Source organism: Lupinus angustifolius, unplaced genomic scaffold (genome assembly GCF_001865875.1).
Source record: "Lupinus angustifolius cultivar Tanjil unplaced genomic scaffold, LupAngTanjil_v1.0 Scaffold_75_87, whole genome shotgun sequence".
Classification (NCBI taxonomy): Eukaryota; Viridiplantae; Streptophyta; class Magnoliopsida; order Fabales; family Fabaceae; genus Lupinus; species Lupinus angustifolius.
In genome coordinates, this window is record NW_017723670.1 from 31,757 (window position 1) to 103,845 (window position 72,089).

The window sequence follows — 72,089 nt, forward strand, 5'->3', positions numbered from 1 at the left end:
AATTGATTTGGATTTGATGGCTGAATTTTAACTTTTACAACAAAATTTAAAAAATATGAAAAAAAAAATAGAAAAAAAGCATGAAAATTTGAAGAAAAAGAAAAAAGCTTTAAGAATTAAATTCTCATCGTAGTTTTTTAAACTGATTCCCAATGTTGTTACTATTGTATTATTTTTTTTTGTAATAATTTGTTGAAGAATAAGTAAGAAATTTACATGTACTTTATTTTGGAATTTTCTATAATAAAAAAAAATTCAACCATTTAGTTTGGGTTACTTGCCGTTAAATTCTCAATCTAACCCTTGAATTGATCAATCAAACTATAGAATCTGATTTCATCAAATTGGATTTATTTAATTCACTCACACTCCTATCATCTAAGTTTTAATTAAAGTTTTAATCAAGTTAACTTATTACTTCATAATTAAGACATTCCCAAATCTATTTTCCGTTTAGTTTTTCCCTAATATAAATAGTAAGTTGGTTTCTTCACTTAAGTAAATTGGGCATATCTAGATATATAAGTTTAAGTTTGACTCATTCAATTTAGGGTGTATCCAATCTGCCTTTAATTTCTCAATCTAATCGGTTGAACTGAATCAAACCGTTGAATCAAATTCCATCAAATTAATAACCTGTATTCGGAGAAGCGACAAGATATGCTTGTAGTGTTACAAACCAAAGTCTGTAGCTCCATTATCAAGAGTTAAAATGAGAAATCTAATTAATGGGTTAAGCGAAGTACAATATACATGAGCTTAATATTACATTCAAAACTTTAAGATGTTAGGTCTATAAATTATATTACTTAAAAGTACTTGAACTTATCAATTAGTCATCAATGTAGAAACTTATTCAACTTATGCATCACTCACACTTGGAATTTATATCACATATAATAGAATTTATATATTTGGCTGTATTATTGGGAGATGAAATCCGAACCGTGCAACTTCTAATAATTGGATATTGCCGATCGGAACTTGAAGTAGACTATATTTCATTGAGGAACCATTAACACCGATGGTTCTGTTTTAATATCATTAGATGATGTGGGTTATATGTATCGATTGATATTATAGTGTCATTTCATAAATTATAATCATCGACAAAGTATTTAAACCTTCTTATGTGTGTTGGTTTTTATGTGGGCACGAACAAATCGTTGGTTTAGTGGCCCAAGGTTTCGCTAGATCCTTAGAATGAGCAAAATGTCAATAATTTGATTCCTAGAGCGATAATTGTTGGGATGAACAACCATACACCCCAAAAAGGATTAATAGTAAAGGAATATGTTTGATACTACAAAAAAAACTTTTTATGTGTATTTGATATTATACATAGTCAGTCTTAAACTCGATAAAAGATAAAAGTTTTCTTCGGAGTCCATAACTAACATAAAACTTTGTCAAATCTTTGTAATAGAGATAATCGAGGAACCATAAGAAAATGATTTTAAAGGGCCTTCCGATAAATATTTCCCTTCCATCAAGCTCCAACAAAATATGCACATGTGTTTTTAAGAAGATCAATTGAACTTCTCAAATTTGATTATGTTAGGAGATCTTCTGTAATTGTTACAAATTGGGGTATTCCATTGTACTCCTAATTAATAAATTTTCTTCTTGCTGATAAAAAAAAATGTTAAGAGATCTTCCTGGAGAACGTTAGGAATAAATGAATAATGTGAATGGCATGTTATTGTCACATGGTTAAGAATATTAATTACAATTTAAACCCAATTACGGAAACTTCCAAAACTACAATATAATCACAATACTATTATAGAGACTCCTAAAACCATAATATAGTAATTAGAATTACGATTGTGAAATACAATTTAAAACCCCGTAAAATCTAAACCTAAAAGGGATGTGATATTTTGCAATCAAGAGACATGAATGATGATGCAGGTTGAGATATGTTAGCCCCCATGTGAAGCCCACATGCTAGAACATGAGCACCGCAGTTGATGTGCATCTGCCTTTAGTCCTTCTTTTCAGAATGTTGTACCTTCAAATACCAATCCACCAAACACATTCAACTATTTCATATATTGGGCATTTGATTTCCGACCCAATTAAAAAGTGACATTTTATTAAAAAAAAGTTATACAAATTTATAAACTAATATTTTTATATTACTGGTTGGAGATTGATGGGCTAGGAACATGAAGACGTGAATTTTTTAAGAGATGTGATCTTTGTTAGTAGATAATTACATGCACTTTCATTTTTTAATGACAAAAAAGATAAATTTAGTCATAAATGATAGTTTTAAACTAATTTAGCAATTTGAAAATGTTGATTTTCGCTCTCGTCCTTAAATATCGATCAACTTATTCCTTGAATGGTAAAAATGATGATCAAGTTAGTATACACAAAGGATTAATTTGATTGACTTTTTGAATATTTAAGGATAAAAAGTATTATTTTATAAATTATGGGTCAATTTTGTTGGTAGAGCAAAGGATATGAAGTATGAGTGTTCCTATTCAAATCTCCAAATGAATCTATCTATTTTACAATTCCTACTAGCCTTCCTTGGAGAAAAAAACATTATGAGAGACTAAACTATTTAGTGCTTTATCTTTTATTGAAGAAATTGATAATTCACACACATCTTTTTTTTTGTTCTGGAGGTATTTAAAGGTAATATTGAATTTCAATTAGTCCAAGTTAATGTGGAAAAAAAAATCCATTTTCAATACTCAAATATGATGATACCTTCAATTTTCATCTACTTAATTACTACTTGGTTTACAAACTTTTGCTAGTTGGTCATTTGCATATTCTAGAAGCCCAACAAATGCATAAATCACAATAATATAAAACCTCTCCTTGTGTGAACTTGCTATAATTCAAGGATCCAAAAAAGCTATTACTAGATTATATAGAGTTGATTCATCTTCAGTATTTAAGAGTTTAATACTTGAAATATGCGGAGAATAAAAAATTTAAATTTTTTTTATTAGAAAATAAGTTAAAATCATATCTGTTAAAATTTGACCAGTTCAAATATTGCAATTTCCACTTAATACTGAACTCTTCAATATTGGATGAGATATAGACTCAATTAGATAAGGCTATAACATCATTATTTCTGTGTCTCTCTGTATGGTTCCATGTGGGTTGCACATTGCACATGCATGCACTAAATAAATTAAATACTATACCACTATTGAATCTGCTGACCCTTAAATCATGTTGGAACTCTGCAAAAATATCAAGTTGAAACTCATCTCATGCATTTTTGTGATCTACTTGAATGTGAGTCACACCTTTTGATGGAAGACAAAATATATAGATCAATTAATTTGAAGGCATGAATCACATTATTAGCTATTATTATTTGCCTCACTATATTTAGCTAGCTAGAGAATTTTGAAAACTTGCTTGATGAATTTATTTGCTTTGAATCATACTTGAATGTTATCCGAATTTTATTGTTTCTCCTAAATGTTTTATGCTTTATTTTTAAAATAAGAATAGAAAATATAATATGGGTAACATTTTAATTGGGTTGAAGAGATATATAATTTCAAGTGAACAAGAAATATATTATTCAGCTGAAAAAAACACAACAATAGTATAGAGTATGGTAGAACCATGCATCTATATTATTTAAGACATACATTAAACACATTAACTAACCAACCACTCATGTCCATTTCCCCCTCTACTTAGCAGGTTTTAATAGGAGCAATTTCCCATTCTCTACACTATTACCAAGTAGGTTAGTATATATAACGATGAGAAGTTGATCTAGTAATATAAAACATTAGATGAAGATTTTTTGTATTTACTAGTGTCTCCAATGATGTATCAAATCAATCAAAATGTGTTACTTAATTGAATTTTTTTTTATAAAAAACATAAATTAATATTTTATATTATTTTAGGAAATGTTATTGGTTAAGGACGTGAAGACAATGTCTTTTTGGGACAGAAGATCCTTGTCCATAAAACATCACCAGGTTCCCGATAACATATTAGGCTGAAAGTCAAATGTTTAATTCTCATAAGCAACCTTTATTGGGAGGAACAATCGTACACTCTAAAAAAAATTAGCTTCATCCACATATATATATATATGAAAAGAAGCTAAGTAATAATGAAAGTCTTTGTAAGAAAGTCTATCTTAAATCATAAATTTGTTTTGCAATCATTTCTCTCCTATGCTTTGTTTTGCTAATCTTAGAGTCCTCCTATTTTCATATAAGTTTTGAATTTTGCATATAACACTAATAAAGTAATAATGTGTATATTTTTATCTTTTTTGTTTATAATTTTTGTGTTCGTATTTCAAAAATATATAAAAAAAAACAAAGAGATATTTCCATTTTGTTTTTGCTAACACCATGTATAACATGGATCCGGTTAATCGAGTTCAGTTAATAAAAATTGGCTAAAGAAAATTAAAATTCTTACAGTTAGACCAACATGTTTTGATGTACATTAATTGGTAACGTGAATGTTAATAATTGTTTTAAGAATATTTTTTGAAGTGAGGCGTTGTTTTTTTGTTTCCCACAAATATTCTCGCACTAGATGAAATATTGTTCGAATTGGGAACATTCATAAGTATGTGTAGAACTAACTCTCCCAATATATGTTTTTTCTATCAACAAGACTCGAATCCAAAACTAGATGAATCAAATATATACTTCTTGAACTAACACCTATTGATAGTAAGGAGTTGTTTGATAAAGTAAAAATGAATAATTTTGTATTATAAAATGTTGCATTGAACATATAAAAAAATGAACGACTTAATATTTATCTAAGAATGTGTTTTTTAACATGAATTTAAATTAGTTAAATTTATGTTGAAGGGAAGTTAGTTGATAAGAAAAAATTATACACTATTAACCATTATTAACCATTCATGTTTAATTTTTATTAACTCTCGAAAAAATAACATAAATAAATGACAAATAATGTAATAACTATACATAAATCTTTATACTAACTATGCATATATATACATTTATTATGTTATTGAATAAACAATAATTTCCTTAATTTTAATGCTACCCATGTGTCACAAAGCATGTTGTTGATATCACATACAACTCTCTAGGAGTATTCACACCCAATAATAATTTTTGCTAATAAATTAAACCCACCCCACCAAAGTTCTATAAATGCCCCACACCCTTTTTATGCATGCTCCCACCAATACCATAACCCCTATATCCTCTCTTAGATCCCCTTTGGTTCTTCACATTAGTTCTTTGCACAAGTTTTTGCTAAATAGAGGAAAGGGGTTTGATTCTATAGACAACAATGGCCATTGCAAACAAGTTCATTGCTCTTCTGATTTTTGCCCTTGTTATCATTTCCATGCTTCAAACAATGGTTAGTCTTTTATGTAAAAGATGCACATTTTTAAATATGTTCTTAATATTGGTGAGGTTATGAGAGGTTCTAAACTTTTTTATGGCTTGTTTTTTTTTTCAGGTCATGGCATCTCAAGGGCATGGTGGCAATCACTATGATAACAAGGTATAACCAAAACTTCTTCTCTCCCATTGGGGGAGAAATGGCGGTGATCACACAATATTCTTTTTTATATTTAAGAATATCATTTCATAGTATGAGTAAAAAACTAATATATTTCGAGATATATGATTGTTTCTCCTAACAAGTGTTACTCATATAAATCGAATGTTTTACTTTTGGTCTAGGACTATACTTGGTAATATAGTGAAACATTAGATTATTAGATCAATATCTCATTAGACAATATCACCATGATTGGAATTCTATTCAGAGATCCATTGAATAAAAGTACATGTATATCAATAATAATAATAAATAAGTAAGAGAGAATTGAAAATGAGTTGTAATCCTCTCTATTATTGGAGAGATAAGTTATGAGAAAATTCACTAATAAACAAAAAAAAATAATGTCATTTATGACATTTTGTTTTTATTGAAATCACAATTTTGATCTTAAAAATATACTATAAAATATAACTTGTCTTTCTATTAATGGAGAGGAGTCTTAGTCATTGAAAATAATGTGCTAGTTGCTTTTCTCATGAATCAAAATGGGGTTTTGAAATTAATTTTACTTTCTTAAGGGTGATTAATTGATTGCTGACTTGTTCTGCTTAACTGTGTGCTTAATTTTCAGAGCAAATATGGCCCTGGAAGTCTCAAGAGCTATCGTAAGTGAAATTCCTTATATTTATTTATTTATGCCTTGCATTCTTTTTTTGGTTCTTTTCTTCTCCATGTCTTTTAGTTCAAAATTCATTGAGTTTTGAACATGGAAAAAAAATGATATTATTACCTAGTTTTATGTGAAACCTATTAAAATATCAATAATGTTTAGTGCATACTTTGTCTTGACACGACTTTTGACATTTCCCCTTTATAGAAAAAAATGGGAAATAACTAAATTGAAACGTTGTTTATATTTGTATTTCTCTAAAAAAAAATTATTTCTTTAAAAGAAAAGTATATCCTCAATTCTATGAGGACATATAAGACTACTCTTATCATATACAATGGATCTACTATTTATTTAATGAATTATACATGAATTTTTATGTATCCATGAATACTTACTTAAGATTACTATAAGAAAAATATATTTTCTGTGAGAAATAATATATATATATATTTGCTAAGGTATTGTTAACACTTAACTAGGAAGGAAAAAAGTGTACAAAAGCTGAAAAATATTTATATACATTAATTTTATCACCTCCCAAAAATGTTAAACATAGTCCTATAAGATAAGAGGTAATGCGTTTATATTGGAAGAAATGAATGTATTTTTTCAAGAACCAATGATTTTAGTTTTGTAATAAACATTGGTCTAGTTTACATAACCCTAATTTTACCTAGTCATTACTTAGCATTCCCCAACTTTTTATATTTAAGAGTCGATATATTTGAATTTTATTGTAACAAAAATTAATTAAACTAAAGAGGATAGTATTGAAAGAAAGTTAAATTGCCGAAAAATATATATAGTGATAGTGTATGAATTATATATACTATTAATGTATCATTCACAATTAATTATCATTAACTTTTCAAAAATAACTTAAATAAATAGTCAATAATATAATAACTATATATAAATCTTTATATTGGTAATATATATATATAAATATATTAGTTTAGCTCTAAATGTTGAAGGGACAATTTTGAGACACTAACCTAGAAAAGCAGTTGCTGGTTTTGAGGTTTTCTCACTCATTATGACCAATTGACCATGTTGTCTGCTGAGTGTCTCAATCAATTTTACTTTGACCAATGCTCAAAAGAGCTGTGGTAAAAAAGCTGCTTTTTTTCTAGTCTTTGACTTGAACTTTCTTAAATTTGACTCATTTTGGCTATTATTATATGACCAGAATGTCCTTCACAATGCACAAGGAGGTGTAGCCAAACCCAATACCACAAGCCTTGCATGTTTTTCTGTCAGAAGTGTTGTAGGAAGTGCTTGTGTGTGCCCCCGGGGTATTATGGGAATAAAGCTGTGTGCCCTTGCTACAACAATTGGAAGACCCAACAAGGAGGTCCTAAGTGTCCTTAAAAGCTTATGATGCTTCATCAAATTAAACACATCATAGCTTCTTTCATCAAATTAAACCGACTTTACCAACAACAATCAAACCTTAGTTTCATGCGAGATCGACTTAATATAATATGATAATATTTCCTTCCTTTATTTTCTTCAATTTTACGAATTAATCAAATAATTTCCCTTTTTGGTTCGCTATATATGTAATGTAATATGTTGGTGTATTTGGGCACCTCATAATGCCACTCCTTAAGGCATTTTTTTGCTTAGGTGTTGGATGGTAGTGGCTAATATTATTAGACAGAGATTACTTGTCCCAATTCATGTTTCATTTTCTTATACCCGACTAATGAAAAAGTGACACTTCATTAAAAAGAAAAATTCTAAAAAATAAAATAACATATTTGTATTACTTGGAGAAATCTCATTAGCTAAGGACATGAGGACATACTTATTTTGGGACAGCTAATTCCCATTCAATATTATTGCTATCATCTATCAATGAAATTTCTAATGTTTTGTTATCATTTTTTTTCTTACTAGGACAATAGAAAGCATGTTATTTTTTACTAAGTGTTATTATATTCCAAAATTGGATGAATGGCATCACCCAATTTGAGTTTGCCACCAAGGACCATTTTAATTTTATTGCTAAAGTGGTGCCAAATAAGTCCATGGGTAATAAAATACATAGACAACTTTGTCAACATTTTAGTAGCCCAACCCATGTTTTTCATTATCAAATATAAATGCTAGAAAATCAACTTACCGTTGGTTCAAGTGGTACATGTTTGATTTTCCTTAAGCAATGTCTCGAATTCGAGTCTTGTGAATGAAAAAAACTTCCGTTGAAAGAGTTAATCCCACGTACCTATAGATATTCCCGGCTCGGATATAATTGCCTCCGGTTCGAGGATACATGTGAGAAACCAAAAAAAATATATAAATGCTAGATATTGTACATTGAAAAGGGTATTAATTATCAAATATGATTAGAAACTATGATTAGAAACTTAGAGCCACCCAAACACATTGACACAACATATAATAATGGCACAAAGATCATCAGCATACCCTGTGAAGCAATTTCCTGATAAATTATATATCATAAATAATATATGGATGCATGAAAGTAATTATCGGTTAATAACAGTTAAAATATTGAAGTGTTGGTCATTCATACTTACACAAAAGAGAATGTGTGAAGCTTTATCCAAATTATCACCATGGACCGGCTTATAGTAATACTAGACTCTAAAGCATAGATTCATTGAACACTCGGTGTCAGACACGTATCCGATATAGATACGTTCGGATTTGTAAAGGATATGTATCTCTAGAGTATTCAAAAAATTAAATAAATAATAAATAAAGATTAAGATACATATCTAATACGTTTTCAACAAAAAATAGGATAAAATAACATATATTTTTTATCAATTTCATGAATTGTTCTACTATATTTTCTAGTTTTGGTACTTGGAATTTTGGAGGACAATAATCTAAAATTTTCATTATATTTTCTACTTTAAATATTTTTATTTACACTTGTAATTTTATCATATTTTATGTATTTTTTACTATTTTATACATGTATCCAGTATCCTAACCGTGTCGTATCCTATATTTTAGAAAAATGCGTCTCGACGTATCGGATACATATCATATCTGACACACGTATCTGTATCCGTGCTTCATAGGTAATAGCTATCCCTGATAAGTATTACAACAAGAAACTTCAAGTGATTCAATAGACAAAACATTATTATTATTTTATATTTTTATCAAAAACAAAAAAAAATATTAAAACTAGAGTAGAAGGGTTATTTTACTCATACAACAAAAATAATGATCATATATTTTGGAAGCAAATAGTAGAGTTTCAAATGTTTAAAAGTGTCCAAATAATGTAGAACAAAAACATCATCCAATACATCTTTACTCTATTCTTTTGGAGACATTCTTATATGTGTTATATATCCTTATGCATTTCATGAGATATTCCAAATCAATTATAATGATTCATATACAAACTTAGAAAGCAAAGAAAGAAAGCATTATATTTGTGAAAGTCTATGAGATATTAAAAGTATATCACATTGTGTGTGAGCAATTTAATTGTGCATCATGGATTAAGGCTATGTTAAGTGCTAAAATTATCTTAATTTATAAGGCTAATTTAATATTTTTTGACTCTAAATATTTATTTTGTGTAATCATAGTTGAGATTTGATGATAAAGTTTACTAATTCCATTTCCAAGATTCTATATGTGTTTCAGGCTGAAAAAGGACAAGTTGGACAAAAAATGTGCCAAAACTGGGCTAAACATGCAAAGTCGCAAATCAACCCACCTACGCTCAGCGCATGAGCCGAGCTCAGCACAATGGCGCTAAGTGTGGAAGGAGTCAAGTGAAGGGTCTGATGCAAGAAGAAGTGCACTCAACGTATCGTTTCTGCGCTAAGCACATGAGCCAAGATTCAGAAACATAAAAAAAAACCAATATGTCATTTCAGATATCATCATATATATTTAACTAGGGAATTAGGAATCGAGTGTTTACACTGTATTTTCTTATAATGGTTTCACGTCTTCTTAGTTTGTAGATTGATGTAAGTTGAAAATAAGATATAACGACTATGAAATAAGAATAGTGAGGAATCTTTATATTCATGAATGAGCCGACATTTTCTCTATGAACTAATAGTTCTGAATTCCATCTTTATTGAAATTATGTATGAAAGTACTTAATTATATTGCTTCTTGACTGGATTGATTCTTTATATTCAATGATGTACTTTAGATTTTGATTTATGAATGAAATACTTTGATTTTTATGAATTATTTTTGTTGAAATTTTTATGCTTATTGTGTTTGACGAAAAATAACTTTGTGAAGAAATTCTGTTTCGATAGTCCAAAGCATGTAATTCATTCTTTATGCATAAAACTAGACGTAGTTACATTATTAATTATCACAATGATTGCTTATCCTTATATATTTGCTAGACATGGATTCATATTTGCATCGAAAACTCTCAAACTTGATAGTATGTGTTGCAAGATATAGAGGCATGTTTGAAGGTTCATAGATTGTAATTTTATCGACTTAGATGCTAGACATAGATCTAATTTGGTAAAGTGTTAGCATAGATCAAGACATTTACGGCTAACACTATTGACTATATGCATTAATGTCAAGACATACACATAATTGCTAGAAATGGAGGTGTGTGTGGGCCATAATATTTGTTCTTGTGCGTAAGGTTTTGACTTTATTTCGTGAGTTGCTAAGTAGACTAAAGTTGTAGTTCTTAGTGTAATTGAGGTCCCATGTTATGTAGAATCATATTTGTTTTATTTGCTTAATTGTTGTCTGATTTACTAATATGAATAGCGAGTCAATTTCACATATAACTTCCAACACTTTTAATTATCAAAACCTTTCGACCAAACCAACAATAAATTGAAAACCCTTTTGAAAACCAGCTTGAAATAATAAATTGATTTGGAGAGGCTGAATTACCAAGTTCTTGTGGATACGATAACACCTTACTCTTTTACTTATTTGCGACACCATTAGTAATATTTTTATACCTAATAGCTCGACTAACAGGCCATTAAAGTTTGGCATGAACTGACATTTTGTTTTGAGGTTTATTTGTAAGTTTATATCATAACAATTGTTCATCTAAAATGATCACAATTCACAATCTATGAGATAATATATATCATTTGAAAATGTAAGGTTTGTATTAAAAAATGTAAAAAGAAACCTTCGATTGTGAGTGTTGTTTCAAATAGCATGCCTCTAGTACACAGTTCTTTTTTGCAATAATTTCTACAGTTTTGGCCTACACAAATACTATAAAAATAATATTTGATACTTTTCATCATATGTTAAGCTTTAGGATCAATTTGTCAAAATTTGGACTAAATTGTGAATTAAAGTGCCATAAAATAATAGTTCAAATATGATAATTTGGCACTTAAAGTGCAAAAATTTATATGATTACAAGATAAGTGATAAAATAGCTTGTTTTCAAAATAAAACAAATCTCAAACTAATTGGGTAATCATGTTAGGGTCAACTACTAATCTAAAAAAATCATATTTAATTTAATAAAAAACCACAAAATAAAATGAAGCTTTTTGACTCACTAATTAAAAGATAGAAAATTTCAAGACTTATAAACACATGTAAATCTCATGAATGATTGTGATACCCATTTGATATTTTAGGGATTTAGTTGATGAATAAAAAATTTTAATTACTAAGTTGATGGTCATTGAATTTTTCAAGGGACCTAATGAGGTTTGACTCGCAAAAAAATAATAAAAGTGATTGATGTTTTGTTGCTCGAAATTTGAGAGATGCTTTATAGTCCCCAATATTTTGATTTTTGGTCCCAAAAGTTTACATATTTGCAAAATTATCCTTCATCTTCCTCTTCACTCACACTTATCAATTTCCATATCTTAACGCAAGATTTATCAAAAGGTAATGTTCGTGAATAATAACAAAAAATAATAAAGATTAAAATATATCTAAAGGTGAATCAAATTACAAATATACACTTATGTTGCCCTATCATATCTCGCATGTAACATGCTTCTCATTTGAACTTCTTCATAAGGTGCGACGACATAATCTTCCTCTTCGTAATTCTCTGAAACACTATCTTCAACTATGTTATCATCTTCATGGTATTCAAATGGAGAACCAACATTCATATATAAATTATCATCCACTAGTAGTGGTGTATTATAAGATGAAGCACAAGCCCAATAAACTGCACCAATATCTTTAATCATTTACTTGTTTTAGTTCTAAGAGACATCTAAGTTGCAACAAATAAAATATACATTAGAATAATGCACTTAATTAAAAAATTCACTTCCAATAGACTAAGATTGAAATACAAAATGTTTATATTCTCACACTAATTAACAAAATACTAACTTTTTATTTTCTAATATAATGGACCTAGGTCATAGGCATAAATTTTTTGGTCATAAGCAATAATCTCAAAATTTTTATGCCTATGACACTAGCCTCGCAAAAGGCCATAAAAATAAGATTTTTTTACTTCCCACCAACCAATGTGAGAGTTAGAAGTTATTGTGGGTAATCACTCGCTAAAATTGAAGTGTACACACACCAAAATAAAAGAATAAAACAAGAGTTTGATATTAGGAACCAAACAAAAGAAGAAAAACCTTATATTGAGTTAGGAAACCATTGTAAATTTGAATTTTGAGTTTGGGATGTTGGAAATTAAGGGAAATGTGTGAGTTTGAGAATAAAGTATTTGGTTAAGAAGTTTGAGATAATGGAGTTTAAGCCTCTATTTGGTTCGAGAGAATTAACAAAGAAAGAGAAAGGAAAGAGAGAGTTGTATGAGAAATAGAATCTTTCTCTCATTTGGTAGGAGAGAATATGGAGAGAAAGAAAATAAAAATGGTGGGACCCACCAACTTTTAGTTTTTTCTCTAATGTGAGAATAAATGGTAAATGAAGAAGGTTTTTTTTGGCATTTACAATAATACCCTTAACTTTATTAAATACTCATTATTATTTAAAGGGTAAAATTGTCCTTTTCGTAAAAATACATTTTCTCTCATTTCTAATTCTTTCATATTTCTTTCCTACCAAACAACTCTTACAATCAACTCATTTTCTCATTTATTTCTTTCTACTCATACTCTTTCTTTTTATCTTCTCACATCTCATTTTCTTCTCTAAACCAAACAAAGCCTAAGAGATAAATGAAGTTTGAAGGGAATGTCTGGATTGGAGAGTAGGGTAAGAGGTTAAGGAGTTTGAAAAAATCGAAGCAAATCTCGTGTCCCACAATATGGAGCACTTTATGTGTAATGAACTATTATTGGTTGTGGAGAAAATATATTTAATTTAAAATATAATTATTAAAAATCTTTCTATCCAATCATATATCTTAGAACATGGATTACCACATATTGTGGGATTGAATATGTGTTTCCTTCAAAAATTGAGGATTGTGTTTTTATGGGAACTACCAACGATATCCTTTGCTCATCCCAATAAGTGTTACTCTCAAGAATTAAACTCTTAACTTTGAGAACCTAGTGATGCCTTGTACTACTAGATCAACGTCTTGTTAACTATGAGTGTAAAAAATAAAAATAAACACTTTAGGTTCAAAAAGACCAATAAGATGAATAAATTTTAAAGATGATAGGTCCATTAAAAATTTGAAAAGCCCAAGAATAATAATTTCCCGCCTAATGTTCCTCCTCACAAAAGATCCAAACCACACTCACTTCACCATTTCACATTTCAAACTTCAAACACAAACTCGAACTCTTCCGAGTTGACTCAATGGAACCGAAACCCGAGTTATCACCTACCGAGTCCAACTCAGCTCGAGGACGATCCACCACTCGCCCTAGGCTCTTCATCAAGGAAATGGTGATGCGCAATTTCAAATCTTACGCTGGTGAACAACGCGTTGGTCCATTCCACAAGGTAATTAGGGTTTATCTCGTTTTTGTTCCGTTTTCGTTTTCGTTTTGCTTCACAGATTTCATATAAAACGGTGCGTTTTTGCGTTTTGCGTTTCAGAGTTTTTCGGCTGTGGTTGGACCTAACGGGAGTGGAAAGAGTAATGTGATTGATGCGATGTTGTTTGTGTTCGGGAAGCGAGCGAAGCAGGTGAAGTAGTTTTCGAATGTTCTAGATTGTTCTTTTTTGTTCATTCTGTAATGTTCGTATTCTTGAAATTTTGTTTGTAATTGCAGATGAGACTGAATAAAGTTTCTGAACTTATTCACAATTCTACCAATCATCAGAATTTGGATAGTGCTGGTGTTTCCGTTCATTTCCAGGAGATTGTTGATTTGGTAAAATTTGTTGACCTTGTTTCTGCTGGAAAAATGATCTGAATGATTTAATTTTAATGCACCGTCGGTTTAGAATAGTGTGTTGTCATATTGTTAGAATCATTTGATTATCGTACTAATCATTTCAAAACTCACAGATGCGGTAGATGGTGTAAAAACTTTACATTAATAGTTGATCAAAATTAAATTCCATTTTGCATTGTGTACAGCATGTGGATCATTACATCTATTTGTAGGCCACTAAGTACAAATATAATTATACAAATGCTGGAAAAATGCGGCCGATGTGGCCACAATTGCACGAAAAGTGACCAATGTGATCATGATGCATTTGTGGATCTCCTAGAACGGCAATATTTTTCTTTTGTTTCTTATGTGATGATCATATTTTTAAGTTTTTACCTTTATGGTACAGTGACTAAATAATTTTCCAACTAGTTGACCCTTTTATTTTTTAGTTAGCATCTTTGCTTTTAAAAAACTGACTAAATTATCAACACTTGCAGGAAGATGGAACATATGAGGCTGTTCCAGGGAGTGATTTTGTGATTACCAGAGTGGCTTTCCGTGATAACTCATCTAAATATTACATTAATGATCGTTCGAGTAACTTTACTGAAGTTACCAAGAAACTGAAAGGGAAAGGTGTTGACCTTGACAATAACAGGTTTCTGATCCTTCAGGTTGGGCATTTGTTGTATGGCACTTTTTAGTGTTCCCCCAAAGGAGTTCCTATTTATCTATTTTCATGTTTGATCTTTTCTTCATCAGGGTGAAGTTGAGCAGATTTCACTTATGAAACCAAAATCTCAAGGACCTCATGATGAAGGTTTTTTAGAATATCTGGAGGACATCATTGGTACTGACAAATATGTTGAAACGATTGATGAATCAAATAAGCAGTAAGCACTCTTTCTTCATTTCGATACAAACTGATTGAAGACATGCAACTTTCTCAATCAACATTACATTCCATACCATGTTTACTTACATGTGGCTGATGTTGCGTGATTGGATTTATTTTATTATTATTATTTTATCAAATACTTAGTATTTCATTTATTGTAACTATTCTTTATGACTTATACTGCTGCCTGCAGGATAAAATATACATATTTCTCTGCTGATATTTTTTAGAGCAACTACTTAGCTTTCAAATATAACAGAATTGCTCATGTCTGAAATGATATTCTTGATCTTTTAGGTTAGAATCCCTGAATGAGAGAAGATCTGGGGTTGTGCAAATGGTTAAGCTATCTGAGAAAGAAAGGGACAGCTTGGAGGCATGTATATTTGTGGCTATATGAAACATTTGATTTCTGACCAACCTCTAACAGTTGTTTTGCAACAGGATGTAAAGAATGAAGCAGAGGCATTCATGTTGAAAGAGTTAAGTCTTTTAAAATGGCAAGAGAAAGCTACAAAGTTGGCTGTTGATGATACAGATGGAAAAATGGTTGAGTTACAAGGGAATGTTTCTACCCTAGAAGAAAATCTGAAGGCTGAAAGGTAAGTTTGGATTTGTACTAGTAATTTATTTGTCTCTACTTTTCATTTGTTATGATTGCCTCAAGAAGAACTTGGTGATATCTTATTCCAGGGATAAAATTAAAGAAAGTAAACAAACTCTGAAGGAGCTTGAAACTAAGCACAACAACTACATGAAAAGACAAGAGGTTTGCTTCCTTCACATGGGTCTAGAAGTTGAAGCAGATTTTAACTCATGAGTCATGAGGTAGTAACAGTCAATATTTTCTTTCATTTTCATGGTATAGGAGCTAGATAATGACATGAGGAAGTGTAAGGAAGAGTTCAAGGAGTTTGAGAGGCAGGATGTCAAGTATCAGGAAGATTATAAACATTTGACTCAGAAGATCAAGAAGCTGGAGGACAAAGTTGAAAAGGTAGGGGGAAGGAATAACTTCATTACATTTGAATGTATACATGTATAAGGCATGTTATCCAACTGTTCCTTTTCCAGGATTCAAAAAAACTTGAAGCCCTTGTAAAAGAGGGTGAGGACTCAACTGATCTAATACCGAAACTTGAGGATGATATCCCAAAACTGCAAAAGTTATTGATCGAAGAGGAGAGGTTGTTAGAAGAAATCACTGAGAGGTCCAAAGGTGGAACCTTGTCTTTTTTTTAATCTGAACACATTAGAAGGTGTTTTTAATCAAAATTGTTAAATCTTTAGTGAGATCTTTGGCATAACTTTTCAATTATTAAGCATGCTTCCTTGCAGCTTTTCTTTTACTCCTTTTAACTATTAAAATGTTTTGTTTTGTTAGGTACCTAATTGTAATAGTTAGCAGGTAGTCATGGACTTCTACTGTTCTAGGTTTAGTAAAAAAAACTTCCTGTGTTTGATTATAGTAACTACATATTGATTCAAATTTGTTATTGGCATGGTTTCATAAGGATATCCAATACGTTTTGCCTTTATCCCCTCACTGGAGACAACCATATATGATTGTGCCTTATGGTCTAAATTGATTTTCTGATTCTCATTCTCCTTGATACACTATGCTGATTTTGTGGTCTTTATGGTGTTGGGGAGTGGTCTCTATTTGTTTAATTATTACATACTATGTACATAAATGGAGCTGATGTTCTATGTGCTGTTATAGGTAGGTAGCTTGCTTCTACAATTTCGTTTTCTTTTTCTAAGCCTGTGAAATTGATTATTTTTTATGGCTAAGCAGTCGAAACTGAAAAATACCGCTCGGAGCTTTCTAAAGTCCGTGCTGAGCTTGAACCTTGGGAAAAACAATTGATCGAGCACAAAGGAAAACTTGATGTTTCATGTAATGAGAATAAGCTTCTAAATGAAAAGGTGAGAACGACTTCTCTTGTTTTTACTACTCTTACTTAGTCTCACCTTGAATGATGGTTATTTAGTATTTGCTCTTGAAATTATCTCCACTTATGCCAATAAATCTTAGCAAATTATATCCCACATTCAGGATTTACGGTAGTTTAAATAGTTCTAGGTAATCCCTGAATTCATCTGAAAGCTATGTTGATGTGGAAGCTTATGCTTGTCATAAATTTTAACCTTTTTTTGGTCCATATACCATACCTTTACTTTTTGTAATGTTGCCTTTTATCTTTAGCATCACATTTCATACATTTTGTCATATGAACACGTATCTCTTAATTTCTATTGGTGTGTTAAAATTTTATTTCCATGGAGGGATTCAAACTCCATGCTATCAAATTATTACTCCCTTCTGCTACTGGATTAGAATTTAGATTTCATCTCTATTGTGAGATTGCCCATAAAAATCTGTCCATATACTGTTTACTTTTCTGATTATGCATTTTATGGATATATGCATAGCTACCTGAAACTAGTGCTGTCATAGCTAGAATGTTGATCATTCCAGCTATCATATTTTCCAGTCATAGAGTAGGCTAAAGTTGTCAAACAGGATAAAACAAAACTAGCGAAACACTAACCAAAGTTTTCTATTCGCTTATAATAAAAATATACTGTTTTCTTTCTGACATGTATGCCCACCCGGGATTCATGGAGTAGGGCAGTTAACACCTAATGATTTATACTATATAAAGATTCACAGAGTGGGATACATTTATATTTTCGAGTTGGTGTCTGTTTAATAGTGGGATAAATGACAATTTTTTTCAGCATGAAGCTGCATGTGAAGCTTTTAAAGATGCTCAAAAGCAGATGAAAAGCATATCAGAAACAATCAAATCAAAAGCCACCAGCATTTCTCAAATTAAGAGTGACATTGAAAAGAGCAAGTTCGAAGCATCAAAAGCTCACCAAGTGGAAAAAGTTAGCAATTTACCCTTCATACTTTCATTTCTGAAACTGTTTTATCCATAAGCATCGGTTGATCTGGATGATCTTTTCTCAGGACTGTATCATAGAACAAGATGCACTCATTCCTCTTGAACAAGGTGCTAGACAGAAGGTTGCAGAGCTGAAATCTGTTCTAGATTCTGAGAAGAGTCATGGATCAGTTCTAAAAGCGATCTTGAAAGCTAAGGAAACCAAACAGATAGAAGGAATATATGGCCGTATGGGTGATCTAGGTGCAATTGATGGTGAGGTTTTTCAGTTGCAGGCTTTGCAATTTCTCTAGCTTACAAAGCTCTTCTAAGTTTCCAAATACCCTTTTATGCTGTGTAAACTGTTAAAAAGACCTGGTTATGGATGGTTGTGATCATGTTTAATTATAAAAATTTATGTTAGTACTTTGAAATTTTCAAGAACAAATCTATCATTTTATGTAATCAAAATGTAAGGCTTTCTAGGGGTCAAACCTTATTACATTATATGTGAAGTGCTTAACGACTGGCTATTTGTTAGGCTTGCTTTCAGCCTATTCTTTATTTGATAGTTTAAGTAAACTCATGGAGGGGGAGCAGTTTCAACTCCTAATTTGTCAGAGTTTGCCTACCTCAAAAATAATATTTAATAAGCTTATTCTATGATGAACCATTATTAATAGCATATATGTATTATCAATATTCAACTTTCCAACACCATAGAAAGTAAATTGTGAACCAATATCATACCTATTTTCTGCCCCATGTAAACAAACATCATATCTTTTTAGAGCAGCATTCTTTCTAGTGTTAGAAATATGATTCTATTGCTTGATGGCCTTGACCTTAGCCATCAAGAAATAGAGTCAACAGTGATGATTTGAGGTTTCTTCTGAGTTCATTATTAGTAGTTTAACATGTTCTAAACCTTTTAGATGCAAATATTTTTCTCACAGGATGATTTGAGATTATGTGATATAAATTCATTTTTTATCTATCCTAGAACCTGCTGAGTAGTGATTTATATATAACCCTTTTTGCTTTTTATGTGTTTTATATTAACTTTTTAAATTGATGATGCCAGCAAAGTACGACGTTGCAATTTCAACAGCATGTTATGGACTTGATTATATTGTGGTGGAAACAACAAATGCAGCACAAGCCTGTGTTGAGCTACTTCGTAGAGAGAATCTTGGTGTTGCTACTTTCATGATATTGGTATTTTTATATTCAACTTATGTTTTTTCATGGCTGTTTAATAGTTTTAATAATGTAAATAAATCTGCTCACTTTAACTTCTGGAATAGTGCCCTTCGATATGTAGGAAATTCATTGATTAGCTGGTAGTTGCTAGTTTAGGTCTTTACTCGGTCATACTCATTTGACTTATTTCAAACTCCACTTATTTGTTTTGGCAACAATGTAATACTTTTATACTATTTTTATAGTTTTTTTGTACTTAATCTGCTCATAATACCTTAGCAACGAAGACAAAATAATTGTGAAGTAGAAAAATTGTTTTACAAGTCAAAGTGAAGATTCAGGTGTTGATGGGAGGGCATGTTCGTTTGACATATTTAATGATCTAGGTCTATGGATACTTGACTGGGCAAATAAAAGTTGTTATTAGAGATATCAAACAGGTGGGAAGCCAGAAAAAAACTTATAACTTATAGGTGAGTTGGACCCTGATATAGGATCACAGCCTCTACATTATAAACTACTAATGTACCTCTACCTTCATCTAATAGCTTAGGTTTTTGGAATAGTTGGTCTTTGACAATGTTAAGCTCGTTGATCTGAAGGTCTGTTATGGATTTCAAGAATTTAATGACATACTTCATAGCATCTTATATAACTTTTGAGAGGGAGGCCTTCTCCTAGGAGCCCTTTGAAACCTAATACTGGAGTGAAAGCAAGGTGGCTTCTTAATTAAGTTTCAGTTTAGAAAATAATCTCAAGTATTAGTTATCTGTTTCGTTTTGCAATGTTTCTGTTATGTTGATAATACTTTAAAGTGAAGTTTATTCGATAAAATAATTTGGGCGTCATTTCTTTCTTTATTTAGGAGAAGCAAGTTGATCTTCTTCCAATGTTGAAAAAAAATGTAAGCCCTCCAGAGGGGGTTCCACGTCTTTTTGATTTAGTTAAAGTTCAAGATGAAAGAATGAAGCTTGCTTTCTTTGCTGCACTTAAAAACACAGTTGTTGCTAAGGATCTTGACCAGGTCAGTTATGCTTTTCTAGCAGAATGCTTTGTTTTGATAATAAATATTCAGGGCCATTAATCATTATACTGTAATTAAACTGAGGGTGCTAAATATAATTACCAGTTACTTGCAAAGATATAAAATATATAGCTTAGGTTTTAGACAGCACATTTGTAACTTTTCATATCAGTGAAGGAGACCATTGAATACCAACCTTTTTCTACCTCCGGCATATTTTAGGCTACCCGTATAGCATATGGTGGAAACAATGAATTTCGGCGTGTTGTTACTCTTGATGGTGCACTCTTTGAAAAATCTGGAACGATGAGTGGTGGGGGTGGTAAGCCCCGTGGTGGGAAGATGGGGACATCTATTCGAGCTGCTAGTGTGTCCATGGAGGAAGTAGCAAATGCTGAGGAGGAATTGTCTGAATTGACTAATAAATTGAATAAAATTCGCCGTACAATTGTGGATGCTGTAAAACAATACCAGGCCTCTGAAAAAGTTGTTGGTGCTTTGGAAATGGAGTTAGCTAAAAGCCAGAAGGAGGTAATGCTTACTCCTGAGTCCTAAAAGGTACTTTTCTGGAGTAGTTGTGCAAGGTGTTGTTTTTTATTTTATTTTTCCTTCTGCAGGTTGAGAGTTTGAATTCACAACATAGTTATATTGAAAAACAACTCAATTCCCTTGAGGCTGCATCAAAGCCACAGGAGGATGAGCTTGATAGATTGAAAGCGCTGAAGAAGATTATTTCTACAGAAGAAAGGGAGATCAATAGACTTACTCAAGGGTCTAAACAACTGAAGGAAAAGGTTGGCTTGGAGCTTCTATATGTTCTAATTCATTTGCATGTTGAGGGTTGCCTCACAGATCTAATGTTTATTTCTATTTCTTGAGGTGACTGTATGTTGAAATTAAATGTTATATCTATGTTTAACTTCAGTTAGCTTGTCTTAACCATTTTCAGGCTTTGGAGCTTCAGAAAAATATAGAAAATTCTGGGGGTGAAAAATTAAAATCTCAGAAGTCAAAGGTCAAGAAAATTCAGTCTGTAAGTATCTTGTATACTGAGGACGATTTTCAAATTTCAAATCAATGTTAAACTGTGTCTATACTAATAGTTTGTATTTTCTAGGATATTGATAAGAATAACTCAGAGATTAACCGCCACAAGGTACAAATAGAGACAGGACAAAAGATGATGAAAAAGTTGACTAAGGGAATTGAAGAGTCAAAGAAGGAGAAAGAGCGCCTTGCTGAGGAGAAGGAAAATATGAAAACCATCTTCAAAGAAATAGAACAGAAAGCATTTGTAGTTCAAGAGAGTTATAATAAAACACAAGAGGTTATTTCTCTTCTGCTATTCTATTTTTGGTTATGTGTAATTTTGCCTTCACAGTGCAATGCATTAAAAAGGATAGCTGTGTATAAGGTTGGTTGTTTTGTTGTATAGTTGTGTATAATCTGTTTTTTTCTACCGTTTAGCTGATTGACAAACATTGCGTTGTCTTGGGGGAAGCAAAATCTGAGTATGATAAGATGAAAAAAACAGTGGATGAATTGCGTGCATCTGAGGTACTTTTCCTTGTGTGTTTCTTATTTCTAAATACTAGAGGTTTACTCATCATAATCATGATTTTACAGGTTGATGTCGACTTCAAATTGAAAGACATGAAAAAAATATTGAAAGATTTGGAGATGAGGGGGAAAGGTTACAAAAAAAGGCTTGAAGAGTTGCATACTGCCATTAGCAAGCATCTTGAACAGTGCGTCATTAGATAGTTGTCTGGGGATGGGTGATTATCATTCTTAAGCTTCTTACACGATTGTAAATTGTTGCAGAATTCAAGTAGATTTAGTGGATCATGAAAAGCTGCAGGCTACGTTGTCTGATGAACTTCTTAACGGGGCTTGTGACCTGAAAAGGGCTCTTGAAATGGTCACGTTGCTTGAAGCACAGCTGAAGGAAATGAATCCAAATCTTGATTCGATTGCAGAGTATGAGTTTTTCCAGTATGTTACTCTGGGTTTCTTTCCTTTTTGATGTTGCTCTGATAAATATTTTTATGATTGTTAGATATCGTAAGAAGGTATCATTGTACAATGAGCGAGTAGAAGAACTTAACACAGTAACTCAGGAGCGGGATGATATAAAGAAGCAGTATGATGAATTGAGAAAGAAGAGGTCTGTATCCCACTTTTGTTTGTATCATTTAGTTTAACTTTCAATGGCTTTCTGACAAAATATTAACTGAATGTGTCATTTCAGATTGGATGAGTTTATGGAAGGATTTAATGCTATATCTTTAAAGTTAAAGGAAATGTACCAGGTTTGGAATCTGTTCCCTCTCTGACTCCCCTTACTTTCCCTGACACAGACAAATGCAGATTTGCTACTGTCTCCAGTATTATTTTCTGAACTTTTTAACTTGTTATAGTCATAGGTTCTATCACCTTCCTTATACCCTTTGAATCATCGTGTAAGAATGACTTTGATGCAAATAAAATGCGTTTGTATTGCTGGATATAGAATGGTGCAGAACCAAAATTCTCCATTTTTTCATGCGTGAATCTAGTGACACATTTATATTTAAATATTTCTACACATAATTATAGTAGTATCATTATATGAATCTTGGGAAAATCATACCATATGATTGTTTTGAATTGCACCCATGACTTTAATTATGGTCGCAATATTGTTGTTTCGGGAGTCTCCATAATGGCATCACACCACTTTTGTGGCCCCATTATCAACCACATTTTCCCACAATTTTCCCCAATTATGGTTAATGTAACCTCAATCACGATCACAATTTAAAACAGTGCAACATACAATGTAGCTGTTGTGGTTATATAAACCCACATACTGAAATCCTATACTTAAGATATGAGGCTTAAGTGCCATACTGCAATTGGGTCCTAATAATACTTTGTTTATGAGTGAGTTTAAATATGGATACTGTAGTTAAAGATCAAATATTAGCAACAAAGTAGGTACTCAGTTGAGGTGAGTGTATATTTGTTGCTATTGTGGCAATACAATAACATAACTACATAACTGGTAGAAAATTTTAACGAAATGCCCAACTTTTTGTTGTTTTATTGAACCAACCTAGAGATCTGCCATATGTTCTGTGTTTGTACTGCACCCCAAGTAAATTAATTTTCTTGTTTTGGTAGTTATAGACTTATGGTTCAGTATCAATAGAGGTGTTTATCATTATCTTCTTTCCCTGTACTCAGAATCTCATCAGTAAATTTTAATTGTGTTCTCTCTGTCTCTGTCTCTATCTCTCCATTCCCTTTTTCCATGTAATCCCTAAAATTTCCTGAACATGTATCACCTTTTGTTTTTTGCAGATGATTACACTTGGAGGTGATGCAGAGCTTGAGCTTGTGGATTCTTTGGATCCTTTCTCTGAAGGTGTTGTGTTCAGTGTCAGACCACCAAAGAAAAGCTGGAAAAACATTGCAAATCTATCTGGTGGTGAAAAGGTTAGCTGTTATATATTTTATTGGCCTTTTCCTATTATTTGGCTTCAATCCTTGCATTGAAAATCATTTTGCATCTGCAAGTATTATATTTTCTGGGTGGAAACTGTAAGAGCTTGGGTGCAGACTGTGCTTAATTATTTTATGTTCATTAAAAGCAATCCTAAAAATGTTTCCATGAACACTGAATTCCCCAATTAAAATTGAGCTCTTCATTTTCTTATTTATGTTGCAGACTCTTAGCTCATTGGCTCTTGTATTTGCTCTTCATCATTACAAGCCTACGCCGCTTTATGTGATGGATGAAATTGATGCCGCCCTGGGTATTCCATATAAACTATAGTTTTTTTTGAATTATTATTATAACTGGCTAGATTCTATAGTTTTGCACAAAACTCTAAAACTCCATGTGCTATATGGTTTGGCAGACTTCAAGAATGTATCTATCGTTGGGCATTATGTGAAAGATAGGACCAAAGATGCTCAATTCATAATCATCAGGTAAGTTATGTTCCAGATTAATGTAAATAGATATTTGTTTAATTAAACTAGCTTAGTACTTAACATGGTTTGTTTATTCTCTTGCAGCCTTAGAAACAATATGTTTGAATTAGCTGATAGACTTGTTGGGATTTATAAAACTGATAATTGCACAAAGAGCATTACCATCAATCCAGGAAGTTTTGTTGTTTACCAAAAGGCTACTTGATGAATTTATTACTGCGTTGTTTGTATTAATTGAAGAATATTTACCAGTTTAGTTTTGCATATAATTGTACCCAAAAAAAAATTACTATTTCTAATGATTTTTCATTGATAAATGTAAGATATATGTAATATATAAATAGTATTACTATCTATTTTGTTGACTTGTCTATTGTTTTCTGCATTTGAACACACAAGAACATTTGTAGTGTGAAGAGATGCACAATCAGCTACATTGTGCTATAATGAGATACATATTTGCATCTCTTTTGTCTTGGTGGTTGGTGGCATGCATGGTAAATATTCCTCATTGGTTTCATAATTTTTTTTGGAACTAGGACATATATATTATAGACACTTCTTTGATTTTTTGGAAATTTGTGAATTCATTGTTACATTTCTTCCCAATTGTAATTTGAAATGACTGAAGCACTAAGATGAGGCATTTTCAGGACTTTATGTCTTAACACTTAACCAATGCGCATGTTGAGGAGAAGCAATTAAAAGGTAAGTTTATATTGGACAATAATGTATTTAATATATTGAGAATCATTGGACTTGGTTTCCCAAAATATATTTATATATTTTTGTCCTTATTTAATTGCTTAACAAAACTCTAATTTTTACTTGGGAAGGTTGAAGGCCAATTTTTGGACCAGAACCCAATGGTACATGGATTATAACTAATTATATAACATTTTTCATTAAATCATAAATATTAATAAAATACTAACAATGTATTGGTTTAGTGGTGTAAGGCAGATCCCCACGAACACAAAAATGATTAGTTCTTTATCCAAAAAGATGATGAGATACCATTAATAGTAAAAATATATATTAATAAAATAGTTATTGTCTTGATTTTTTAAATATTATGAGATTAATATTTAATCATAATTTAATGTTGTTTTTTAATTGATAGTCTTTATAATAAAAAAATAGTTAGTCAAAGTTTTTAATAGAGATAAATGAGGGAGGAAACAATTTTGCATGAAAAATATAAAATGTCTGATAAAAAAAGTAATCTTACATGGAATATTTATATATATTGATGATAAAACTCTAGTTTGATGATGCACTTCATTATTTGATGAAGTTTTATTGATTTTGTTGTCATTATATGAATATATTATCTTTTTGGTGTAATGAATGCTTTACCATTATTCATGTGAGGATTCAAATGTATGATACAAATAGTTACTTATGAATTTTCCTTGTGTATTTATTATCTGTGATTGGGTTATTCTAGCAATAAATAGCTCGGTTAATATGGTCATGGCTTAAATTCCTTTGATTTTAATCATTATGATTTATTAGCTTGACCTAGGGAATTAGGCTAATTGTTGACATAGGAATTAACCTTTAACACGTAACTTATGATTAAGGTAATTTGCTGATCAATCATCAAATTGCATCTTCACATCGATCGGTGTTGGTTCAAGTGGTACATGTTTAATTCTCCTCAAGTAAAGTCTCGAGTTCGAGTCTTGTGGATGAAAAAATACCTGCTGAGAGAGTTAGCCCCACATACCTCTAGATATTTCCGGCTCAGATAGAATTGTTTCCGGTGCAAAGATACCGAGAAAGAATTTTTTTTTGCATCTTGGCCTATTAAGAACTGAAGAGTCATAAATGGATGAAATCAAGTGCACCACTTTTCAAACTGCAAGGTAAAGAAAAAGTCATGTTTTAAGCATTAACAAAAACATGTTATGGTAATTGAAAGATTAAACTTTTATTATTATTGTTATTTTTACTTTATTTTTATTAGTACAAGACAGTGTATAAGATATCAATGTATGTTACATGTTTGAGACATGTGAAGGAAGAGAATTTAGGAAACGGTTGGGGTGAGAGGAGAAAGATATTTTTGTCAATAAAAGACATGCATTTTCAGAATTTGTCCCATGGAAAAAACGTGTATTCTAAGATAGACTCCTACATATGATCAATAAATGTATTCAAAACAACGTAAAAAGAATAATGACAGAAAAATTAAGCTTAACCCTTGATGTATTCCTACCATTAAAGGAAATTATTATGTGACCTTGTGAGGCCATCACACATCTCAAATGAATTTAATAAATATTATAAAACATAGTTAGCTAATAATATAAAAAGCTCTGCGTTTCATGCATTACAATAAATCTATTTTGTAAACTTCTATTGCAATCAATAACAGCTAAGATATTTCATAAATAATTAACCTCTTTAAACACGTTGGTAATGATTTGATATATATATATATATATATATATATATCTTCAAAGATTTTGACAATATCTATGGCTTCAAAGATAGATCAATTTGTTTCCTTATGTATATATATGTGACTGCTTCTCTCAACAAATATCGTATTTAGAAATCTAAATCATGTTATGTTTGTTATTCTAAAACAGTACCTTATCCCACTCGATCAACGCGCCTTGTTGGTAGAGATTAAAAATGTATATACCAATTATTAATAGAGATTAAAAATTTATAATAGCTCACTACATCATTCACCGTTTATTTAGATCACTTACTTTTTTAATAATGGATGATATCATAATATTGTATAAAACTTATACACTATTAATATATATTTATTTTTTTTTGGCTAATTAATAACCATAAGTGTTTGATACTAGAGAGAATAAAAAAGAAGTGAACTTTTACTCCAAAATGGGAAAAAAAAACATAGCAATTCAGACACAAATTCTGATCCAAAAACTGCAACACTGTCCTTATTTGTTAGTGTAAAACTCTTTCCCTTCTCAAACATTTCTCCAATTTCCACATCAAAACACAAATCGATTCCCTTTTTCCATTTCCAGAACCAAAGAAAACACTAACCTTTGATTCACACGCTTTCACCTTTTTTCCTCACTTTTTTCAAAATCTCCACTTGGGTCTTGTTCATCACTCAATTTCACTATCTGGGTTTTCCTTCTTTTCATCTCATCTCATACATATAAATAAAAAAATCACTTTTTTATCCACTTTTATGTCAAAAATGGCTTCTTTTTCGTTTCCAGTGGAAACAAATGTTAAACACAAATTGCTACTACTTCTTCACACTAAGAATCATCATTATATTCATCATGGTTCTCTTAGATTCCCACTGAAATATAGCACTATAAATGCTTTAGCTTTTGACCCTTCAGAAACCAGAAAGGGTGGTAGATTGCACCATAGATGTAGAAGGAACATAAAAGCCGTAGGTAAGAGTGCAGGGACAAGTAATGAGGATAAGGATGAGTTAGAGGATGATGATGATGTGCTTAAGGGCACCATTGAAAAGAGCAAAAAAGTTCTTGCTTTGCAAAAGAATCTTCTTCAACAGGTATTGAAGAATGTTTTATTTTCTGAAGTTGTCTGAAAATGTGTTTCGGTTGTTTGAGAATTGAGACACAAATAAGTTTTTAGTTGATTGGTTTTATAGAATTTGGAAAATTAGGACTCTATATTGCAAAGTAAAGGGAAAAAGCATATTTTTGTTTTCCTATTTGAAAAGTAAGTAGTAAGTAGAGTAAAGCAATGGCTAATAAGTACACTTACCCTTTAATTGATTGTTTGGCTTAAGGGTAAGGTTGTTACGAATTCAAATCGTGGAAACAACCTCTCCACTTGTTGGGAGCCTCGTGCAATGGACCGCCATTTTTTATTGTAGCAATGTGTTTAAAGTAAGAAAGTAAGGATCTACTTAGGTAGTGTTTAATAGGTGAATAGAATAGAATGTAAATATGTAATACAGTGTCTTGTTCTGTTCTCTTTGGTTGAAGGAAATGTCCTACCTTTTAATCCTTGTGTAACATTTGGTGTTTTTTGTGAAATAAAATACACCAAACATAGATCAAAACCCATGTTCTGTTTAGTCTTAGGTCTGACATGTCTACCAAACACTACCTTAATGAGTTAAGATCATGATGAACTTTATTAAAATTAAGGATTTGTGAATCTGTACTTTCTTATGTTAGAGACTAAATCGTTATATATAGGGTCATAGTTAAGGATCATTTGTGGGTTCAAGGGATATGAAGTTCTAAAGTTTCTTCATGACGATAATGGAGTCGACGATACAAGTCACAATTATATTTGTATCAGCATACATCTTTCGATCTCTTCTTTTATTCTTTCTTTACCCTAGAAGTTCTTATAAAGATTCATCTGGTGTTCTTATTTAGCTTTATTGTCTATTGTAGATTGCTGAAAGAAAGAAACTGGTTTCTTCTTTAAATAGTGATAGCATTCCTGAATTAGAAGGAGACAGTATTTCTTATGAACACCGTGAAAAGTCTCTGTCAAGTGACTCAAATCCACAGAAAGGTGCCATCGGCAGTGGCAATGCTGTTGAAAACCAAATTGGTGGCATTGTTTTAAGCAATGATGTCCATTATGACGAGGAGATACTGGATGTTCCATCTGTCAGCAATGGTCGAGGTTTTCATGAAGACGAGGAGGAAGATGATAAATTCTCACCTGCCGAAATGACTTCATCTAGGCTCTATTTCAATGAACAGTTGAAAAACAAGAGATATGAGACAATTAAGCCTGATGCTTTACCGAACTACCTTTCATATAGCACAAAAACTTCGAGCCTAAAGTTTGAAAATCGGGAAGGTGTGAGTGATTCAAGTGCAAAGGTGGTCACTAATGAAGCCAGCGAAGTTGTCGGCGAAGATGAAAACCCCCCACCAATGGCTGGGGTCAATGTGATGAATGTTATATTGGTTGCTGCAGAATGTGCTCCATGGTCCAAAACAGGTAATTCAACATCATTTCATGGTGACGGGTATGTTATCCTCCTAAATCTGCAAACTGCTTTATAAATGAAATTCCTTTTCTATTAAATGAATGGAAAATTCTTTTGAAGATTTTCCTTATGAAATTTATTGAACTAATAGGTGGACTTGGAGATGTTGCTGGATCATTACCGAAGGCTTTGGCTCGGCGTGGACATAGAGTTATGGTAACGTAGTTATTCCCTCTATGAACTGACTGAGTATTACATGCGTGGGAAGAACACTTTCACTTTAAGTTTACTCCTTGCTCGATGAAGAACCACGTAAACACAATCTTTTAAAGTGGGTATCGGAATGTATTCTTCGTGCTTTGTTTTGGATCTTGATCATCAATTCCTTCATTAACTATAAGTAGATCATATTTCTAATGACTGGATACCAACTATTTGCTTTCTAGCCTACCGATTTTTCTACCCAAATTCATCATATCTATCATATACGAGCATCTAGTCTATCCGGATTCCTGGTTTGTTCTTAGTCTTTAGTTTCATTCCTTCCCACAGAAATGCAGGATGACTTCGGAAGATTAACTCGCCCTATACTTCATTGCTTTGGAATGTAGCCGAACTTCCCTTTAAATTGTTTCGGCTCTGTCTAATACACTTAATGTGGTTTAAAGCATCAGCTTACTATTAGATACTCTAATGGATTCTCAGGTTACCTTTCTATTAATGTCTCCATTTTTATGTCGTTCTTTTCCTTCTTAGGTTGTAGCACCTCGGTATGGTAATTATGCTGAACCACAAGATGCGGGAATTCGGAAAAGGTACAATGTAGATGGTCAGGTGTGTAGAAGCTACCCTTTTCCTAATCAATTATATTTCTTTGAATCAATTGAGTCACTACTGTCTTGGTAATGTAATCTCCAGTATTGTCACTTTACAGGACATGGAAGTGACATATTTCCAGACCTATATTGATGGTGTTGACTTCGTTTTTATCGACAGCCCAATATTTCGCCATCTAGAGCATAACATATATGGTGGAAACCGAATGGTAATAGTCTATTTTGTTGAGTTGGGGACCACTGTCCATGAATCTATAAAGTAGCGATAATTCTTGATCTCTCAATTCGAAAATCAAGGATATTTAAGTACATCGTTTTATTTCATATACTACAACATTACTCTGAACCTTTTCAACGGAAAACAGAAAGAAAGAAAAAAGACAGAACTAAACTTAAATAGTTTTCTGATCTTATTATATCTTAGCCTTTTGACTCTTGCATCTTCCTTAATGGAACAGGATATTCTAAAACGCATGGTGCTATTTTGCAAGGCAGCGGTTGAGGTACATGAACTAAACTTAATGGTTTTGTGACTAAATCATTTATAGGGATGTTCGGTCATAACAATTTCTGTATCTGATGAGTCTTAGCAGAGTACCCGTGCTACCTTTTTTTCTTATTATTCTTGTAAAGCAATTTTTTGAAAGCAACCATGTCCAAATACCAGATTGTGGATGTTAAATAGTCTGTCTCCGGCAACTTGAAATCACATTAGTCTGCAATAACTAGGGTGGAAATGGTGAAATTAGTAAATGAGTAGTAGTAAATGATCAAGGCGGCGTGTCTTCTTTGGTATAACCGAGGGTATCCCCTCACCATATGGGTCCCCTTTCGTTGTGTGATTGTCCCTCCCAGCAAGTATCGCTTCCCTGAATTGAACCTTTGACCTTTTGGTTTATCTGGGGATTCAGTGGGGCCTTACACCACTAGACCAATATTTTGTTGGTCACTGCAATGTGTCTAGCATAAGTTCGGGTTCGATAATGTTGAAACAAATAAACGCCATTCTAAGCTTCCAATTGATTTTAACACCCCCTGTATCCTATTAAATTGTGACATGAGGCATCTCCATTTTCATATGTTGGACACAACTATTTTGAATTTCTCTCAATGTTATATCTTAATCATTTTTATGCAAGTTTGCATGTAATGCAGTATAATAGTAAGGAAACATATATTATGTACCTAAAGAATTACCCAAATCTCCTTGAGTAAATGCTGTGAAGTTCTTACCAACAAGAACTTTATAAGGCATGCAAAATAGGATGCTTTCTGAAAAGCATATTGATGGGATTATTATCAAAATATTTTTATTAACTGTCAAAAGTCGTTCCGGTAGATGCGCTTTTATTATTTACGAAATCCTTATATTTGTCTACTTTCAGTATGAATAAATGAAGCTAATGATATTCAGGTTCCTTGGCATGTTCCTTGTGGTGGTGTTTGCTATGGAGATGGAAATTTGGTCTTCATAGCAAATGATTGGCATACTGCACTGCTGCCGGTGTATCTGAAGGCGTATTATCGTGACCACGGTTTGATGAAGTACACAAGATCCGCTCTTGTGATTCATAACATAGCTCATCAGGTTCCTCCTGTATCTATATACAATGATTTTAATGTAGTTAATTTGTCCAATATAATGAAGAAATAATCTGCTATATTTTTTTAATGTTTTATTCAGCATATCTAGTCGACGATTTAATTGAATCAGAAAGAAATGTTTATTGTGATTCTCACCAATATGTTTTTGGAGTAAATCATCCGAGTTTTGAACATGCGAAATGATAAAGATCCGTCATTGAGCAAGAAGCATGCAATGTTGTGTGGATGGATTTATCTTAAGTCTGCACCAATTTAAAACATGATGGTCTCAGCATCTTAACGACGATAAAGAGTGTAGCACTAGAGTAGTTTTCTGAGCCACTTAGAAGATGATGATCATACGAAAAAGGTTCAATCAATCTTGCTATAAAAAATTTGTATTTCTTTTCAGGAAGCAAATGAAATTTATTAAGGAAACAAGAACATGTTTTCTCATCAACATGAATCTAATTTTGCACTGTAACTTGAGCTGAATCCTTATAGCTTATTTCATTTTTTTGATGATTGGAGTTTATATTGCTATTACAGTTTTCTCATATAAAGGAAAATTCACAAAGCTTACTTTCCGACAGGGTCGTGGCCCGGTTGATGATTTCAAGTATTTAGATTTACCTCAACACTACATCGACCTTTTCAAATTATATGACCCCGTTGGAGGTGAGCACTTCAATATCTTCGCAGCGGGTTTAAAAACAGCGGACCAGATTGTCACCGTTAGTCATGGATATGCATGGGAGCTTAAAACTTCTGAAGGTGGTTGGGGTTTGCATGGGATCATAAACGATAGCGACTGGAAATTGAGAGGAATCGTGAACGGCATTGATAACAGAGATTGGAACCCTCGGTTCGATGTTCACTTGACATCAGATGACTACACTAACTACTCCCTTGAGACGCTGCAAAGTGGCAAGTGTCAATGTAAAGCGGCCTTGCAAAAGGAGCTTGGTTTGCCTGTCCGTGATGATGTTCCCGTAATCGCTTTCATTGGCAGGTTGGATCAACAGAAAGGTGTTGACCTCATAGGCGAAACAATTCCTTGGATGATGGGCCAGGATGTGCAACTAATCATGTTGGGAACGGGAAGGCCGGACCTAGAACAGATGCTTAGGCAATTTGAAAACCAACACCATGACAAAGTGAGGGGATGGGTTGGCTTTTCTGTGAAGATGGCTCACAGGATAACCGCTGGTTCAGACATATTGCTCATGCCATCAAGATTTGAGCCATGCGGCTTGAATCAACTGTATGCGATGAATTACGGAACAGTTCCAGTCGTACACGCTGTTGGTGGACTGAGAGATACCGTGCAGCCTTTCGATCCATTTAACGAGTCAGGCTTCGGGTGGACATTCGATAGCGCAGAAGCTAATAAGCTAATACATGCATTAGGGAACTGCTTATGGACCTATAGGGAGTATAAGAAAAGCTGGGAAGGGCTTCAACGACGAGGGATGACGCAAGATCTTAGTTGGGACAATGCTGCTCAGCAGTATGAGGAGGTTCTTGTTGCTGCCAAATACCAATGGTGAGTTCCAAGCATCTACTCCGACTAACAAGATCGATGAATATGGTGGAGTGCTTCGTGCCGCAGGTAATTTCAGTCATGATGATTGCTGTGCAAGTTGATTATAGGTAGGTTTTTCTGCAATTAACTAATGTTACAACCTTTCATGATGTAGGCCCTAGAAGCAAAAATTTTGTCATGTAAAATAAGGACTATTATGCAATAAAGTTATGTCATTTCCCTTGTACATGCCAAATGTAGCTATAACTGAAATCAAATTGCTACAAAATAAATTGAAGTACTGAAACACTTTCTTGTCCTTTAAGCTAAAATATTGTACTTTTTGTGTTTGAGATTGTGAGGATGAAGAGAAATGAGTGGTGTGAAGTGTTAAGTGTTAATTCTAATATAGTATGAAAACATATCATAATGTTATGTGATTATAGAACCATGGGGCCTAATTATAATGATTATACTAATAACAAGAGTCCTCATCTTGGATTGATAGTTATAACACTAAGTCTTTATTTCATTAGGGTGGTCGGCTAAATGGATCGAATAATGTCATAACGCTTTATCATAAATAGATCATGTTCATTGACAAAACATTTAACTTTTAAGTTTTTCTTTATCATTACCCTGATAGTTTTTTTTGATCTCCTTCTTCCTCTAGAAATTGGACTAGCCTTCATTTGATTTATTCTCTTCTACTAGTCTTCTCCATAAATATTCAAACCCATTAATACGCGATTAATAGTTAGAAAAGAAAATAAATTGTTGGCATTAGATTTAGAATAAAGAAAACATCACCAACTTGAGGCATTGTAATTTTTTTACCACTCACTTGTATACCCTACTCCTCACATTTGGGATATAAAATTAAAATTAACTTAGGATATAAGACAATATATACCTTGAAATGGAAAAAAGTAAGCAACAAGAAATAGAAAAAAACTTGGATACTTGGAAATTGTTTGAACAAGTTTTTTAACGAAAAAGAGGAGATATTTTCGGTATAATAAAGATACACTTGCATATGTAACAAAAAATAACATACCCGTAGATCGAATGATACATTGTTATAATATATACTAATTTTGACAAAGTCAGATTATAATAAGGAATTCATACAAGAGTAGTGTAAATAAATTTCCAATAACTTTTTATGCATTTCCAAAACTATTCAAGACTATTTAGGGTGTCTAAGCTAGAAAATGATGCATAAACACCGCGTGTAAGGAGTTCTTAAATGAGTTTAAAATCTATGCACTGATAAGTAAAAACTTTTACACTCAATAGTGGTTAATAAATCAATGATGGATAATTTGCTCACAGTCAGTATATATATTAAATCCTTCTTAAATATCTATAATGTGATTTTTGTGTGCATTGTATATACATGACTTAGTATTTTTAATACTACCAAATATATTTCTTCACCTTATGGGTAATTAACTAATCTTTTATGGGTACATGATCCAACAAGTGTCACTTCTAAGAATCGAATTTTTGACATTTCAATCTTTTTGAGGATCTAGCAAGATTTTACATCACTAGATCAATGTTTTTTTTGATATTCATGACTTAATATGTTATTTAATTTTCTTTTACCGGAAAAGGAAAAAGAAACTGAGATCATTACAAGTTTGTATATGATTTTATAAATGTGTTTGATAATGTTAGAGTTTTTTATATTTTCATACGATATGATTTCCATTGAAATGTCAAAAATAAGTGTTGATTAATTAGGTCAACTCGACCTATTCACATTTGGGTTTCCCTACAATACAAAGCTAGCTTCGGTGATACATTTTCTTTTCTTAGGCTTACACCAATTACTCTAAAAGTACCAATCTTCAATAATTTTTTTGACTTACTCATGTTATAAGACCAAAAGTAATACTGAAACATTCCAAATTGTTTGGTATTTAAAACAAATAAACACTTATTTTAATATAAGATGAAGAAAAAACATGTAATTAATATAACATGCACAAATAAATATGATTAAACTTACATTTTTTTACTAAAGTTGGACACATCCTAGGAACATATCTTCTGTCCAAAAAAGTAGTGCAACGACATGTGTCACTTTCTCTAATGGATCTAAAAAATACTTTATTATTAAATTTTAAATTTATATATTTTCCAACCATGAAGTGTTACACTCTTTTGATATACCCTATCTTTAGAACTTACAACCTTAAACATGTAGAAATTGTGTGTGCATGAATTCAAACCCACCCTATATGATGCTCACTTCAAATTCCTTCTTTTTCATAACCCTTGTAAGGTCTCCTATTAACTTACGCTCATGAATATTCTAAATTAATTTAAACAATTAACCATAATCTTAAATTTTACCCATCATTTGAAATTTGCACCAAAAGATTGTAAAAAAATTTATTAAAAATAAGTTAGCATAGTTGTCTTTATTAGTCAATAGTATTAGCAATTAAGCTAAGTATGGAATAACGTTAACCTTGCATATCATTCACTATTAATTTGTATTACTTTTTTTGTAAAGTCAATGATGATTGAAAATGAACGGTGGATAATGAACTAACAAAATATAAAACTCTTACATTGTTTTCTCAACTATTAAAAGAGTGTGCTTCTAACAATTTTTCTCAACCAAACAAGCACTACCCTCTCAAAGGTTAGAGGACATTGACAATATCATACCCTAATGCTAACTATAGAAGAATTAATACACCATATAAGGTAAAGTTCAAAATTACCACAATAAAAAAAGTGATTTGAAATGACTTAAAGCATGGTATACTAAACAATATTGATCACTAAAACATTCAATCCATGACCCTTTATTATACAACCTTGGACATTTTAAAATGGTAGGTCACAATATTATGGTAGGGGCACCCTTTAGTTTTCAAAACCAAAGCCACGAAACTCCCACTTAGTCGGATATAGGGAGAGTAGATTTATGCAACCTTACTCCTGCAATCGGAGAGGCTGTTTCCAAGATTTGAACCCATGACCTCAAGGCCAGTAAACAACAACCTCACCATTGTACCAAGTTGACCCTTTAATTTCTAATATAATAATACATCTTTTCTTTTATTTATAGAAGAGCAATGTCACAAGCACCCTAAAAAACATTACCTAACTTTTATTTGGTACATTTACTCAGAAATTAATGACTATAAGAAGGGCTAACCCTGATATTTTTTTTGGGTTTTAATGCACCTAGACCATACAAAATGTGACATAATGCAATTATATATAGATTGACAATTAATCTTTGTAAGAAGTAATTAAAAATTGTTCTAAAATAAGTTATATGCAAAATAACAGAAGATATCTACACAGTTCAATTGAAAAACAAAGGGATATGAAAAAAGACTTTTCAGGGAATCACTTGAATACAGAAGATAAGACTTTTCAACCAAGTTACAGATTAAGAATTGAAACAAGATGGTTTCTTTGCAACCTGCTTATTCCTACGAGTGAGACCGATTAAGATTATTCGAATTGGCAATGAACTATCAAGCATGTTTAGATTATCGCAAAAATTAACACGAAGAATTTACGAAGCATGCTGTTCGAATATGATCATTATTGCGTATGAGAAGGAGACATCGATAAAAGGAAAACAACATTCATCAGAGTATTAAATTGTAAGAAAACCATAGTGTGCGAATACCTGTATGAAAAAGATATCTTGTACTTGAACAATCCAGTCCATCGTTAACATCCAAGGCAACCTCTTGTAGAAGAGTCTGCCTACAACGACAACTCACGCAATGAAACAATTTATGTAGTTAAAGGATAAAGTTCACGTCGCTGTTTAACTGTATGATCAAGTAACGAAACAAAATATTAAGCGTTAAGAAAATGCGTAAGTTTTGAATGAATTTTCTAAGATTGAAACATGACAAAGTTCAGATGCATGATCAAAAGATATAACAACAAACTTACTCTATTGTTGTAGTAAGCCTGCGACTTATAATAACATCGTAACTTAAGCCCTGTGCATCACAAAAATTACGAAGGGTGGTCCCCTCTACGAGGCTCCCACCTAGCGGAGTATACGGAAGGTAGATTTGCACGGTCCTATCCTGCAAACTGGGAGACTGTTTCCAGGATTTGAATCCGTGAGACAACCTTACCGTTATACCAAAGGTCAACTCATATCACAAAAATTATAAGTTAAGAATAATCACTAGAAACAATAAAGTCATAAGACGACAACAACCAAGCGTGGGGTCGGCGAAATATACTGTAATAAAGCTATAAGAATTGTAGTAAATTCAAATAAACTGTTTCCTTATAATCCAAGTATAAGCAACTGAAATGTGTATGATATGACTCATAGTTCCTTACAAACTTATTACCAAAGGGGCTTATTTAAAAACATCACAGTTCCTAATAGAATGAATGATAATCTAAATCACTCCTATGCCATTAGGACTATTACCACTTCTAGTCTTACTACACATAATTCTGTATTGATCCAATCAAACTTCAGTCCATCCTTTCCTTCGTGCCGGATTTATAAATCAAAATCCTCGAACTACTTTTTGATCTTACGATTATGCTTCCTCGGTCCCGGAACTTCTAACCTACCAACAGAACAACCACACCTTGCTTTCAGCACAAGAACAGCTCTTCCATTAGGTGGTGCCATCTTCCTGAGTTCAGCTTCAAGTTCCCTATGATAATCGCGCGGCAATTCGAACAATCCCTTCTTAACAACACCAACAACACCACCATCTTTAGTCATTGAATTTGATGAGTTCTTCACACAATCATCGGTCTCTAATTGAATATCGAATTCCGCCGATTTCTTTAGACCCTTGCAATTTGGATTCCCACACTTTCTACTAGTGCAAACAACAACAACCCATGTAGCTAATGCAGAACAAGTAACACCTAATCCTATAGATATATAGATCGTAGGTGCAACTTCAAACTCTTCTTTCATAACACAAAAAACAAATTTCACAATCTTAATGGAACCAGTTATCAAAATTTCAATTGAAGGGAAAAACAAGAACCCAATTGCAAAGATAACAGCAATGAAAATCACAACATCTACCATAGCAAATTGAGATCGATCACAAGGTGGAATTTGAAGGGAATTTGAGGATGATGAACAAGTTTGTATCTTTCGATTCCTTGATTTGGAAACCAAATCCGAAGAATGAATTGAATTCGCCATAACTGGAATTTGGTCAACGGATTTGTTACAGAGAGAGATTGAGCTATTGAAATAGACCATTTCACAATCAGAGAAAAACCTCTGAAACTTTTTTTGTACCAATTTTCAGATCAAAATCGCATCGACCCAACTCTTAAAAATCGAAAAAGATAAGAACTTTGAAGTGATCTAAGCAAAAAGATCGATGATTGATTTGTGGGTACCCATATGAATCAAAATCGAAGAAAATAAAAAAGGGGAATTTTTTTTATTGAAGGGAAAATTGTGAGGTGAATTAAAATGTGATGATGGGTTTTAGTGGTAGAAGAGGTTGTGGCAGAATTGGAGAAGAAGAGAGAAGGAAATAGAACTCATCATTCACTTCTTCATTATCATCAAATAATGAAATCAAATCACATTTTTATACGAGTCTAATAGATATTTTTTTTGTAATATGAGGAAGGTATTCCTTCACAACAAGTTATCGTGTATTGTCGTACCAACAGGTGTCACTCTACGGAAATATACGAGTCTAATAGGTATGTTATACTATTTAATATTTAAATTCAGACGGATCCAGAAATAAAATCGTTTAAAGTATATTAAAATTGCAAAAAATGAATATGATAGGATTGTGTTAGATTGATTTTTTTTTAATATGTATATACTAACAGTGTAAGTAATTTTTACAATGTCAGCAAATCCTTACCATTCAAATATTAGATATCATTGACTTTGAAACAAAAGTATTACAAATCAACGATAGATGATGTGCTAACAGTGTAAAAACCTTTACACTGGTGTATAGATTTTAAACTCTTTTAGATTAAACTCTAGGAGTCACACTAATCCAAACCAGATCACATTAATTTGGCTTATTAGGAATATGGGCAAACAAAATTATATGTTTAAGTGATTAACACCTAAAACAAACTAGAATTCAAAATAAACTATCCAAATGTCAAATGTTCAATTCTTCGTAGGACACTTGTTGGGAGGGTTAATCACACACTCCAAAAGAGATTAGTTTCTTACACAAAGGGTGAACATATATCATTGGTAAGTAAAAATATGTGTTCGTTAAGTAATGTATTTTCACACGTAGGCAAAATGTTAATACCATAAAGATAATATTTCATTTGATAAGTATAATTAATAAGAAAATAATATATGTACAAATATTGGAAGTATTTTTTACACTGTTAATATGTATATATAAATATTACACTCATAATTAATTTTTCAGTTTGTCTTATTCTAGTATATAAAACAATTTTGCAATGAATGAAGAAATTAATGGCATGAGTCAATATATTTAATTGTTTCTTTTTAATAAGAATTTCATGTTATAAATATGATGTCTTCCCTAATTGTTGTTACATGATTATGTTGTGGTTTTTGATATAATAATTTTTTAAATTTATACAAAAGTTATTTTTTGTTTATATTAACATAACTAAATATAATTTTGTCACTTTAAAGGGTGTTAGACTTAATATTTTAGTCACGTTTATATGTTTTGAAGTGTATATATAAAGTTTCAATCTTTTATAAAAACTAGTCCAAGCCGATCCAAATATCTTATAATATTTTAATTGAATTGGACTGGATATCATAATGTAAACAAATTACACCGGAGTAAAAATTAATTATGTATTTAAATAAGATGATTTCTTATATATAAATATATCCAACCGGACAATAACACCATTGTTCAAATTGGTAGATTATCAATCATTTATATTACTTATATGATATATATTGGACCAATAGTTAACTATAATTACATATGACCATATAAAAAACTAAAACTTTTACATTTTCCCTTTCTTAACATGTGTATTAAAAGAGCCTAATGAAAAGTAACCTATGATGGTAAAAGCCATGAGAGCCTCTTGGTCTTTTAAATAAAAAAATTATGCCGATGAGTTAATGAATTTTATGAATAATAAACAAAGATTTCTTAACATATATGTAAGAGTACAACAATGCACTTAAAAATACAAAAAATGAAAACTTTTTATTTTATTGTATTTTGGATGTGATAAATATTTCAATTCCAATAAAATAATTTTCTTCTTTAACTATAATCCTTCATAAAAAGAGATTTTGTTAAGAATTAAAAAAAAAGTAGGTTGAGCTTATTAAAGTATTAAACCTTAAAATATAAAGTGTATGTTCGATTTTATAATGTCTAAAATATGCTTAAATTATTTATCGTTCTTCCTTTCCTTATAAATAAATGGCAAATATGCAAAAGCCAAAGGATGCATGTGGAGTAGGGATGAGTTTTGGTCTTTGCAAAATAGATATAGATTAAGTCGAAAGGTTTGGTTAAAACTCATAAGAAAAAAGTTACAACTTCCGATGAATATTATCTAATAAGTATATGTGTAGAGATGACAAAAATATCCGACATGTGAGTGTCCATACAAATACTCATAATGATTATCCGTAATAATAAGTTATGATCGTAAATATGTATTGTGATATTCGGTTAGTGGATACCTGTGTATTTATAGAATTTTTTTAATTAAATATTATATATATATATATATATTACATTTTTATTATTATTTTAAGATTATATATTATTTAATTTATTATTATTACATAATAAATTCTAATGGTTGAACTATAATCAAATATTTATCATATATATATATATTTTATTATTCATATAATAATTATTTTTATATATTGATTATTACAAAGTATATAAATATATATTTAAAATTGAATGCGTGTTTAGTATCCACGAATATTCATTATCCAAACAAGTACTCATAAATTGTAGCATGAATACATGGAAGTACTACTTGTTGGGGTCCATTATCATTGCATTTAAAACGATTTTTTCTCCAAATAACTCCAATTTAATTAGTTAGGTAGAAAATTATCTATTTTTGCTAAGTAAATATAATAAGTAATAATTTTTATGGTAAAACTAGATTTTGCTTAAAATGTATAGTTAGTAAACATTTTTCACACTATCTCATATATAATATATGTTTGGCAGCATCATGAAAGAATATTCAACCCTTGAATAACTATTTTAGAAGTATATGTATGATTATCATCTATACTATATATAAAGTTAAAATATGATATAACTACTATGGTATAATTTTTATTTTCTTATTTTTGCCTTTAACATTTATGATTTATACAAAAAAACAATATAATCATAGATAATTAGTACCAAAATATTAATTACAAGTTGAAACTACCCTTATTACCTTAAATTGGACATTCTAATAAATAAATTATAATTTAAAGTATATTCAATACGGAATTATAATATAATATACACCGAATACAAAAAAAAGAATTAAAATTAAAAAATAAAATATATAAAAATTGAATATTTAATTGCATAAAATAAAAAATGTGCATCCCGACATTAGTAATATATAATTGGAACATTAAACTTAGATGTTATTTTATCCATTAAAAAAAAGGACAGGCTTAAATGTTATTTTATATATAACTAGATGTCTTGACTTGACTACCTTCCAGTGTTGTTTTAATATGAGATAATATAAACCATCATTATATTTCTACCAATCTTAGTGTCTCATATTTTATTCTTAATCTTATTTACTTTTTTTCTTTCATTTCAAATCATAATTATGTTTATAACATTTCTTTATTATCTTCATAGCTTGTAATTTTTACACTTAAAAGTGGGTGTAGAGAAAGAACAATATTCTTTGACAAAACAAAAAAAAATTCATAATCATCATCCCAGACTCTATGGTCTAATAGTATAAGGCATGATTAAAATATCAAGAATTCGATTCCTGTGAGTGACATGTATTAGAAAATTATCTACATATTGAAATAAATTAATTTCATATAAAAAAGTGATAAGATATCATTGGTAGTACAAAAAAACTCTAAACTTTAGAATTTTCTTTGAAATGGTTTACCATGTTAAAAACCAAAAATTGAGTAGTGATAAAAAAAGAAATTATTCTTGCACGAAGTTAAAGAATGTAGTAATGTGAGTGTAATAAGTTAATTATATATTGATTAATAAACAATTACTATAATTAATAACTAATTATTAGTACAATCTGGTTTATGACTTTAAAAATATCAATAATAACAACCATTCATCTATCATGGAATTGACTTTTAAGCTTTCACAACTCCAAAATTCTTGGCATTCTCAAACCCTCATGTAAGTCTATCTGACTCTATATAGAAATAGTTTAAAATCTATGTGTCAGTGTTTGAAAATCAAGTCAATGATTATTAGTAAATCAATGATAGATAATTTGCTGGCAATATAAAAAACACTTAAAATTTCAATGTATACACATTAATTCCATAGACAAATATCAAATGTTGCTTTATAACAAGAGCAATATTACCTAGTAGGGAGAAAAATCATATATCTCAAACGATATTTCACTCCACATCTTAAGTTAATCATAATGTTATTTTTAATTTTTTTTATTCACGTGTCAATATGTGATTGACTTAAGATAGAAAATGAGACATCATTCGAAACAAATGATATTCATTCCTCTATATAAAAAAATCAAAAGTTATGTTCTAGAGTGAAACTATTAGACTAAGTAGTCATACACCCCAAAAATTATAGGATACTCATTGTTATACCAAAAACTACATACAAAAGCAATTTATTTGTATATATAGAAAAACATTTTGATTATATTTATTCTTAAATACAACATTCACTCGTACATATATACATTCAACTAAACTATAGCAATTTGTAAATGTATTATCTCTAAAACATTTTTCTATGTAGGAGCTTGTTTTTTATAGACATGGGGCTGGACAATATGGATCTTATCTTGATTGATGGATTAATCATATTTAATTATTAAATATTTAAATCAATTGATCAATGAAAGTACACGACATAATCTTATATGAGAGTTCAATTTTTGGGAACAAATATTTGTAGAGATTTATAATCACAAACCCTGAAATAATTAGTTTTTTACCAACAAAAGATAATAAATATTCTTGATAATACAAAACAAAAACACGACATAATCTCCCAACACATTGACATTATGATCGGTGTTGAAACAACTGTTGATGATATTTTCAGGTGAAAATATATATTTCAGGTGAAAATATATATTTCAAGAGAAAAATGTGTATAATTGACAGTTTATAAGTTTTATACATTATTATTACATTATTCACGTTTATATTTAATTATTGTTAACTTTTCAAAAAGATAATCCAAATGAATAATAAATAATAAGTTACATGTATATAAATCTTAAAATATTTTAATTATCGTAAACTATAAGCTTATAGATTTTAAACTCATATTTTAATTGTTGGGGTGAAACAACAAAAAATAAATACCATTTTTGATTTCTTGAAATATCATTTTCTATGCTCATAAATCTGAGATCTGTGATTTCAGAATCCTCGTTTGTAGAACCTGCATTCCGCTATATACGTTTATTACTACATCCACGTGTTCTCTGAAAGTTATGACGTCATTTTAGAATTAATAATATAATGACATTCTATAAAATTGAAGAATTAGGATGTCTCTATAATTTCACTCATAAGCATCAACAATATATTGCCATAAAAAAAGCTTAAAAAAGTTTAGAGTTGGTTAGAATTTCAATGTGTTTTTTCTTGTTTCAATATTAAAAAGATGAAGTGGATTATTTTAGGAATAATGATCTATCTACAAATATTATTATCGTGATTAATGGATAATTGTTGACATGATTAATATTTTTATTTTATTTTTTTTCTCAATTTTATTATCTCAAACATTATATAATAATAAAAACAATATCTCTCAAACACAATCTAAATTAAGGTAGTTAATCAATACTTTAAGATGAGCTGGTGGGTAGGAGAATAGAGAATTATTATCCAAATAAATAAAGTATCTACTGTGAGTCTTATGGATGGAAAAAATACTCACTAAGAGAGTTAACCCCACATACTTGAGGATGTTTCCGACTCGAACATATTGTCTCTAGTGCGAGTATACATATGAGAAATCAAACAAATTTCATTCACATGCTAATCAAAACATGTATATATATATATAATATATATCTATGTAGGGAGAACCAATAAAATTATAACAATATATTAAAAATTTAATTTTAATTAAAATTTAGTTTTAAATAATAGAACCAAATAACATAAATACACTTATCTCCAAATATTATGTTAGTTTTATATGTTTCCACTCAAAAAAAATTTCAATTTGAGATACTTACTAGTAATGAATCGAACCAACACGATATTCGTTCAAAACTCGATTCGTTATTTAGTTAATAAACTTGGTTCATGAACCAAATGAGCCAAACTTGAGCCGAAAATTGAGCTCGTTAAATAAATGAATCAAACTTGAGTTGGATACAGTTCGACTCGTTAGGTTCATGAGCTAACCCGATATATATATATATATATATATATATAAACTAATTTTTATGTTTATTATGACTCATGTATTATTTTTATATCTGTAAACATGATTATATTTATATGTATGAAACTTTTTGTAGTATTTTTTAAATATTAATTAACTATTTAAGTTGTCTAAATGAATCAATTGAATTGAGCTGAATAGTTCACGAACTTTAACCGAAACGAACTCGAGCTAAAAAATATTTCGTATCAAATTCGAGTCAAGTTTGGAGTCAAACCAATCTTTATTGAGCTGAACTAAGCTAAACTCTGGTTCGATTCGGTTCGACCCTAAGCAGGTGGGGTAGTATAAGCCCTTTGTTTTCGAAAAGATAAAAAACAATATCTCTCAAACAACTCTAAATTAAGGTAGTTAATCAATACTTTAAGATGAGCTGGTGGGTAGGAGAATAGAGAATTACCATCCAAATTTCAATAATGTAGTAACGGATGTTGGTTCAAGTGGTACATGCTTGATTCTTCTTAAACAATGTATCTAGTATGAGTCTTATGAATGGAAAAAATATCCACTACGAGAGTTAGTCCCACATACTTGAGGATGTTTCCGACTCGGACATGATTACCTATAGTGCGATGATACATGTGAGAAACCAAACAAATTTCATTCTCATGATAATCAAAACATGTATATATATATAATATGTATGTAGGGAGAACCAATATTATAAATTTAATTCTAATTAAAATTTAGTTTTAAATAATAGAACCAAACAACATAAATACACTTATCTCTAAATATTATGTTAGTTTTATATGTTTCCACTCAATTTTTCTCAATTTGAGATACTTACTGGTATGGCTGGTAATGAATCGAACCAATTTGATATTTGTTCAAAACTCGATTCATTATTTAGTTAATAAACTTGGTTCATGAACCAAATGAGTCAAACTTGAGCTGAAAATTGAGCTAATTAAATAAACGAACCAAACTTGAGTTGGATCCAGTTCGACTCGTTAGGTTCATGAGCTAACCTGATATATATATAAACTAATTTTTATGTTATTATGACTCATACATTATTTTTATATATGTAAACATGATTATATTTATATGTATAAAACTTTTTGTAGTATTTTTTAAATATTAATTAATCAAAATCGAACTTTAACCGAACCAAAATCGAATTGAATCAATTGAATTGAGCCAAATAGTTCACGAACTTTAACCGAACCAAAATCGAACTAAAAAAATATCTTGTATCAGTCAAGTTTCGAGTCAAACCAATCATTATTAAGTTGAACTGAACTAAACTCTAGTTCAACTTGGTTCAACTCGTTAACTCACTCTGATTAGCCGGTGGGGTAGTATAAACCCTTTGTTTTCAATAAATAAATTAGAGACTCATTATCCCGATAACCATAAACGACGACGTTACTTCATGTGTTTAATCCTCAAACCCTATTTTCGCTCTTCAACCACATCACTACATCTCCTCAATCCCCCAAAGGTTTTTAACATTCCTTTGTTTTTCTTAACAGATTCAATTTTTAATCGGTAATTCTATTTTTCTATCTTTTCATAGATTTAATTTTTTTATTCTATTGTCAATCGTTGCTTTCCGCATCGATTATTGATCCTAGGGTTAGGGTACAATTGTTTCACAAAAAAGTGATTTTTTGGATAAGAAATTGTTTCTGATACTGGAATATTTGTAAGATTGGGCTTTTACAAAAAAAATAAAAATAAAAATGCCGCGAGTAAATAAAATTTAGGCTTCTTTTCATAAACTATATTTTTCAGTTTCTAAAAATATTCACTTTTGTCAAATGACCTCTATAGAATCACTTTTTTTTTAAAAATCTACTTAAAGTATTGGGGTTTTGCTTAATATCTCTGTGTTGTTCATGATTTGGAATTTGTTTGAGGGAAGATGATGGATTTAATTTGTATGATATATTTTTTAATTCTTTGGATGTGAAAATAACTTTTCTGCTTTATAAGTGAAATTATGTTAGCATACCCTGCATTACTATGTCTATTTAATCCTTTTTATTGGAAATTTATCCCCAAATTAGGTTCTTTTACTCCCTTATTCATACTTTTATGATCTTATCATTGTAATTTGTGAAACTTTGTAGGGTTTCTGGCTTTTTCCGAAATCCTTTAATCTAATTTAGAAGGATTTGCTGTGATGTATGGCCAAAGGAGTAGTCATGGTAAGCGCCCACACTCTCATTCTGACAATGATAATAGAGGAAATAAAAGGAGAAATTCAAGTGGTGACAGAGATCAGTTTGTGATTGATTCAGAAGATACTGTGTACCGTTATCTGTGCCCTTCCCGAAAAATTGGCAGTGTTATTGGTAGGGGAGGTGAGATTATCAAACAACTCAGGATAGACACTAAATCCAAGGTTAGGATTGGTGAGACAGTGCCGGGGTGTGATGAGCGTGTTGTTACTATCTACAGCCCCAGTGATGAGACTAATGCTTTTGACGACAGTGGTGATTATGTCTCACCTGCTCACGATGCTCTTTTAAAGGTGCATCACAGGGTGGTTGCTGAAGACTTGCATAGTGATCGGGATGACGATGAAGGCGGTCAACAAGTTACTGCTAAGCTACTAGTACCGTCTGATCAGATTGGCTGTATTATTGGAAAAGGTGGGCAGATTGTTCAGAACATCCGAACTGACACTGGGGCCCAAATTCGTATACTTAAGGATGACCATTTGCCTCCATGTGCCTTGGGTTCTGATGAACTTGTGCAGGTAAACTGGACTAGATTTTCTCAGTATTTGCATTCCTTTCCGTCCTTATTTCATTTTAAACTAAATTCACAACTCTTTCCAATTGTCTTCAATTTTCATTGTTATTCATCCAAGTTTTTATCATGGCTAGTTGTTTCATTGCTATCAGGGTGATTTGATTTTGTTGAAGTATGTATGATTGATCATTCTGTCATCATTTAATCCATGTAGCCGACCCCACCTTGTGAGATTAAGGCTTGGTTGTTGTTTTTGTATTTATACATGCAGTACTTGCACTTGACAAATTTTGTACTTCGTTTTTTAATCTGAGTGGAAATTTATTTCATATTCCTCTTTCCTAATATGAATATTTCTTTCTACTGGTCTGGAAAAATCCAGATTTCTGGGGATCCTGCAGTCGTGAAGAAGGCTCTGTATCAAGTTGCATCTCGACTTCATGACTACCCTTCACGATCTCAGCATCTGCTTACTTCTGCTGGTCCTGGTGTATACCCTCCTGGCAGCTCATTCATGGGTCCATCTGCAGGAGCTCCAATTGTGGGGATAGCTCCTCTTATGGGTGCTTATGGGGGATATAACGGTGACGCTGGAGACTGGCAGCGGTCCGTGTACTCAGCTCCAAGGGTTGAAGCACCTTCAAGGGACTTTTCAGTTCAATTGGTTTGTCCAAATGGGAACATTGGAGGAGTGATTGGAAAAGGTGGTATGATAATAAATCAAATTAGGCAGGACACTGGGGCAACAGTCAAAGTTGACAGTTCTGCAAAAGAAGGAGATGAATGCTTAATAACCATTTCTACAAAAGAGGTGAAATATATATCATCTGGTGGACCATTTTTGTTTTGTACTTTAAATGTGTCTTGTTGCACACCCTGTGGATTAAATGGATGATTTGTGTTTTAGTTGTAACATTTTTTAAAACTGCGCTTTACAGTTCTTTGAAGAGACTTTCTCTCCAACAATAGAAGCAGCTGTGCGTTTGCAACCCCGATGCAGTGAGAAAGTTGAAAGAGACTCAGGAATCATCTCCTTTACTACTCGGATGTTGGTGTCATCCTCACGGATTGGTTGCCTTATTGGTAAAGGAGGATCTATCATAACTGAGATGAGGAGGCTTACAAAGGCTAACATTCGCATTCTTTCAAAGGAAAATCTTCCTAAAATTGCTTCTGAAGATGATGAAATGGTGCAGGTAAGGGTAATCTCATGTTTTTGTTAGGTGATCTTGTCTTCCTTGTGTGATAAACAGTCCCAACGTCATGTCCTATAATGTTCACTTTTCCACTCCTCTTTCCGATTAGATTTCTGGAGACCTCGATGTTGCCAAGGATGCTCTTGTGCATGTACTTACACGACTCAGGGCAAATCTTTTTGATAGGGAGGGTGCTGTCTCTGCACTCCTTCCAGTTGTGCCATATCTTCCTGTTCCAGGAGATGGACCGGATGGTCTAAACTATGACAGTAGAGATGGTAGAAGACATGGACGTGGTCATTCATATTCAAGTGGTTATGGAGGCTCAAGTGATTTGGCAGCTGGTGATGCTTATGGAAGCTATGGAGGTTCACAGGTACTTCTCTATAACCATTTGTTGTGAGAATATTTACAGGTGATTGAGTTCATCAAATTACATAATTTCACATTCAATGTAAATAATACTGTTCCGCTTATTTTTAGCTTGGTAGTGGTGATCCTTATGGTGCTTATGGAAGTTATTCTTTGGGACGGACCAGTACTGCTGGGTAACCAATCCTTCATCTTGTCTGATTTTGGCTCAAGTTTTCCTTATTTTTCCCTGTTAAATCTTCATCTTTATATGCATACTTAAGAACTCTATTTGGAACTTGTTCTTCTGTTAACGTTGTGAAATTCCTACTCGAACTGATCTTTTGTTGAGTGTTCCTATAGGTTCTGATATTTAGTATCTGTTGCTAGGTTGTCTAGTCAGAATGGTGTTTCCAGGAGGAGAAACCATGCTTACTAAACTTGATGGCAGCTCTGCAGGTAAATTACGATTTTCATAAACTCATGTTTTTATCTGGCAACTTCCCATAATATAGGCCATTCACATTAGTATGTTAGAGATTAATATCTTAACCTGACCAGTGCCCTTTTAGATTTCTGATGCTATTGTTTTCCCTCTGTTCCCTTTCCCTTCCCATCCAAACAGCTGAGATCTACGATGCCCGCAGCCTGCCTCCTACTGCCTAAACCAGAAGACCAGATGAAACCTGGGTTTGACAACCTAATGGCCCACCCCGACGCTTCTACTTAGAGGACCAAACTTATGTGGAGAGTATTGAAATTGTCCATGTCCATTTACCTTAATTCCTAAGCTTGAGAACTTATGCTCCCAAGAACCTATGAAGTTGGCTTGCCTTTGTTTCCGCTTTTCATTATTCTGGTTTATTTTATTCAGAATTAAAAGCCTTTGTTTCTGCCTTTTATTATTCTGCTTTATTTGTCTTCAGAACTAAAAAATACCATGTAGCTATTTTCACCTGCCAGCTCTATACTTGTATTGCATGTTGTTTTTGGGTTTTGCTTTTATAATACGCATGCAGTATCTGAGTTTCATGTTATTCCTGCTATTTTGATCTTATACATCAAAATTTGGTGGAGTTTTGGTGTAATCTGTATTGCAGGTGCCACTATTTCCCATATCAAGCAGGTAAAGGTGTGTTTATAGGGAGGGGATCCACTTACTGCATATCTTTGCCCTCCATTCTATGAAAACCTAACGATTCAAATCTACTCACTAATTCAAATCATTCGATTTTCCTAAAATGAAGGGCTGAGATGTGGAGTAGGTTTTGTTAACTTACTCCTGGAGTAAGTGAATCCTCTCTCGTGTTTATATTGTGAAAATCAGCTGCATTGAATTTTTGTTGTAATTTTTAATGTGCTCTGTATAAACTATATATATATACATATAGTTATGTATATATATGTTCTGCCTGAATGGTGACAACTATAATGGACTACTGTGACTCAGTGGTATCACCATTCCAATCAACATCAGAGTCGCAGGATAAAAGGAGAGGTAGCTGAGAAATAGAGATCATGAAAAAAAGCACCCTTAATATATTGAATGATGTGATGAAAAAAAGCATAGTGGGTGGGTCCAAGGTGATGACAAGAACTAATTGACCAGGTGGACAATATTTGCAAGATTTGGTTCAGTAACAATGGAATAAATTAAGCCCCTAATTGAGAACTTAACTTATTCCATAGTTATTTGCAAGATTTGGTATTGCAGAGTAGTAACATATAAAAGAATCTAATCCCATTATGCCATGAAGATTGGTCACAATTATGCCATGCATGCTAGTAACATATAAAAGAATCATAACAATAGCATTTATAGTCTGCATGGCATAATTGGGTCTAGAAGAGAATCTGAGTTGAGTTATAGTATCATGAAACTTTGAAAACGAAGAAAAAGCTTATTTGACCATAGAAAGTGTGCAAATGACACATTCTGTGCTGAGGACAAGTATAGCTAGTATGAGTTTGCTTATAAACTTATGCATCGAAATTACTATTCAAGAATGCATTCTTAACATTCATTTGATTAATAGATCATTTATATGTCAGCGATATCAAGAAGAGTATGAAGAGAGATGTGAGGAAAAGTATCATTGTAATCATTACCATATCCCTATGTGAAGACTTTACAACCAAATGCTCCTTGTATCACTCAGAATGAGATTTGAATTTCATTGTGAGAAAGCATTGTATAATACAATGATAATCATGGCCATGAATGTAAGATAGGAGATTTCTTACCCTAGTAGGATTGCCATGTGAATGAGGAGGAGCAAGATCTAGGACGAGATCAACAAGTGATGTATGCTCATCCGGAGCCAAAATATGACACTATGTGATGTACAAATGTGTTGAGGATACTAAACTTTTATTGGGGTCGGCTATATAGTTCGAATGATATCATAATGTTTTATCCCAAGTTCCAAAAGACACTATGAAGAGGCTCTTAAATGCATCCAAAACGCATAACACATGTATACACTTAATTTGTAAGCCATATTAGATGTTGGACTCTTGGTCGTGATGGAAATTAGCATTCATAATGAGGCAAGTGCGCAAGCCTAACCGTGAAGCGTTATTGGACAAGCATGACATGAAAGCCGACATGAAAATTATGTCTATTAGTCCGTTTTGCCTGCATGTTATGTCTATTTTGAATGTCGGCTTCTCTAGCAAGCAGGTTGCATTGTTAATGAGATTGTTTTAATTTATGAAATTATTTCGATTTTTTAAAGTTTATATTGAGTGGCCTACAAGCCCGTCCTTCCTGTATATAAGACAGACAAGATATGATATTTCATACATTATTTTGTTACATGGCAGACACAAGTCTCTACTCTAATTTTGACGATATTGTGTGGGTATGGATAAAGCGAGTAAAAAGATATAAATTGCCAATGAAAATTAAAGAAATTGGGCTTTGGTTCATGACGAAATGTTGGGTTGATTGGACTACTCTTCTTGTATGAGTCAAATGAAATTAGGTTCAATTATTTTAATAATGGTGAAGTGTGAAAATAAGATTTTATAAGGCATATTTTAATAATCGTCTTTGGTATTGAAATGTAGGATTGTTACATATGGCATCCTAGGACCGAATGTAAATTATTTCAGTCCTGCTTAGTGTGATACTAGCTACTTTATTTTCATTTATAATTTTTGTTGGGATTCTCAATGGGCAATGTTACTTTGAACCTATGAAATCAAGGAAAACCTTGGAACACCCAAAGTGGTGGAAAAAACTCAGATCATAGCCCAATAAAAACTTTATTCTTCCAATTTTATAATTGGAGAAGAATCATTCTGATGTTTATTTCACAACAGTGAACAAAATAGATATCGTTCTTATAGTTGAGACAACATTAAAAAATAAAATGTTAGGAGAGAGAAGAAATCAATATTAAATAAAATAAAGTAAAAGTGAAGAAGAATATAAATGTGCAGTAGGTTTGTGGGGTTCATTTAAGAATGAAAATATAGTTGCACCATTGGAGGTGATTTTGACTTGAGTTACTTAAATTGTTGGAATGTATAAACAAATATAAAATAATTAGTGAGACCTATTTAAGAACGAAAAATAGGTTGCATCATTGTGAATACTCTTATGTACTTAATCATAAGCACTTGTCCTTATAATTAATTATTAGGGCATCCTCAACTTAAAATTTGAAACTTAAATCAGTTAAATGTGACTATATGTCTTAGTTTGAGTTATTCATTTTATTTATTTTTGCTTAAGAGTCGACTCTTACCATAAACTCTTTTTATTCCCCTTATGATGATATCTGTTGTCCCAAAATAGTGTACTACTCCATGTGCCACGGCTTGTGATTGGTCAGAAAAATAATTAATTATTAAAATTTTAATTTAAATATATTTTTTCAACCAATCATAAGCCGTGGCATAGGGAGTAGCACACTTTGTGGTACAGCAGATGTGCTCCCCTTATGACCTATTTCTAATTTAAATTCCAATTTGTTTATTTAATTTTTTAATACAAGATTCTTAGCAATACAAACCAAATTGTTTAGGGTTTTATGTTGTCTTAATAATTGAAATACTAAATTATTAAAGTCTTATGAGTTTTAAAAATATTAGAAATTAGGATGCCTTTATAAAATGTGGGTTACTAGCCGCTCCATTTCCCATGGGATTTACTTGATTTCATATATTGTATTTTCCATGATTTGACCTAAAGCAGGAAGGACGGAGATCACATGTCTTAAACGATATCTCATTCCATGTCCCAAGTTAATCGGAGTGCTTCATTTTATTAGTTTTTGTTTTTAAATTTTTTATTTTATTCACGTGTTAATATATGATTGGTTTGTGATATTGAATAGGACACCGTTATAAACATGTGATCCCAGTTGCTTGGAATTTTACCCAAACTTTCATATTGTGCATGGCATGGCTTCTTTTATGTTTCTCAATTTGGTAGAAAGATAGTTTTTTAAGATAGCTAAATGATTTTTTCTCATGGGTACACCTAATAACCAAAAGAATTTTCAAAACTTACAACCAAACATTTTGGTAGCTTATATGGATTAGACAACATTATTATGTTCTAATATAAATAATTTATATTCTTGTTAATTTTGATTCAATACCTTTTGTGAAGGTCAACGAACTTAAAGAACAAATTAATAAAAAGGGGAAAAAGGTTACGGATTTCATTGATTCCTTTTCCTATTGATTCTAAACTAAACACTTAAATGATTTGTAGGTATCATCAAAACACAATGTTAATGTGACATTGAAAAAGTAGCTTCCTCATTAGGATAATTTCAAGACACACTTATAAGCTTTTATAGTTGAACCTAGTATGTAGATTTTCAACAATATATGAGATCATTTTCCATATGTTGAATTTATGCATTAGCTTTTTCAACGCTTCTACTATGAATTTAGGAACACATGCAATAAGTAGATATTCATGCTAATGATCACAAAAATTGATAAAAAGCTATAAGCTACTCATATTTAAGCTTAGAAACCCTCAAAAGTCGGTGTCACCAAATGAAGCATTCATAGTGATATTATTGTTGGGAGAAAATTTTCTCTTATGAAAAAGACATCTTTGTTAATGACATTGTGCTATGATGTAAGTTATGACAAAATAATATATGGAAATATACACACTAACCAACCTTATAAAAGAAATAAGAGTAGTTCTTTGTTTTGATATATCGGTCATTCAATGAATTCATGAACCACCAAAGCTATTTTTCTTTGTTTATTTGACCCCTACTATGGTAGTGTATTGAAGCTTGATTTTTTCTTTTGCATTGAAATTATGTACATAAATAATTGAATTTGATAGCTTATTTTTTTATCACTTGTACTTGAGTACTATTTGTTAATGTTGATCACTAGTTTCTTCAACTATACTACTAAAGTATTGACTTTAGGATTTAATGCAACTCCCACTTTAGTTTTATGTTCATGAAATATAGGTTCTATAGTCATGGCAAATTTTGGTTTAAAAAAATATATCATAGTTGATGTACATTCAAGAATTTAATGAATACATTTTTTTTCCAAATGGTTAATTACTAAGATTTCTGTAATATTACATCACTTCATGTGATATTTTTTATAAGCAAATTCATTAATAGAGCACAATGGATATTCAACCTATTGCAGAAGGGTTACACCATTTTTCGATATATTGTAACTACTACAAACATCAATTTGAGTAAGATAAATAGTTATTTATAAATCTTATAAAATAATGTCAATAACTATCTTAATAAAAATCAAAATCTTTATAACTTGTACCTCCACATTATTAAAATAACAACATTATGCTTAAGTCAAATACTCCATGCCAAAGCAAGCCATCTCATTAAGCTATACATTCTCACATGTTCTCATTCTTGTTCTATTTTGTGTCACTATTTAATTAAAAAGAAAAATCATAAAAACAGAAAGTAATACTTTTATATTATTTTGTAAAATTTAATTAATTAGGGACAGAAATAGATGATTTACACAAGCAATAAATAAATGAGAGACTATCTCATTATCAATTAAATAAAAAATACAGCTATCATGAACTTTAACACGTTTATTTTTATGATTGGTAAACATTGCATTTTGATTTTTTGATTTTTATCTAACCAATGTTCTTGTTATCTCAGTAGATCTACATTGGAACTGAACCAATGAACACTGTTGCATGTGCTATGTAAAAGTTGCCTGGCTCCAGTGAAACGTGGCATTTCTGGCAAACACTGAACTCATCAAACACCATCATACCAATGCCAATCATATATTAACTACAACAAAAGTGAAAGGTAACAAATGTTTATCTAAAAAGTGAGATATTTATACATTATTATTATAAAAGTTTATATATAATCAATATATTATCCATTATTTACTTGTATTACTTTTTTGAAGAGTCAATAATTAAGTATGAACAGTTGATAATACATTCTTTTCTCTTATCTAAATATATTTTGTACTTTAAGTAATGTGACATATATAGTAAGAAAAGAGATTGAAATATTGACTGAATTTAATTAAAAGTAGTTATTAGATGAAATGAAATAATAAGAATGACTAAGCCTAACAATTTTCTATTGTACTCTCTTGCAAACAAAAAAAAAAGTCACTATTTTACATAGCAAACATGTTGTTAAATGGTAACAAGATTTTATGCAACTTTTGTATATTTCAACCATGCTAGATTTTTATCTCTTGTATGAAATATAAACCATAGGGGAATTTGTATAAGTTTGACAAGTGTAAGGGGCATTCATTTAATAGGATCATTAAGACTGTGTTGGACCATTACAATGCTAAAGAGCTGGCAGTGATGAAAGAAAATTTAAGAAGCTGTCCCCATTGTCCTTCATATATCGATATGAGACGAGAACACATCTGTTATCTTATAATGAGTTATAATTAGTTGAAAAAATATATTTAAATTAGAATTTTATTAATTAATCATTTTTTTGATCGATCACAAGCAACGACATATGGAGTAGTACATTGTTTTAGGAAAGTAGATATCTACCCATATGAGACTTGGATCCATGAGACCTTTGCATAACACACCACGTACTACACTTACTCCTATATATTTTCAATATTTAAATTTACTTTCTAATATATTCGCCTGTATAATGATTATAGAATTTCATTTTAAAAAGTTATTTTTATTGGAAAATTAAATATGTTACTTTCTATTGTATTAAATATAAGTTGTAACTAAAAAATTGTCTCTTAGTCATTATCTTAGGAGCAATTGATAATAAAATCATTCAAACATGCCAATCAAACTTGTGTAGATGATATTTTTTTAAGTTTCATCATAATTTTGATTTGAAGTTAATAATTATAAATAATGTATTATAATTTATTTTTCTCTTAATTTTTGGGTATTTTGTATATAATATGTTTGAGTTGACTTATATTAAAAGCTAAACCAAAATTCTCTAAATTTTAGTGAAGCCATATATAGTAGTTCTTCCTTTCACACATATATAAATTTCTTGATTTATATGTATTTATTAGCTTAAGAAATAATTGTAGAGAAAAAAATATATTAACAATAGTTTTTTACATTGTTGATGTATAGTATATCATTCATATTTAATTATTATTGTATTTTTAAATATAAGTAATACGAATCAGTGGTGAATGATATATATTTTTAATCAATTGAATGAAATACTGTATTGATCTTTACATTAATTAATGCATAAATATTTCAGACATACTTGTAATGGTTTATCTAAAGATGTATTGTAAGTATAATTAATATATTGAAGTGAGTATAATTTACTCCAGAAATTATTACTATTGTATCATATATTGAATATTAAGAAAAAATATTTGTTGGCAGGTACAAGAGGCACATTTAAGTTTTCTATTTTAGCCATTTATCATCACAGGACCTTTCTTTTGTCTTTTCATGCACTAAATTGTTTAAGATTCCCATCCTCATCCTTAGAGCCCCACCCTCATAAATTATTCCTGTTCCCCAAAAATTACCAAAATTACCCTTACACTTCAATGGTTAGAAAAAGTTCTTCATTGAGTCACCACGTTCTCACTCACCACTATAAAGTGCCCACCTTTTTTGGCACCTCTAGTTTCTCATTTGGGTAATTGATTATTTAAGAGTTAAAAGCCATAATCACTTTTATGGATTCCAAGTTGTTTTAGCTAGGCCATGCATTATTATTTGCTTTTTTCCCCTTAATAATATGTCTAAAGCTTAAGTGAATTTCAAGGAAAATAGAATCTTAGATAAGTTGGGATTGTTCATTCTCAATTATTACTGGCTCTAGTGTCAGTTGTACATAGCTTCATAATGTAAAACTAATGCTGTACTTTTCATCAATTTACTTCTATAGGCTTGCATGAATGCTAGTCAATTCAGCTGCACTTAATCATATTATTTTATGATTATTTTCCACTCAATCTTTCTTCACAAATGAGTAAAAAATGTTCAACATGAGTTTCTCCCTTAGTAGATATAGTTTGGGTTTAGAATTTTGTTAAAGTTGTTAGTTGATTTCAGTTTGTTAGTTGTAATATTGTTTTCGTTAATCGATTAAGAGTTTAATTAATCGATTAACCAGTTAGTTATTAGTTAAACATTGTAGTATACAAAGAGTGATTCCCTTATTCCTTGTAACTCAATTCTATATAGAAAGTTAGCATTTTATCATTCATGATTTTCTCTCATACTTATTGATTCATCAAGAAGCTTTCTTTTCATGGATTTTCTCATTATTTCTTTCTTGCTTTATCAAGATTCATGTATGGATCTACCATTTTAATAAATTTGTTGTCAATGGTGTGTGTCTTATAAGTTCGGAAGCGAATCATAATCAGACCGTGAAGGGCATCATGATCGTATTATCGAGACCATTAGCTATCATGGTTGTGGACTAGGATCGTCTAGCCGTTTTTTATATGTGGATTATGGAATTTAGGGTTTATGTATTGAGTTCGTGTAATGGGATGTATATATACATGTATTTTGTACATTCTAATTGAGTAAAAGCTTGTGTTTGAGGTATTATACTAGTGTTTGTAATCATAATATATTACTAGTTGTTCAATGCGTATATATTGTTAACAATTTCTCATATGTTAAGTTCTTCTCTATTTTTTATTCTTCATTCTTTATTTAATTGCTTGTTTTCAAAACTATATGACAATAGTTGAACTATCGTAAAAGATTTTAAATTGTTGTTGTCATTACAATCATTTTTCATAACTACATGACAATAGTTGAACTATCGTAAAAGATTTTAATTATTGTTTTAAATATGGTTCTTAACCACAATTGAGATCACAATGTTAAAGTTTAAACAATTTCTATAATGCGTTATTATAATCACAGTTACAATAAATACAACATAAGTGCACTCATAAATTAAAATAATGACTTTTACTTGGTACAGCTAGTTAAAGTCTGTAAAATCTATGGAAAATTATAGAGTATCTAAAACAAAAAAATTCTATAGGCCTCTGAGTCATATTATGTTATTAATGTATGACCAAAATATTAATGATTCAATTTTTGAGAGCGACATTTATTGGAAAGAGATAATCATACACCCTAAAAGAGATTAGTTTCCGACTCAAAAAGTGAGAAAATATCTTTAATAATAGAAAAATAATAATTAAATACTTATGGATGGGACCTTCTGTGCATATGTCATTATCAATGGACATAAATTATAATTAATGCAATAAAATGAGATATTATTGGAATGGCTATGCAAAATCCTTTTAGCAAAATGAGGGCATTGACATAGCCACAAAGAAATCAGAAATGTAAGAAGATATATATTCACTTTTTTCTTGGTAGGCTATACTCCACCACTAATGGAGTCTATGGTCCTAGTAGAATTCTTTATTTTTTATATATTTATTTTCTAAGTTTATATTCAAGCCCGGTTATATTTTTTAATTTCTTGTTTTGAAAAATTATGGCTCCTAATTTAGATAAAAAACATTCAATCAAAAAGTACATCCAATCTCCAAAGAGTGACAACTATATCAATATGTGATAGTATAAAATTAGACATATGAATGCGAGGGAATTGACTTAGTTAAGCATGAGGTTTTTCCTTTAATATATAGATTCATGTGTGTGCAATAAAGTATTATTGGGATATATTTTTACTTAGGGTTAGTTTGAGAGTTAGATTTTATAGGAAAATAAAGGAAAATGAAAGACTTAAAAGTTATGAAATATATTGTGCGACGACTCCCAAACCTTCTATTCCTCTTCATTCTTTTCCAAAATTCAACTTCCAAACAAAACCTTAGATATTTAATTTTATCCAAGCGATAAATGAAAGGAGTTAGAATATACTTAGAGAAATCCAAAAATAAATAAATTGATATAAACCTACTATATCATAATTTGCATTTAATAAGGTACAACAACGTCCGTATGTGTAACAGAGGTAAATGATAACCTGATGGAAATCAACGATAACACTTATTAAATCAAACATTGTTAAATCTAATAGGTGAATATATAATTAACAATATTACTTCATTTAGTTTTATTGATTGTATGATTCAAAGGTTAAACAATACTCAATAAATATTTTTTGTTAATTTTCACGCATTTAACAACACTTATTTTATTGAGCGATGTCGAAAGTCACATGTTCGACAATATTTATTTTACTGAACGTTATTGAATTTTTAATTCTCACAAATTTAAAAACATACACTCAGTTGACCCTACTCACATCTATTTTCTCTAGGATACAATTTTGTTTCAACTCCCTAATATTTAAGGTAATGAGATAATCAAAACTAAAACTTGAGAACATTAATCATTCTAACCAACCCCTATCAACTCATACTAATGGCTTCGAAGACTCTCTTGTTCAAGCACATAAATTAGGATTGACTAGATAATGTTTTATTCAAATTTGAGTCAAACCTACATAGAAGTACAAAACTTAATTATATTGTTAGGTAAAAAAAAATTGTCCATGAAGAGGTTATTTTTAGGGGAGGGGACCAAAGTGCAAGAATTTTGTAATAGCTAGGGTGATATTATTTATACATACTCAATTTTTATTTTAGCAAAAACCGAAAGAAAAAATACTTCCTAATAAAATATTAATTTTCTTTTTTTTTTTCGGATGAAAATAAGTATAACCAAAAAGCATAAAAAATTTATTCTTTAAAAATAATTTTCATTTCATAATATATTATACCACACATAAATAGTAATTGGATAATTACATGAGTACAATAACATGTGTATAAGATGAGAGTTTAACCATTTAGGTACTTACAAAAGCTCAATAATAAAAGTTATGAGGCTTTTTACTAAATAAGGTCCAATAGAATTAAAGTTGGTGTTTTTTTTATTACAGTTTTCATAAAATTGAAGGATCATTTAGGGAATCCTAGCTAAGATTGCTGAAACTAAGGTAGATTTGAAACCCTTTCCTAAAATTAGTTGTGTTCTTCTTGATGCTGCAAAAAAGAAAATAAATATATTCCTCTCACTGACATTGATGAATAAATAGAAGAAAAGTAGGGGATGGACCCAGATGATGAATAATTTAAATATGCCATAAATACTTGTAACGTATTTCTTAAAATTATGGCTATAACTTGGTAGCTCATTGTTATAGGTAGGTTTAAAAATTCTACAGTAGAAATATGAAAAGACAATAGAACCACTCGATTTTCATCTTCACTACTTTATCCTTGAATCAATATAATGCATATTGTGAATAAGTTCCATTATTTTACTATTATAATAATACAATTATTATATTTCCACACTAACATTTTTATGCCAAACAAATTGATTTTAGAGTATGAGAATACATTGTCCATATACAAAGTATCATATCCAAATGAAGTGGAGACATTAATAAAGTTTATAAGACTCATATATCAATCTAAAAAATTAATTGAAAAAAATAGAAATCTAGTAAATCATATTCATAATGCAATTTTTTTAATTAAAATTATAAGATCCATAAAATAAATGACTCATTCCTAAAAATAATTGTATTCAACACTATCCAAATAAACCAATGAACTGAATGCCAAATAGGGGATGGTGTTAATTTATACTCTTTTACAATGGTGCATCCATGTTTCTTGTTTGGATCTTATAAATTGGATTAATACTCTTTGTGCCTTTTTATAATACTTTTTGCTTATAAAAAATGCTAAATAATTAATCAAATACTTTTCTATCCACAAAAAAAGAAAAAAAAAAAACACACACATATATATATATATATATGAATTTAAACATTTTTATATTTATCAATAAGATGTTGATCTAGTGGGGTAAGACCTTGCTAGATTCTCAGGATAACCAACAAGTAAAATTTTCGATTCCTGTGAGCGACATTTATTGGGAGGAACATCCACGTCCCGAAAGAGATTTGTTCCTTACCCAAATGGGTGAGATGATACCATTGGGCAGTACAAAAAATATTTTTATATTTTGTAAATAACTTTACTTTCATTTCCCACTAAAAATCCCATATATGTCATAGTTGATATAAAAAATTGTAGTAAATTCATTATTGATTTCACATCCACTAATTCTAAAGAGGTGAAAAATAGCATAAAAAGAATGATTTGAGTTTGAAGGGTAGTGTTGTATATTTACATTGTACACACATACACATTGTTATTAATTAGGTTAGTTTGATTTATTAAGTTATTTATCCCATTTATGCCGCTGACATTTCTTCCATACCCATCTCTTTATTTACAAGTCCATGTCCTTCTTCTCTCTATCATTCACTCACTCCATAGCTGCATACTTTTTCTCTCTTCTTCTTTTCTTATCTTCATATAAATAATACAAAAAAGGTACTATACTCTTTAGTATTATTGCACTCACAAATGGGAAGATCACCTTGCTGTGACAAAGTAGGGTTAAAGAAAGGTCCATGGACTCCAGAAGAAGATCAAAAACTCTTAGCTTACATTGAAGAACATGGTCATGGAAGCTGGCGTGCTTTGCCTTCAAAAGCTGGTATTTTTCATATATATATATTCTTATATTGTCTAACTAACAATGATAGTGCATATATATATATATATGTTTGATCTTTTGGCTAAAATGAAATGATGAAGTATATATTCTTATATCAGTTTATTTACTTTGTAAACTGAAACTCTTTGTATAGGGCTTCAGAGGTGTGGTAAGAGTTGCAGACTGAGATGGACCAATTATCTTAGGCCTGATATTAAGAGGGGAAAGTTTAGTTTGCAAGAAGAACAAACCATTATTCAACTCCATGCTCTCTTAGGGAACAGGTTTGGTTTATTCTTGTAATTATAAACTCATCATATCTATGTTGTTGCATAGTAATTACCAATGTTTTAAATTAAACTCACGTTTATAGAAAATCACTAGAAAAAAAGTGGCTAGTATGTCTAAAGTTGAGATTAAAATGTCGGTGAAGAGACTTCTAAAACTACAATATAATGATTGCAATTTTGGTTAAAACACTAATAACTATATAGTAAGATTCTTTTACACTAACACATAAAGTCATTTGCTTAGTTTATAGGTTTTGTTCATATGATTTACTTGATAGATCTTCATCTTCCTATAATCATTTTGTTCTAAGTACAAAGGTACTTGAAATGGTCAAAAACTTATTATGGATTTTATTTTTTTTCTGAAAAAGTGTGAACATTGATAATTTTTCCCTTTACAAATATTTTCTACATTTAATTTTCTTTTTAAAAAAACAAATGAAAAGAATTATGCTAGTGTTTGAGACCACAAATTGATATTTTTTATACTTATTCTTACACAGCAATTTATTACTGAGAATCATTCATTTTTCCACTGGAAGCTATAATGTTTTTGATCTTTTCCAACTCTCATAGTATGTCTTAAATGCAATGACCTTCTCAATTTCTTGAACCAACTAGTCCAACCCAATCCCCAACAAATAATTTTAATGAATAATATTTTCTGTCATTTCCTTAAATTTACTCTCTGACAACCATGTTTATTCAAGGTGGATCTTTAATTGCAAAAGGATCTTCTGCCACAAAGAAAAAAAGCTCTATGCATGTGATTACTAATGCTTTCAGACATAACTTAAAGTCTTGCACTTATTTTCTCTCCCTAAATTAGCTTGCATTTTTTTATACTAAAGGTGTAAATATAGTATATTGAAAATTCAAAAACACCACTTTCCAATTCCATTTTTTTAAATTTATCCAGGATATCAATTTAATTACAACTTTGTGACCTCAATTATGATCTAGCACAAATCTTATATCTAGGTTTTGGGTCCACCTTAGTGATGTGTCTATATTGAAAATTCAAAAACTCCACTTTCCAATTCAAAAACACTCACCAAAATCATAATTTTGTGCCCTCAATTATGATCCATCATAGATCTTATATCTAGGTTTTGCATTGGCTTTAGTGGTGTATGTATGTAAAATTCAAAAACACCACTTTCCAACTAAAAAATACATACCAAAATCACAATATTGTAACTTTAATTATGATTACAGATCTAACATCTAGGGCTTGCATTTGCTTCAATGTTGTGAGTCTATATTATGTTTGTGTTTGTCTTATACTCAGGTGGTCAGCAATAGCAACACACTTGTCAAAAAGAACAGATAATGAAATCAAGAACTATTGGAACACCCATCTCAAGAAAAGGTTAACCAAAATGGGAATTGACCCAATCACACACAAGCCTAAAAATGACGCCCTTCTCTCTAGCGATGGTCAATCAAAAACCGCGGCTAATCTAAGCCACATGGCTCAATGGGAAAGTGCTCGCCTTGAAGCTGAAGCAAGACTTGTTAGGGAATCAAAACTTCGATCACACTCCCTTCAAAACCAACTTGGAAGTTCTACATTTGCTTCTTCATCTTCTGCATCAACCTCACTTCTGAATAATAATAAACAAGAAGCAGCATCAACAACAGAAATGGTTCCTATACAGTCACGTTCTATTGATGTACTAAAAGCTTGGAATAATGGAGGGTGGTTGAAATCTAATGAAGTGAGTAATGGTGTTGGGGACCTTGAATCACCTACCTCTACCTTATCTTTCTCTGAGAATGCACCACCAATTATGACTACTACTACTACTAATAGTGGTAGTGGTGGAATTTTAGGTGAAAACACAATGCCAATGATTGAGTTTGTGGGAAGTTCTTCAGGTTGTTCAGTGAAAGAAGAGGGTGAACAAGAGTGGAAAGGTTATGAAAGTTCAAACAATTTGGCAGAATACAAAGATGGCATAATGGAAAATTCAGTGAATACTTTCACGTGTGGTTTGCATGAGTTGACTATGTCAATGGAAGGAGCTGCCACGTGGCCAGGGTCTCATGAATCCCTTAGGACTAATGATCATGCAATTGTTGAAGAAGGGTTCATTAATCTTTTGCTTAATACAAACTCCGGGAACCACCGGAGTTTGTCCGAGTGTGGAGGAGATTCCAACAACGACGAGGGTAGTGGTAATGGTAGTGATGGTGATTTTTATGAAGATAACAAGAACTATTGGAATAGCATTCTTAACCTAGTGAATTCTTCTCCTTCCGATTCACCGATGTTCTAATTATGATGGATGACGAGATTGTACTCGAAGTATGTTATTTGTCGCCTAGCTAGGATTATTCCTCAAACAAGTAATTAAGATCTATTGAGTTTTTCCCCAACATCATAAGAAACAAAACATGCTCACATAAAAGCATGATGTTGATTAATTTTTCATATAGTGGTTTTTGATAATGTTTTTAATTAACATATCTAGTTTTTTCTGGATTTATTATATGTAATTGTAATTGTCTCTGAAAACAATTGAGTCTTATGTGAAAATCAGCTTGCAACATTAAGTGTTGATATGATGAATATGTTTGGATTTGACTTTGATTTCTATGTCTAAAACTTAGGGAAATTCTGAGTTAGAGGATGTATTGTTTGTCTAGATAAAGTGATAATAATAGATAGAGAGAGTGCGTGAGAATTGAATGACATCACATCAAGTAATTTATGGTGTTCAATTGTATACTGCAAAATCCAATAAAGGAAATATTTAGTGTGGACTTTATTGCTTGTTGGTTTTATGTCGCATTCAAGATTTCCAATATTTGTATTTAATGTTATATAGCTTCATATTTATTTCAATAAAGCTTCTTTTACAAAAAAAAAATGTTTATGTTGAGTTTATTCTCCCCAAATATTAAAGCATACATACTCCTTTTCATTGCAAAGCTTTCTCGGGATTGTATTTTTTCTTGTATCATGAAGAATATCCTCTTACTCAAAGGTAAGAAACTAATTTCTATTAGAAGTTCGTAACTATCCCTCCGAATAACTGTTATTGTCAGGAAAAAATATTTGGTTGTTAATCAATATGATTCCTAGGGTCTAGTGGAAGAGTGTGTTTGTTGACGTGTAATGTGCTATTTCTTTTTTTTATTATCCAAAATTTAGTGTGTTAGTATTTGTTGTGGATGACACTCGAATTATCAACCTCTTTCATGTTAATCATTCTCTCTAACCATCATATTACCTTATAATTATTTGTTTAATTTGTTATGAGTGATACTTGAACCTGTAACTTCTTTACTTCATTCCTTAAATTCTTCACCATAACCATCGAACCACCTTATAACTTCATGTTATCTTTCTTCTTTATTTGTTGTTGAGACAATAGATAAAAAAATGGTGATGTTGAATTACAAACAACAAAGAACACCAAAGCTATGAGTTCTTCTTTCTTAATTTCTTCAGTTGGTATTTTTGTATTTACCTAATTCCATTGAAACCCTAAAATTTTCATTTTTTTTCCACTTTTGATTGTAAAATGAGTAGAGGGTAAAAAGTAGAAAACATGAAAAGCATTGAAGAGGATAGAAGATGAAGTTGTCATTGCTAGAGATACAAATCGGTTGAAACATAAATGAGATTTGTACAAGGTGTCATTATATCATCTTTCTCTTTATAACCTATTCAGATAGTGGTGCAGCAAGAATATGATTTGAAAATCGTGATATTGAAAATATGGCATATCTTGATATTATTCCATAAGGAATAAATAATTTGGATAGCATATTAACAAAATTAATTAACTAGTTCTTTCATATTTATATATATAATATAAATAACTTAAACCTTAGAATACACTATTAACTTAAAATCTAATATTATATGGATATTTTTATTTAGTAATTAATATTAATTTATAGTTCTTCAAAATTCCAATTAATTTGATATAAAAAATCAATGCTATAGCATATGATCGATATGATGTCGGGTTATCTATTAACTATATAATAAAATAAACTTTTTTGACATTATCACTTGTCACATGTCATTTCCTCCTTAACTTTTTTCTCTCCTAAAAGGTTTCATGATACTACTATATATCTACCTACACTATATAGTGATTTTGATTAGATGATATATTTTACTACTAAATCGACTTTTTTTATTTCCTTTTGCACTTTCATTTGGTATTCATAGTTTACAACTCCTTTAGTAAGTTAGTTCATTAATGAAAGATAGATTAACGTTGTTAATCTCTTTTTTGTACTACTACATTTACAACCCTATTCACTGTATTTTTGGATAAATACATTTTCATGTTTTTTTAAAGTTGCTCTATGTAAACTCTATTTGGTTCTCAATATAGTTTGCTTTATGTAAATATGTGTTTGGTCTTTTTTACTTCCTTTCGTCTTCATATTTTACAGTTCCTTTGGTTCATTACTATCTGATGGTCAGAATGATGTCACTATCCCACCTAAGATCGTTTTTTTATTTTGTAGATATATTCTTATTTTTTATTGATTATTGTGATTAATTTTCATTGATTTTTTATTAATTTTATACACCTACCCTTATTTTATAGATATATTCTTATTTTTAATTGATTTGTTTATTTTGTAGATCTGTTTCCATTGATTTCATTATTTTATAAATTCGTTCTCATTGACTTCATTCTTTCATTGATATTTTCTATTGTTCTTTTGATCTTATGTTGATTATTAGTGCAATTAGTTCATTTCATATTGACTATTTTTTAAAGAACTGAATATATATGGAAATATTTTCAGAGTATTGAAGCAACATAAATGTTACAAATCAGTTGTCTATGTCACCCATGTTATCCTCAACAATGTCTTAATTAATATTAAAATTGATTTGAATACCTATTTTTTTTCTTCAAAAAATTGGGTTAGTCACATAATATTCATATTTATCATCAATTGCTTGAGTTAATTATTTCCAGTTATTATTGTGTATCAAATTTATTTTTAACTGACAAAACTTCTCTACTCTTTTGCTAGAAGAGCAGAATAGATACAAGAATGAAGAAACTAATAATGAAGGAGTTGCTGAGTATTCAAGAAGATCAGTGATCATTTTGTATTTTTTACTCTTATTTCTCCAATTATTTTGTATCTTCTATTTGTTGTGTGCTACTATTACATGAATTGTGGTGGTTAATTTGATTTTACAAATATTAATAAGGAGACATAATTTTGGCTTGACTCAATGCTAATTTTTTAGATTTTTACTATTGAACTTTAGCATGTTGTAATTTATTATTGAACTTTAGCATGTTAATTAATTGGAAATTTGATTTATTATTTTATTGCAATCAGAAACTCTTCCATAATTGATAATGTGATATACCATGTTTATCAATATCTGGATAATTGACAATCAATTATTTGACAACAATTTTCCATCAATGTTGTTTACCGCCATATATGGCTACATTAATACAGTTGTGTTCAATCATTTCATATCTGTGTTAATAATAGTTTATTACTAATGCATATTAAACATATGAGTTGATATTAATTTAAAATCATACTTCATGTAAAACAAGATTTAAAGAATAAGTATAATTTTGCTAAATATATATAACTAAAATCACTTATTTACATCATAATCTATAAAAAATCACTTATTGAGTTATTTGACACAATAAAAATCACTTATTGAGTTATTTGACACAATAAAAATCACCCATTTAACTATCTTGGAAGTTGTTTGAGTTTTCATATATTTTAGCATCATAATCTCGCCCATCTCTTACTGAAATTCGTGTTGAATTTTGATAAAATTATTAGGTTGCATAATAATCCTGCCAATTATATGAAATTTGGTTTAGAAAGAATGAATATGAAGTTCAATATTTTGTTATATGATTCTTAATGGTATTGACCTTGTAAATATATGGCTTACTCAACAATTTTATTTTGTTGGTGTTTTCTCTCTAACATTTTTAATAGAAAGTTTCAGCACATTATTGTCATTTATTTTCCTTATGTATTTGAACATGTTTGATCATGCAAATGTACGGATAACATGTATATTATTAAACATATGAATACACGAGTAACATGTATATTATTAACCATGGTGAATGCACAATTAATATGTGTGCTCTTAACCATATGAAACACTGATTACATGTATGTTTTTAACCATGCGACAAAAAATTATGACCCCGTTTGATTACACGAGTAACTTACTAGTAGTATATAATACAATATATATTATATCATATACATATGGTAGAATATATAATGTATTAATAAATAATATTATAATTAGAAATAATGTTGCACCTCTTTGAAATTGCAAAATATTAAAATATTTGGAACACAATTGAAATGACTAAAACATAAAAAACATAAGAAACTAGGGTGTAAAAGAGATTAATAGGTGTGCATTGATAACAAATTTATTTTGACAACACTGTTAACATATCATTTATTATTAAGATGAATGTTAGTTTGTGAATGTTATGGTGAAACTTTCTTTTCTCAACCTTTTTTTTTAAACAAGGGTGTCAATGCACCCACAAATATATTACCACCAAAAGAGAAGAACAAAGAGTATCATTACATATGCTTAAACCTATAATTAGGCAAAAGATATCTATTTCTATGAAACTCATTAGCTAGAAAAGGAGGGACCGAATTCCACCAAGAAGTGGTTCTAGAATTCACTCCAAAGGAAGCTAGCATGTCCGCACAAGCGTTTCCTTCCCTGAATATGTGAGTAACCGAGAGCTTCATGGAAGAAATGATCATCTTGCAATGCTCCCAGTAATTGCTTAGCTTCCAAGGAGGATCTTTGATGCCCTTGACAATTTCAACCACCAAGCTTGAGTCACACTCCAACCAAACCTCCCTCCAACCTTTCAAACTGGCTATCTGAATTGCCATGATAGCAGCATTAAGCTCAGCAAAGAGAGAGTCTTGTATATGAAAATAAGCAGCAAAGCAACCCAACATGTCCCCCTTGCTGTCCCTAAATATACCACCACCTCCTGTGTGGCCAGGATGGCCATGAGCAGCACCATCAGAGTTGACTTTGATCCACCCCTGAGGAGGAGGAAGCCATCTGACTTCAGTGATGGCAGGTGCAGGGTTGTAGTGAGGAGAGCAATTGAATCTGCTAATTATATGGAATTCAAATAGAGATGGATTGGCAGCCAGGGTAGAAAGATTGCCAGTGAGAGCAGTGTTCCTTTTTATCATTGCACAAGCTTGCAGGAAACCAACCTTTGTATCCTCAAATCTGCTCTGATTCCTACAATACCATATAGTCGAGATGGTTTTTACTATTCTAGCAGTGACTATTAAGGAATGTTGAGGTTATATTTACACACCCTCAGGAGGCTCTGAATGGAAGAGCTGTCCAAAGGTAAGTCAATAATATTTTCGAGCCAATGCCAAAGATCAGTAGCAAAATTGCATTGCAAGAAGAGATGATTAGATGACTCCTCTGCAGCATGACAAATGGAGCAGGAAGAGGCCAGATGGATTCCCCTTTTCTGAAGGTTGACATCCAGAGGCATTTTATTGTTAAGCAGTCTCCAAACAGTGAATGATTTTGATGGAGGGATGAAGTTAGACCATATTTTCTTACACCAGTTGATTTGAGACTGGCCTGGCTTGAGGAAACTGTAAGCCTCCTTCATAGTCAAGCGACCATCATTAGAGTGAATTCAAACAAGCTTATCATCTTGATTAGTGACACGAATTTTAATGATTGATTGCAAGGATGCAGGATGCATAAAGGACATCCATGAGGGGATTAACCAATGGTTGTCCTTGAAAAAATCCTCAACTCTGGCATTCAAGGAGGAGTAGTGCTGCAGCGGGATGTTCAGAGTAGTGGCTAAAGGATTACCAAGCCAGTTATCAAGCCAATAATTTATATTTGCTCCATTACCAACTACCCATCTAGTGTTGTCATTGATCATAGACCAAACACTTTTGATGCCAGGCCAAATTGAAGACTTCAAATAGGAAGCATGCTTCCTGCTGGCTCTGTAGAACCTGGCTCTGTAGAATATGGCCCAGTCCTGAGAGGAAGACCTCATTCCCCAAGCAAGTTTCAGCAGGGAAGCTTGGTTCAAATCAGAAATTGATCTAAGACCCAGACCTCCTTCAATAGTAGGGGTGCAGATCTTGTACCAAGCCACAGTGACAAGCTTTCTGGTGCTAATATCACCTGACCAGATAAAGTTCCTCATACTCTTGTCAATGAGCTTCAGCAGAGAACTAGGCCATAAGTAGATATGAAAGCTGAAAACCAGCATACTGTGAATAATGGACTTGACCAGCTCCACCCTGCCCATGATGGAAAGAGTTGAGCCTTTCCACTTAGCAAGCTTGAGCACAATTCTGTCAGCTATAGGCTGAAGGTGGATTGTCTTTGGCTTCCCTTTGAAAATAGGAACTCCCAAATAGTAAAAGGGGAGGCTTCCCCTAGTGAAACCCAGCCAAGAAGAGATGGAGGTAATCTTAGAAGGAGTAGCTTGGGTAGAAAAGAACTTGCACTTACTAGGATTAATATGTTGTCCAGAGGCTTGGGCATAAGTGTCAATAAGCTTTTTTAGAGCCAGAATGTTTCTCTTGATTCCTTTGCAGAAGATGAGGATGTCATCAGCATAAAGGACATGAGAAGGAGTGGATATGTTCCCAGGGCCAGAGATGGAATGAATTTTCCCTTCAGCATGAAGCCTGGCTAAGCCTCTGCTTAGGACATCTTCAGCAAGACAGAATAGGAGGGGGGAAAGGGGGTCTCCTTGCCTAACACCCCTCTTACAACTGAAGAACCCATGATTTTGGCCATTCACAGCAATGGAAAGCTTAGGAGAGCCCAAAATGGTGCTAATCCAAGCTATAAACTTGCTATCAAAACCAAAGGCCTTTAGAGTATTGCTTATGAATCCCCAATCAATTGTGTCAAATGCTTTTTTAATATCCAGCTTGATAGCTAGGTTTCCCCCAAAAGACTTATGATCCAACAAATTTATTGCTTCAGAAGCAATACATATGCAGTCTTGGATGTGTCTTCCCTTGATGAAGCCTCTTTGTTGAGTGGAGACAATTAGAGGAGCAACTAAAGCCAACCTATCAGCCAAGACTTTAGTGATCACTTTGAATTGGAAGTTAGCAAGGGCAATTGGTCTAAAGTCTTCAATCCTATCAGCACCAGGAAACTTAGGGATCAGCACCAGAGAGTTAGAATTCATATTGGGGAGAATCCATCCCTTGGCAAAGAATTGGGAGACTGAATTGCAAACATCAGGGCCAACAATATCCCAAAAATCTTGAAAGAAAGCACCACCAAAACCATCTGGACTAGGGGCACCATCTCTATTCATACCAAACACTGCATTTTTGATTTCATCAGGCATAGGGATTTTGGTGAGCATACAATTCTGGTCAACAGAAACCACTCTGGGCACCACAGAGTTGATCAAGTCATTATGATGGACATTGTTTTCAGAGGCATACAACTCAGTGAAATAAGACACAACATGATTAGCTATCTCATTATGGTCTAACAGGATTGTGTCCCCCTTCCTTAATATGGACATGGCCTTGGTTGA

The 72,089-nt window shown here is 31.2% G+C and overlaps 6 protein-coding genes across 8 annotated transcripts; 5 read left to right on the forward strand and 1 right to left on the reverse strand.

Moving 5' to 3' along the window:
• Positions 1–5,166: 5,166 nt before the first annotated feature.
• Positions 5,167–8,111, forward strand: LOC109339450 (gibberellin-regulated protein 4-like). The gene is made up of 6 exons (XM_019576889.1): positions 5,167–5,361; positions 5,464–5,508; positions 6,143–6,176; positions 7,374–7,569; positions 7,810–7,832; positions 8,022–8,111. Exons 1-4 carry the CDS (start codon positions 5,290–5,292, stop codon positions 7,553–7,555), a joined length of 333 nt encoding a protein of 110 aa, XP_019432434.1. The 5' UTR covers positions 5,167–5,289; the 3' UTR covers positions 7,556–7,569; positions 7,810–7,832; positions 8,022–8,111.
• A 5,711-nt stretch (positions 8,112–13,822) lies between these two features.
• On the forward strand, positions 13,823–24,669 carry LOC109339454 (structural maintenance of chromosomes protein 4). Its single transcript, XM_019576896.1, has 28 exons — positions 13,823–14,050; positions 14,147–14,236; positions 14,323–14,424; positions 14,931–15,107; positions 15,196–15,326; positions 15,629–15,707; positions 15,776–15,933; positions 16,025–16,100; positions 16,200–16,328; positions 16,406–16,550; positions 17,130–17,260; positions 18,077–18,229; positions 18,312–18,501; positions 19,310–19,443; positions 20,294–20,452; positions 20,675–20,983; positions 21,070–21,246; positions 21,402–21,485; positions 21,570–21,779; positions 21,920–22,009; positions 22,079–22,200; positions 22,277–22,432; positions 22,512–22,619; positions 22,704–22,764; positions 23,798–23,932; positions 24,165–24,252; positions 24,358–24,430; positions 24,518–24,669. Exons 1-28 carry the CDS (start codon positions 13,904–13,906, stop codon positions 24,636–24,638), a joined length of 3,735 nt encoding a protein of 1,244 aa, XP_019432441.1. The 5' UTR covers positions 13,823–13,903; the 3' UTR covers positions 24,639–24,669.
• Positions 24,670–27,319: 2,650 nt separating this feature from the next.
• Positions 27,320–33,646, forward strand: LOC109339453 (granule-bound starch synthase 2, chloroplastic/amyloplastic-like). The gene is made up of 8 exons (XM_019576894.1): positions 27,320–27,959; positions 28,819–29,380; positions 29,521–29,585; positions 30,126–30,203; positions 30,304–30,414; positions 30,664–30,708; positions 31,620–31,793; positions 32,383–33,646. The coding sequence occupies exons 1-8, from the start codon at positions 27,621–27,623 to the stop codon at positions 33,337–33,339; spliced, it is 2,331 nt and encodes a 776-aa protein (XP_019432439.1). The 5' UTR covers positions 27,320–27,620; the 3' UTR covers positions 33,340–33,646.
• Positions 33,647–37,583: 3,937 nt separating this feature from the next.
• LOC109339449 (uncharacterized protein At5g19025-like) lies at positions 37,584–38,865 on the reverse strand. The gene has a single exon (XM_019576888.1). The coding sequence runs from the start codon at positions 38,557–38,559 to the stop codon at positions 37,852–37,854; it is 708 nt and encodes a 235-aa protein (XP_019432433.1). The 5' UTR covers positions 38,560–38,865; the 3' UTR covers positions 37,584–37,851.
• A 7,460-nt stretch (positions 38,866–46,325) lies between these two features.
• On the forward strand, positions 46,326–50,169 carry LOC109339452 (KH domain-containing protein At4g18375-like). Of its 2 annotated transcripts, XM_019576893.1 has the most exons (9): positions 46,352–46,382; positions 47,014–47,091; positions 47,185–47,645; positions 48,024–48,452; positions 48,580–48,837; positions 48,947–49,213; positions 49,321–49,385; positions 49,579–49,647; positions 49,814–50,169. In XM_019576893.1, exons 2-8 carry the CDS (start codon positions 47,067–47,069, stop codon positions 49,625–49,627), a joined length of 1,554 nt encoding a protein of 517 aa, XP_019432438.1. In that variant the 5' UTR covers positions 46,352–46,382; positions 47,014–47,066; the 3' UTR covers positions 49,628–49,647; positions 49,814–50,169. The 2 variants fall into 2 exon arrangements, with proteins under 2 accessions (XP_019432437.1, XP_019432438.1); XM_019576892.1 differs by having other exon boundaries at positions 46,326–46,382; positions 47,014–47,645.
• Positions 50,170–61,911: 11,742 nt separating this feature from the next.
• On the forward strand, positions 61,912–65,267 carry LOC109339455 (transcription factor MYB34-like). 2 transcript variants are annotated; one of them, XM_019576898.1, is made up of 4 exons: positions 61,912–62,203; positions 62,358–62,487; positions 63,785–64,501; positions 64,556–65,267. In XM_019576898.1, exons 1-4 carry the CDS (start codon positions 62,071–62,073, stop codon positions 64,773–64,775), a joined length of 1,200 nt encoding a protein of 399 aa, XP_019432443.1. In that variant the 5' UTR covers positions 61,912–62,070; the 3' UTR covers positions 64,776–65,267. The 2 variants fall into 2 exon arrangements, with proteins under 2 accessions (XP_019432443.1, XP_019432442.1); XM_019576897.1 differs by having other exon boundaries at positions 61,914–62,203; positions 63,785–65,267.
• Positions 65,268–72,089: the final 6,822 nt, after the last annotated feature.

What these genes read in the sequence shown, in the direction of transcription:
- LOC109339453 (XM_019576894.1), top strand. Translation starts at nt 27,621, where the DNA reads ATGTCAAAAATGGCTTCTTTTTCGTTTCCAGTGGAAACAAATGTTAAA. An exon ending in AAAAGAATCTTCTTCAACAG is followed by an intron (nt 27,960 to 28,818) that starts GTATTGAAGAAT and finishes TGTCTATTGTAG; the next exon opens with ATTGCTGAAAGAAAGAAACT. An exon ending in GGCGTGGACATAGAGTTATG is followed by an intron (nt 29,586 to 30,125) that starts GTAACGTAGTTA and finishes TTTCCTTCTTAG; the next exon opens with GTTGTAGCACCTCGGTATGG.
- LOC109339450 (XM_019576889.1), top strand. Translation starts at nt 5,290, where the DNA reads ATGGCCATTGCAAACAAGTTCATTGCTCTTCTGATTTTTGCCCTTGTT. An exon ending in GCAATCACTATGATAACAAG is followed by an intron (nt 5,509 to 6,142) that starts GTATAACCAAAA and finishes CTTAATTTTCAG; the next exon opens with AGCAAATATGGCCCTGGAAG. An exon ending in TGGAAGTCTCAAGAGCTATC is followed by an intron (nt 6,177 to 7,373) that starts GTAAGTGAAATT and finishes TTATATGACCAG; the next exon opens with AATGTCCTTCACAATGCACA.
- LOC109339452 (XM_019576892.1), top strand. Translation starts at nt 47,067, where the DNA reads ATGTATGGCCAAAGGAGTAGTCATGGTAAGCGCCCACACTCTCATTCT. An exon ending in AAGATGATGAAATGGTGCAG is followed by an intron (nt 48,838 to 48,946) that starts GTAAGGGTAATC and finishes CTTTCCGATTAG; the next exon opens with ATTTCTGGAGACCTCGATGT. An exon ending in GAAGCTATGGAGGTTCACAG is followed by an intron (nt 49,214 to 49,320) that starts GTACTTCTCTAT and finishes GCTTATTTTTAG; the next exon opens with CTTGGTAGTGGTGATCCTTA.
- LOC109339454 (XM_019576896.1), top strand. Translation starts at nt 13,904, where the DNA reads ATGGAACCGAAACCCGAGTTATCACCTACCGAGTCCAACTCAGCTCGA. An exon ending in ACTACATGAAAAGACAAGAG is followed by an intron (nt 16,101 to 16,199) that starts GTTTGCTTCCTT and finishes TTCATGGTATAG; the next exon opens with GAGCTAGATAATGACATGAG. An exon ending in TTGCTAAGGATCTTGACCAG is followed by an intron (nt 20,453 to 20,674) that starts GTCAGTTATGCT and finishes GGCATATTTTAG; the next exon opens with GCTACCCGTATAGCATATGG.
- LOC109339449 (XM_019576888.1), bottom strand. Translation starts at nt 38,559, where the DNA reads ATGGTCTATTTCAATAGCTCAATCTCTCTCTGTAACAAATCCGTTGAC.
- LOC109339455 (XM_019576897.1), top strand. Translation starts at nt 62,071, where the DNA reads ATGGGAAGATCACCTTGCTGTGACAAAGTAGGGTTAAAGAAAGGTCCA. An exon ending in TGCTTTGCCTTCAAAAGCTG is followed by an intron (nt 62,204 to 62,357) that starts GTATTTTTCATA and finishes CTCTTTGTATAG; the next exon opens with GGCTTCAGAGGTGTGGTAAG. An exon ending in CATGCTCTCTTAGGGAACAG is followed by an intron (nt 62,488 to 63,784) that starts GTTTGGTTTATT and finishes TCTTATACTCAG; the next exon opens with GTGGTCAGCAATAGCAACAC.